Source organism: Caretta caretta, chromosome 8 (assembly GCF_965140235.1).
Source record: "Caretta caretta isolate rCarCar2 chromosome 8, rCarCar1.hap1, whole genome shotgun sequence".
NCBI classification, from domain to species: domain Eukaryota; kingdom Metazoa; phylum Chordata; order Testudines; family Cheloniidae; genus Caretta; species Caretta caretta.
In genome coordinates this window covers 71,974,138-72,046,226 of record NC_134213.1, presented here as the reverse complement: position 1 = coordinate 72,046,226, position 72,089 = coordinate 71,974,138, and the positions used below count along the sequence as shown (strand labels likewise).

The 72,089-nt window shown below is 40.3% G+C and overlaps 1 protein-coding gene across 2 annotated transcripts; it reads right to left on the bottom strand.

The window, feature by feature from the left end:
* Nucleotides 1-12,820: 12,820 nt before the first annotated feature.
* On the bottom strand, nucleotides 12,821-69,361 carry PLPPR5 (phospholipid phosphatase related 5). 2 transcript variants are annotated; one of them, XM_048861514.2, is made up of 6 exons: nucleotides 68,184-69,354; nucleotides 42,577-42,709; nucleotides 39,289-39,539; nucleotides 26,430-26,606; nucleotides 23,606-23,725; nucleotides 12,821-13,477 (listed from the first exon to the last, which is right to left on the bottom strand). In XM_048861514.2, exons 1-6 carry the CDS (start codon nucleotides 68,385-68,387, stop codon nucleotides 13,445-13,447), a joined length of 918 nt encoding a protein of 305 aa, XP_048717471.1. In that variant the 5' UTR covers nucleotides 68,388-69,354; the 3' UTR covers nucleotides 12,821-13,444. The 2 variants fall into 2 exon arrangements, with proteins under 2 accessions (XP_048717471.1, XP_048717470.1); XM_048861513.2 differs by lacking the exon at nucleotides 12,821-13,477 and adding an exon at nucleotides 18,307-20,824 and having other exon boundaries at nucleotides 68,184-69,361.
* Nucleotides 69,362-72,089: the final 2,728 nt, after the last annotated feature.

Below are 72,089 nucleotides of genomic sequence, written 5' to 3'. Positions count from 1 at the left end.
GGGAGACCGTATGAAAAGCTTTGCTAAAGTCAAGATATATCACATCCACCGCTTCCCCCATATCCACAGAACCAGTTATCTCATCATAGAAAGCAATCAGTTTGGTGAGGCATGACTTGCCCTGGTGAATCCATGTTGACTGTTCCTGATCACTTTCCTCTCCTCCAAGTGCTTCAAAATGGATTCCTTGAGGACCTGCTCCATGATTTTGCCGGGGACTGAAGTGAGGCTGACTGGTCTGTAGTTCCCTGGGTTCTCTTTTTTTCCTTTTTAAAATATGGGCACTATATTGGGCTTTTTCCAGTCGCCCGGGACCTCCCCCAATCGTCACGAATTTTCAAAGATAACGGCCAATGGCTCTGCAATCACATCAGCTGACTCCCTCAGCACCCTCCAATACATTAGATCTGGACCCATGGACTGGTGCATGTCCAGCTTTTCTAAATAGTCCTTAACCTGTTCTTTCACCACTGAGGGCTACTCACCACCTCCTCCCCATGCTGTGTTGCCCAGTGCAGCAGTCTGAAAGCTGCCCTTGTCTATGAAGACTGAGGCAAAAAAAGCATTAAGTACTTCAGCTTTTTCCACATCATCTGTCACTCGGTTGCCTCCCCCATTCAGTAAGTGTCCCACACTTTCCCTGACCTTCTTGTTGCTAACATACCTGTAGAAACCCTTCTTGTTACTCTTAACATCCCTTGCTAGCTGCAACTCCAATTGTGCCTTGGCCTTCCTGATTACACCCCTGCATGCTCTAGCAATATTTTTATACTCCTCCCTCATCATCTGTCCAAATTTCCACTTCTTGTAATATATTCTAAGACAAATGACAAGTTGTTAAGGAAAATGGTAGAGGGCAATACATGTAAGTAATGCTAACTGAAGTAGAATGTAAAGTGTAAACTGAGTGGAATGAAGCAATGGAGAGGAATGACACCGAGAGGAAATGGAGATTTTTTAAAGCTAGATTAACGTGTGCTGCAAGGCTCTTTGTGCCATCTGGCAATAAGAGCAATAAAAGGCCAATATGGAAGAATGAGTAAGTTTGAAAAGTAATCAAGAATAAGGACTAGACATATGAAAGAAAAAAGCATCTGTTACAGAGAGTGAATGGAAATTGCATCCATCTACTACTCCAAGATTTAGAAATGACAGGCACAAAAGCATGCTCTCACTGATAATGTGCTGTACTGTAAATGGACTAGGCCAGGATGTCTTGAAGTTTCTAGAAAGCATAATTTCTGTGTTTGCATGATGATTATACTTGCTAAGTGAAAGAACATTCCTATGCTGTAGCAGTAACCACTGATTGCACTGACATATTGTATCAGCTCTACCTTCTTGTCACAATAAGGTCTATCAGAAGAGACAATACTATCATAGCAAAATGAATATGCAAATCCTCTCTGAGGCTTAGGACCATAAACAATGGTCTGCAACACCCTATTTAAAACGTCTGGCATAGTTTTATTTAACTAAAAGGGAAAGATGTGGGACAGTTGTCACATCATCCAGCACTGAATCATAGGCTGTCTGTCTGATGGCAGCGTATACCTCAACTGTCTCATGACTTCCCAAATGGGCTACAGCTAATGCACCTGAGAAGCAATACTAATAGCCACTGCAAATGCAGGTGTGTGCTTGTATAAAACAGATTCTGTTTAGGGCTCGGGTATAGCTAAGGAATCGTATTTTTATTTGGTGGTCCATGTTTGAGGCTTAGCTAAAATCCCCAGGTTTGGTCAATGTGGAGGTGGCACACGGTAGCAAAAAGTGGATTTCTCAAAGCAGAGCGTGCAAATTGTGTTAAGTTTAATTCTACTCTGTTTCTGACAGTCTAGTAAATCTTTAATTACACTCTCAAGTGGGAATCCTGCTTATGCAATGGCTGTTTGATATGGTCGTCTTCTTTCTTGGCACTTCTCTATTCTGGGTCAGTGACTTTTATAGCCATTGTATGCATAGCTGTCATGCAATCAGGGCTCTCTAAGGTCTGCTGATATCTGGTCCAAATACCGAGTCTTAGTTGTTCCACCCATGATCATTGCAAAACCACGCTACAAATATAGCTCTTGGCTTTTTGATATGGTATGAGCTGCAAATATCACAAGTAGGTAAAGAGGTCTGTAACATAGAACAGACCTGAAACACTAAAGAAATCTCCCATGTAAACTTGGAATGAATCCATTGAAGTAAATGGAGTTACACCAGTGTAAAACCTGGGTGAAATAAAAATCAAGCCATAAAATCCACTCTGAACTATTGTCTTGACCAGTTTCCTTTTTTGCCATACTCCATAAAGGTTAAAGCCCACAGCCTTGCGCAACTCTGTCTTCCTTTTCTTTGTAGCTGTCTTTTACACAAACCCAGTCCATATTTGTGCCTGTAGCACAAATGTCATATCCAAAAATCTAGGATCTGCTTAAGGTACTTTGATGATATTTTAACCTTATCAGTTGTACAGAAAATTCTCCCCTATTGACTGGTGTATACGATATTCTCTAAAACTTCATTTATATTAGGTTTTCTGCTTTGATTATCCAATTGGAATTTATTATAAAATTTGCTTAACTTTGTATTGCTTCTTTTGAGTGTCACCATCTTCTTTTGTTCTACCCCTCTAAAAAAATGAAAAGAAATGTCTTCATAATTTTCTACTTCCATATTTGCTTAGAGAATGAACATTTTGAAAATGTATTTTTCTGTTGACAAAGATATGAGCCCCAGGTACATTTGCTGGTCCTTACATAATGTGACACAGCAATATGTAATATCTGATGAGAAAGGCATGCAGCTGTCAGAAGCAAAGGGTGGGGGAGGGGAACCATGAATACAAAGTACAGTTCAAAGGTGTTGATATATTAAAAGGGGAGAGAGGAAGATGAAAGTTCTGTAAGTGTTTCCTTTTTTATTGGTATGTATATTCCTCTAAAATGTTGTTTATACTGAAACTACAGACTTGGTAGGGTGAACATATTAGGTGAAAATCACCCCAGTTCAGATGGCCAGCATAGAGCCTTAAGGACCACTGAAATCTTGTCTTACGTAACCTCGTACAAACATAAGAACGGCCATACTGAGTCAGCCCAATGGTTCATCTAGCCCAGTATCCTGTCTTCCAACACTGGTCAGTGGCAGATGCTTCAAAGGGAATGAAGACAACAGGGCAATTTATCAAGTGATCCATCTCCTGTTGTCTAGTCCCAGCATCTGGCAATCACTGGTTAAGAGAAAACCAGAGCATGAAGTTGCGTCCCTGACCATCTTGTCCAAGAGCCATTGATGGACCTATCCTCCATGAATGTAGCTAAGTCTTCTCTGAACCCAGTTATGCTTTTGGCTTTCACAACATCCCCAGGCAATGAGTTCCACAGGTTGACTATGCATTGTGTGAAGAAGTAGTTCTTTGTTTGTTTTAAACCTGCTGCCTATTAATTTCATTGGGTGACCTGTGGTTCTTGTGTTCTGTGAAGGGGTAAATAACACTTCCCATGCTTTGTTTCCTTGTAGTAGCTTGTCCAGAGAGATTTGAGTCTCTAAGCTCATGGAGATGGCCCTTTTAGCTTAAGCTGTTGAGGCTCATGATTTTTTATCCTGAGATCCTTGCAAACAATCTGGCCAGCTGCATTATTACAAGTACATAGCAGTTCACATCCCCACATAGAGCACCCCTTGTAATGAAGTCCATGGTTGGAATTGAACTTTGGCTCTAAAAGCATGAGCATCTGCTGCTTGGAGACCGTAGCAGTTTCTTCAGCATCTATCCATGGCTTGGTCACTGGAAGGGGACAAAGGACCACACTGGGTTAGAATGGGTACACTTTACATTAAAGTTTAAGTGTAGCTTTTGGGACTTGTTCAGGTCCTGTGCACTGGGCTCAATTTTACCCATTGACCATAACAAGTAAGTGAGTTCAGCTTGAGTTCCCCTGGTGATCATACTGCTTTCCTTTCTCGTGAGTCACGCAGAGAGAGCATTGTAATAGGACTTCAGCTGTGCTTGACTATAGCAGCAGATATGGAGTCTGCATCCGGCCAAGGCCCAAACGTGAGACACAATGAGTGACACAGACCTAAAATGAGGGAAATACCAAAAAATCCCCATTGAGTAGACTTAAAATGCTGTTGGATTCCTCCTGCTAGTGTAAATAACTCTAACCGCATCTTCTTTATTTAAATAGTGTACAGTGAAAGAAAGAGGTCCCCAAATTTTGTGGGAATGTAGGTAACTCGGTCTAAAATGAGTGACATCCCTCAAAATGAGCTTTACTTAAGAGAATGTTTTTCATCTCTTCATATGAAAAGCCCTTGGTCTTCATAAACAGACTGAAGTAATAATTAATAGTAAAATTATGCAGATTTTAGCTTTCAGCATTGCTTCAGAAGTTATACAATTAAAATGTTGGGTGTTTACCTGTTATTACAATGTGCACAGCTGACAGCAATCTTATTAATGCCAGATTCCTGGATAGGAAGGTTACCTCCAATTTTGGAGTACATAAATAAATAATGCTAGCAGACTACAGTGTCCAATCCCAATGGCATATATATCTGACAAGCTGACAAGGAATTATAGATCAAACATATTGTTTGTCTTTTTTCCCCCCAAGTAAAATGTGAAATGCCTGAAATGTATTTATTGTAAGTAAAACAACCTGTCATCCCCAGGTTTGCTGTGGGAGTGTTGTCAGAAAGACAGTTACAGAACCTTCTAATACGAAGTACTTGTACTGATTCCCAAAACAAGACCTACAATCCTTGCCCTTCTCCCTAAAACAGTGCAAAATGAGAAAGCTCTTACATAGTTCTCTCCACTGGCAGAGTACGAGTAGTCTAGGGTCTTAAAATTCTCTCTCTCCTGTGAGAATAAAACTGTATATCTATTTTAAAAGGACACACTCTTACTGCAAGAAGAGAAGAACAGCATATCTCCAAGCCTGTATACTTCTGTTTTTGCTAATTGCCCCCCCAAAAATTGGCTAGTCACCAACACGATCTGTAAAGATCCATCACATCCTACTTACAGCAGTACAGCAGACTGACAAATTGTGAAGTCTTGTTTTATATGTAGTGTTTCCCAGCAGGATTATAGTCAAGCCTTCTGTCTCAAATAGGAGCAAAAGGCATTTGTGGTTTTGTTTTGCTAAAATGAGCATGTTGCTCTCATGCACCAGGCCTATTTTTAGAAGGTTTGAGTCTGAAATCTAAGTTGTCAGCTGGCACTGTGCAGATACAGTGCTAAGAAAGCAACTGTCACTGCTTCTTTAAGCAACAGTAGCGGCATAGGATGTAACAGCAGACAATTTAGCAGCAGAACAGCTTGCTAATAGAAGCAATTCTCTTCTTCTGATGCAATTTCAAGACTAAAGAAATGTTTTCTGCCAAACTATTGGCTTTCTATGCTGTATTAGATAAAGTACAGCAAAGTCTCTCTGAAGTTAGTGCATTTAGTTCTCGCAGTTCCTATGGTCTTGTGAACGTTGTGAATTTCTCCTCATCTCTCACTCTCATTTTGATAATGTCTCTTCATGGCTTCAGTTTTCCTTTTATAATAAAATCACAGAAATGCCTGCTTTCATTTTCAGGATATCTGTTTCCCTGCGTCACTTCTAAGGTGCCTGGCATCTGGGTATCTCAATGGAAACACAGTTATGTTAAAAGTAACCAACAATACACTAGGTGTTGTTCTTCCCTCTCCCTCTCTGTCTCTCCATAATTGTTATTTGGGGAGGCTTTATCAAAGAACAAGGTTATATATTTAGAGCTGAACATTGTCAGGTTAGGGATCAGTCTGAATCTCCTCTTACAAAGAGTCCCACCATCAGGATGATGCCTCTGAGAACTCTCTGACCCTGGACTCAAAAGTTTTAATTTGGTCCTCCTCTACTTCCTCATCTATCTCAATGGATCATAGATGGTGAAGGCCGTTGGAGGCAACCAGCTCCCTGCCAGTGGTGTAGATTGAGACCAATTCTTTGAATTCAGACCAGTTGGAGTCATTAGAGTTTGTTAGAACTTGGGTGTGATTATTTTGTTGACTTGGTTGCTTAGGAGGCAGGCTGCTAGGTGCTGCCAGAAAGAAGTGACTCTGTGCAACAAACATTTTGCAGTTGTCCAACTCCATTCAGGAGGTGATGAAAGCATGGATCGATTAATAGTTTCTCATTTGGGACTACCCATGGGCAACCCTAAATCGTATCTGCACAAACCATGGCAGATGCGGATACTTGCTGCACAAATGGAAAATTAAAGACCCTCCATTATGTGACTGTGGTCACCGAGAACAGACCATGGAACTAGGGCTGTTGATTAATCGCAGTTAACTCACGCAATTAACTTTAAAAAATTAATCACGATTAAAAAACTTAATATCGATTAATCACACTGTTAAACAATCGAATATCATTTGAAATTTATTAAATATTTTTGGATGTTTTTCTACATTTTCAAGTAATTGATTTCAGTTACAACACAGAATAAAAAGTGTACAGTGCTCACTTTATATTTTTATTACAAATATTTGCACTGTAAAAATGTTAAAAGAAATAGTATTTTTCAATTCACCTCATACACGTACTGTAGTGCAATCTCTTTATCGGTAAAGCATAACTTACAAATGTAGATTTTTTTGTCTCATAACTACACTCAAAAACAAAACAATGTAAAACTTTGGAGGCTATAAGTCCACACAGTCCTACTACTTGTTCAGCCAAACACTAAGAGAAAAAGTTTATTTACATTTATGGGAGATAATGCTGCCTGCTTCTTATTTACAATGTCACCTGAAAGTGTAAACAAGTGTTCGCATGGCACTTTTGTAGCTGGTGTTGCAAGGTATTTACATGCCAGATATGGTAAACATTTGTATGCCTTCATGCTTTGGCTACCATTCCAGAGGACATGCTTCCATGCTCGTTAAAAAAACAATGCATTAATTAGATTTGTGACTGAACTCCTTGTGGCAGAATTGTATGTCTCCTGTTCTGTTTTACCCACATTCTGCCATATAGTTCATGTTATAGCAGTCTCGGATGATGACCCAGCACATTTGTTTTAAGAACACTTTCACTGCAGATTTTACAAAACGCAAAAGAAGGTACCAATGTGAGATTTCTAAAAATAGCTACAGCACTTGACCCAAGGTTTAAGAATCTGAAGTGCCTTCCAAAATCTGAGACAGACAAGGTGTGGAACATGCTTTCAGAAGTCTTAAAGGAGCAAAACTCTGATGCGGAAACTACAGAACCTGAACCACCAAAAAACCATTTCTGCTGGTGGCATCTGACTTGGAAGATGAAAGTGAACATGTCAGTCCACACTGCTTTTGATAGTTATTGAGCAGAACCCATCATCAACATGGACACCTGTCCATGGCATGGTGGTTGAAGATGAAGGGACATATAAATCTTTAGCGCATCTTGCATGTAAATATCTTGTGACACCGGTTACAACAGTGCCATACGAATGCCTGTTCTCACTTTCAGGTGACATTGTAAAGAAGACATGGGCAGCATTATCTCCTGCAAATTATAACCAAACTTGTTTGTCTGAGCAATTGGCTGAAGTAGGACTGAGTGGACTTATAGGCTCTAAAGTTTTACATTGTTTTATTTTTGAATGCAGTTTTTTTGTACATCATTCTACATTTGTAAGTTCAACTTTTATGATGAAGAGAGAGCACTACAATACTTGTATGAGGTGAATTGAAAACTACTATTTCTTTTGTTTTTTACAGTGCAAATATTTGTAATCAAAAATAAATATAAAGTTAGCACTGTACACTTTGTATTCTGTGTTGTAACTGAAATCAATATATTTGAAAATGTAGAAAACATCCAAAAATTTTAAGTAAATGGTATTCTATTATTGTTTAACAGTGCGATTAATCGTGATTCATTTTTTTGATCGCTTGACAGCCCTACATGGAACATATAACAACTCAATGCCCGATTCACAAATAAAAAGGAGGCATCACAGAAATACAGTCTGCTATTCCAGAAGCAATTATCTGGCTTAACCATTCAAATGTAAAATTATAGTTGTTGCACTACAGTTACATCGGCCATATGAAAAAGAAAATGATTTGGGAGTAGAGGGCTTTGCTTCTGGCCAACCAAAGATGGAAAGCAGCATTCCTTATTACTGATGTAGTGTGTGTCTGTGAGTAATGGGACATGATGCCACACTGAGGCTTTGCTCTGCTTTCACTATCCACGGTCCAACACCTTCAGTCAATGGAGGTGATAGATTATTGGCAATGTCTTTAAAATATTTGTTCTCTTCCCAAAAGCATCACTTCTGCTTTTTCTGGAGCATGTTTCAGCTGGCTGCTGTTCTGCATCTACTTAGCTATTCCAGGCTGTGGAACATTTTAGTGATAGTAAAGGTTTCACGGGACGAGTAAGACTTACACTTGAGCATCAGCCACATACTGATGGCAATGGAATCTCTAGCTGCTCACCGTTTGTCCCAGGAGGTCGGTGATAGACTATTGAAGTGGAGGATTGACAGTAATAACCTCAGGAGACGCCACATGTGTGGGGCCTGGGTAAGGATGTTCAGGTGCCATCATGAACCTCTGGTGACCTGTATGGCAGAAAGAGTGGCTGTCTGTGGTGTCATCAGCGCCACATAGCCGACAGTATCAAAGGCCGCTGAGTGATCTAGCAGTATGGCCCTAGAGGTTGTCTCTGTGCCATGTCTTGGTCTGAAAACTGAATGCAGAGATCCAAGTAATGGAATGTGATATCTAAACTCCAATAACAACCATCATATCACCACTGTCTCAGGGACCTGGCTGAGAAAAAAAGAAGTTGGAAACTGGGCACTAGTTGACAACTTTGTTAGCACCTAGTGTGGTCTCCTTCAAATCTGTCTGGACTATTGCATTCTTTGAAAGCATTGATGATTTCAGCTGCTGTTGGGGCCAAGTACTCGGGATTAGTTGACCCCAGCTAAGACACTGATTTCAAAAGTGGTATGCTGGAGTGTTCTAGGGCAGGGGTCCGACCCCCAGTTTGAGAACCTCTCAGGGGGTCGCGAGGTTATTACGTGGGGGGTCGTGAGCTGTCAGCCTCCACCTCAAGCCCGCCTTCGATTCCATCATTTATAATGGTGTTAAATATATTAAAAAAGCATCTTTAATTTATAAGGGGGGGGGGTTGCACTCAGAGGCTTGCTATGAGAAAGGGGTACACAAGTTTGAGAACCACTGATCTAGGGCTTCCAGGCAGGTGCTTGGCCCAAGCTCTGATAAGGCAATAGTGAGGTATGCATTGGAACCTGGATATTACTATATATGAAAGCTTGATGATGTGGGGATCATAAGGAGTTTGGTGTCAAAGGCAAAAGAAAAGGAGGCACTGGCCTGGAAAAAAAATTATGAGAATCATGATAAATTATTTTATTTCCTAAAAAATACAGTACACAGCAGTGTGTCTCTTTTCATTATTGTTTTTCCACTGAAGAGAGCCAGGGAATGAAGCAGACTGCAGCTGTAATGGTGGGCCAACTTGGGCTCCTCCCACCAGGCTCGGGTGCTGGTATAAGTGTTTATCATATGCCTAAATAAATCCATCTGTATCTTTAAGTAGTAGGTCTGATTTTCCTTTCCTCCATCTTCACTGGTGCCTCCCACAGCATCTAGGTCAACACTTTCTCATTCCTCTTGATTATACTAATGGAGGTGGGCATTATCTGTCCATAAAATATATTGCCCCTGCTTTCCGCTGACAGGCCACAGGAATACCAAAATCAAATACTTTCTAGATTGCAGAAAGCTCCCTGCTAGCAGAACATGACAATAGACTGCCAAATGCATTGCGGCCCTTGCAAGGATCCAAGAAAGCAGTAGAATTAGGAAGAAGTAACAAATAGCAAAGCAAATTGCAGCTGAAAAATAGTAACATTATTCCCTTTTAATATATATGGTTAAAAATGAACATTTTTACAAGCTGAATAGATGAGAGTCCAGATGTTGTCTCCGTATGTCTTATGCATTTCATGATTACAAACAAAGTGCAGAATCCATATCAAGCCATCTAAAATGGTCTGGATATGAGCCCAGATGGTGTCCCCATATGCCTTATGAATTGCACTGTGTAGGGACACAGCAGAGCATATATAAGCTTGGCAGAATTTGATTTTTTTAAAATATAATTTTGAAAGATGTTTATTTTTAAGCATTTTTTACATTTTGATTTATTTAAGTTTCCATATTTGGGGAAAATTGAGGGGTGGGGGTGTTACCAGACAATTATTTAATGATAGATGTTGAGATTCAAAAAGTTTAGGTTTATAACTACTAAAGCACAAAATTATCACATATGAGAACATACAAATAATGTTCCTTAAATTAAACGCTAAGTTCTCCAGCGGTGTCTTTCTTCCTTTGCATAGCTGTAAATTTTGATTATGGATTGAGACATTTTTCCATTGGTTTGTATGTGTTTGGTGAAATCAATGTTTGCTGACATTTTCTGATAAAAATCTAATTAAGTATAGTATCAGAGCTGGTTTCTGCATCATAGGCGTCTTCTTTAAAACATACAAGTTGGGTTGTTGCACTGAAGTTTTCTGCACCATGATCAAAACAGGCCCATCAAGAGTTCATGAAAATAGTTGCATTTGAAAATAATTGACATTTTACAGTCATCCAGTATATTTTAGTAGGAACAACACTGCCCTAGCTAATAGATTTTCCAGGAGGGTCATGACGGCTACTCAAAATGGAATCGTCAATCCTGCATGGTACCATGTACGTCTAAAAAAAAGCCCTCAGGGTAAACAAACAGATAAATGACATGGTAAAAGTGGTTAGTGGGCAAGTTTACCGACTGCTACCTGAAGTGCAATAAGACCAGCCCCTCTGCTGTACACAGTAGATGAAGACTAGTTAAATACTGTAGAGGTACATCATGGAATTCTAGTGCATCCTATAATAATGAAGACAGTCAGTCAGCATCAACTTTTAAATTACTCAGTCTACAAGTAAATAAGATGAACAATCAACTGACTACTGGCCCTGATCACTTGTCTAAAAAAATACTGTACCTATAAATGAAAAAAAAGTTATTTAAAAATACAGTACACAGGAAAGTTTCGCTTTTTGTTTATCCACTGTCAGTTCACAACAAAAACATCTGATCAATTTAACCCAAATGCTTGACTGGCCTAGATCCCTGAGAGGGGGAGAGAGAGACCCAGTTACAAGTTGAATGTACACAGTATGCTGAAAAAAATCTCAACATAAAAGAGCCTCTTGATAATAATATATAAAATCTGCAGGATCACCGCCATGCAAAAAAAAAAAAGTGAAGATTTCACTTTAAGCTGCACATAGAGCAATTTCTAGTGGGTTGGTTCCTAAACAGCTAGAGGAAGAAGGGTAAATGTATTTAGCAGGGTGGCACACACATTTGAAAAATACTACAATTTTTTAAACAATTGATATTTTAATGAACATTGTTGTCAGTTGTTTAAGTAGCATTGTGGTGGTGAAGGGCTCTATTCTTGCTTTTTTCACATACATGCATCTTTATTCTGGATTTTCAGTTTAGCTGGATAAGTGTATGATCCGTTCTGTGTTCTACTCAAACAATGTTCACACTGGTGATCCTGCTCTGTCCTCCAGGCAGTGTTTAGGTTATTAGAGATTAAATGGGCATTCCCTTTATTGACCAAAGGAAGGGAAAGTATAGAGTTAAACATTTCATATACACTTGACATCACAGGGTCTTGTTTTTTTATATTGGTTGGGCAGCCTCCACCACTGGTTAGTGCATGGAAAACGTGAGGCTTGGCATGCTCTGCTTGTCTCAACAGATCTACCACCACTGCTGTTCTTGATGTGTGATGAGCTGTAGCATTAGATCTGCAGTTGCCAAAGCTAAGTCTCCAGAGATAGGTCAGACATTCACTCTATCAAACAGTTGCAAACTCTTTTGGGCTCTCCACCTCTATAAAATTACTCTATATGGGCCAACTTCAGCATTAATGGAGAGCTGGATTGCCTTTCCAATGGGTAGGTTTGATCGTGAACAATGAGTGAAAAAGAAGATATGAATGCATGAAGTTAAAGACAAGTCAGGTTCTCGCTTACACACTACAAAAATGGTTGGAAAATGCATTAATTTGAAATATGTCCCCTATTATGCTCCCAAGGTCAGTAAGACCCCCTTGTGCTTGATTATATAAGTTCTGGTCATGTTAGCCAAAGAGACCGGATGTTTACAAGGTATTTAGGTGCTACACTCAGCATTGTAACACCTAACTAATTTAGGAGCCTAAATCTCATTTTCAAAAGGGATTTAGGCACATAGGAGCCAAAAGGTTACTGACCACCCTGAACTCAGCAGTGCCTAAATATCTTTAGCAATTTGGGCCAAGATATCTGTGATACCTCTTACATTTACACAGCCACGTTTCCCACAAATTCCCTGAAACAAAAACATAGGGTATAGAAATATGTAAATTGCTTGTTAGGCTAGTTCCCTCCTCTAACCCCCATTCACCTTGACACACGCACTTCCAGCATGTCAGTTGGGTGCCCTGAGATGCATAACACATATTCAGAAGGAGAATATAGACTCCATGTAGTTTCAGTGATCTGCAATAGCTGTACTTCTGATGTTAGTTACAGAAAGAAGATATCCTGGGACTAAGAATGGAGCCCTTAACTCAGAGTGAGAAATCATTACTAAAAAAGGATATATACCAATGGCCAGAATTTCTATATTTTATCATGTCCTTTATCCTAGCTACAATGTACATCATCCAAGACATTCAGGAACTACATATCAACCACTTGACTACACTTAAGTCAGGAAAATATCCAAATAAACTTTTAATTATGATACAATACTTATTACAGTAAAAATTGGCATTTTTTCTCTTCAAAAGCAGAAGCACCAGTCTTACATGTAACATATGGTATGAATGATATCTTAAGTGAAATACAGCATAATATAATGAGCAAATAGCATTTTAGTACAGAACATAATTTTTAAAAAAAATTTCATACACTGAAATCTGCTCAAATGGAAACAATGTCATGCTGAATTAAAAACTCCAGATTTTAAAAATCCAAATCAATCAGAAAATGATGTACTGCTGAATAGATATATGAATAATTAAAATGATAAATATCCAAAAAAAGGCTAGAGAGGGCATTGTCATACAAACATGACTAGTGTTCAGATTCCCTCCCACCCCCACCCCCATAAATAAATACATAAATAATGGTGCAATGCTTTTGTTGGAAAGTAAAGTGACCTTTTAATATTTAAGAAGTATTTTTCAAATGTTGATGTAGTTTTAATGTTGTAAAAATCAAGTTATAAATCAGACAATTTTTACTGTCTTATTTTCAACACACTTCCGTTATTATGAGTGGACTGTGAAAAGAGATGATGTCCAGTGTAGTGAATATACATCAGCTTCATCATCATGTGATTTCTGCAAAGGCCGTGATGTGGTTCTAGAAATTAAAAAAAAAAAAAAAAAAAAAGCACACAGTTAGCTATGTATAATCATCATAACAAAGATTATTCCTATTTTTGGCTTTTGAAACATTCTTATGCTTGGAGAGTTTTGTAGTATAATGTAAATAAAAATGTTCCTAATTGCAGTGCTGTCCATCCCTTGCCATAGCAAATCTTTTTTTAAATATTGCAAAAATTGCATACATAAGTACAGTGACCAAAGTAACTCAGTGATATAGTTCTACAACATTTTAGCTTGTAATGTATTTTTCATTTAATAATTTGAATACTTAAATTAGTAGTTTTATCGCTGTCTTATTTATAATTAAAAGCTAAATTTATGGGAATGCAAACTGCTGCCTGACAGCTGATAGTATTCTGTTTTAGTGTTAATTACAATTTTAATGTTGTGTTTCTTTTTAAGTTTAATTGCTCCCTGTGAGCCAGATGGCATGGAATGAAGTAGTGAAATGCTAGAATTCACTAGTTGATAGAACATATTAAAAATTGCATCATTTGCAATGTTCTTCTGTTGCTTCCTTCAACAAGTGTATTCTTTAAGCGTGTGTGTATGTATATGTAACAGGTTTTACTTCACTTTTTACTTAAAACACAACACAGTAAAAAACTGTAGTGTCCAGCATAATTATGTGGTCCATTGTCATGCTCCAGTCTGAAACTACTTATGCAGGTGGGTAACTTGACTACACTTTCCACAGCATACATCCGATGAAGTGAGCTGTAGCTCACGAAAGCTTATGCTCAGATAAATTGGTTAGTCTCTAAGGTGCCACAAGTCCTCCTTTTCTTTTTAACTCACATGAGTCTCATTCACATACCTGCTGAAGTGTTTGCATTGGTCCCTAGTGGTGGGATTCTGCAAGGCACTGACAGCCTATTCTGTGGTACCACCTGTTCTCAACTCCTATTGTCTTCAACATACAATCTCTTTTCTAAGGAATTGTTTAAGCCACCACCATGAAACATGTTTTAAACAGACAAAATGAAACACAGTCCTATTGATATAGGTCCCTATGCATCTCCTCCCATGTGAAAATGCATGGAGGAAAATTTAATCTGGAAGTACTGCAGATTTTGGTGTACTGCTGTAGGATCACATCTTTTCTCTTGCCACCTTCTCATATTCCACAGCAGTAGGACCCCAAGTAACGTGGAGACAGTGCAAGGCAAGAAAAATGGGTAAAGGATATGAAAGAAACTCTGTACATGCCTTATCCTACTGTCACTTAGTTTGACTCTCCTAGGTGCTCCTTCCATCATCATCTCTCTTTGCCAGCAACACTCCTAACTGTATTCTCAATTTCTCTCAGGCTGTGGGCTGGTTTTGTGACTCATGTGATGGGTTTCAGAGCTCACATAAGGGTCATTCATATTGCACCATCCTTACTTTTTAGGAGGAATGTAATCTGTGCAGGAGAGGAAAGGTGCTGTTTAAAGTGCAAATTTCTTAGCTCTTCCTTTAGACCAGTCTCCTATGGGGATAGGGGCATTTTATGGAAGGGAATGTAGTAGTTACCCATCGGAGGTGGAGAGATGGAACATCCTACCATTACACCCTAGGTCCCTCTACCTCTAACCCCAGTCATGCTGGTGACTTTGTTCCTGGCCTCGCAGCAAAGGGACATAACTATGTTTTATTTAGTGAGGTAGAGGGAGGGGAAATAACCCATGTTTTCTATTATGGATTTTTAAAAAAATACTGGAATAAAAAAGAAAAGCTTTTGGATTTCTGTAAAGTCTCTGTTTTAATGTTACTCAAAAAGATAACAAAAATGCTTTAAACAAATGACAGTTGATTAAATGGCTAGCAAATTACTTTCTCTAATGATCATTTTGGATTATGACAGAACTTGATGTGAAGAAGTTTTCAGAGTTTAACAGTGTTAATACTTGGCAGAGGTTTCTGGACTGTCGTCAATAAAACAGAAATAAAATTAGATTTCTGAAATGGAAAACAACATATTAAGATGAAGCTCAGGGAACTATTTACGTACTGGGCCAAATTCTGCTCTCATTTATGCTTGTGCCACCCCACTGAACCCAAAGCAGTTGTAGGGAATTATGACATTTGGCCCAATGTATTTATATTTGACACCTATTTAAACCTGAAAAATGATACTGTCAACTTAATCTGATTATTGTTATAACAATAGATAAACTATGTTTAGACAGCAAACGCCTCATTGAAAGAGATTAGAGAAAAAAATTTTACTCTTTTTTCTTTAGGTAACATTTTCAGAAAATGGGACTTAGGTAATTTTGAACATTTTACCCTTTGCATACTTGATGATACTTTACATTAATTTCTCCTGTTGTTTTATGTGGATTTTTCACATCGCAACAGAGAAAAGGAAACATATGCTGGCAGGTACCCCTGGTGTAGAAGGTGTAGAACTGAAACTGCTTAGTTCATTGTTTTGAAATGGGCTAGATTTTCACTCTAGAGATACAGTGCTCTTCCACAGAAGTATCCAATGGAGGGGTTAGTGGAACCCAGACTGGTGGACAACACTGAGTTTCATGGACATCTTTTCCCTTGGGGGGGGGGAAGGAAGCAGGAGTTATGGCCTTCCAAAACCACAGATCCTTGGGATCCCCATGAAAGGGAACACAGTCCTGCAGATAACTGAGCCACCTGCACTTCTCTGGTAGCACACCTACTGTGCATAATGCCCCTGAGGGAGTGAGAGAGAGGGAGAGAGAATGCACAGAGTCCAAGTTTAATGCTGTTTCAGTTGACATTACTTTAGGAGTGGATACCTACTGCTTAAGGAAAAGAGAATGCCAATGACAGTAGCTTCATCCTCCTACCTCTAAAAATGAGCTGGTCACCAAACCCCTAGCTCACACACACAGATGCCTCTGTGTAGGCTCAGGGCAAAGGGTATCCTACTGAAGAGGAATTCCTGCACAAGATCCTCACCAAGATCTGCTAACTTAGGATCCCTTCCAGTTATGGAGAGGTTGATCGTGTGAACATCCTTAAAACTTGCCCAGTTATCTTTAATGGATTTTGCAAGATGCCATTTTAAATAGATCAAAAGTAATGACTTTCTTGTGCCAAGACTGATTAGTACTGATGCATGCAAGTGTGGCACCGTTCGTGCTTTCAGATATAGCCTTCTCAGACATAGATTCTGAGGAAGGATGATATTTAGAGAAAAAATAGACTCCCTCTAGAATAAGTGACTCTTCAGTTGCTTTACCATGCCCTTTTACTTCAGTTTAGCTTTATTATGACAGAGAATTCAGTGTATGAAATTTGCAACAATACCAGCAGTTAAGGCGCACACAGATGCAACAGACAAACAAAAACACATGCATGAGAGCTCAAATCCTCAAACTCCATGGGAAACAGTTATACCACTCAGTGCTCAAAAGAATTAGGATGCAGTTGGGTTCTGTTAAATTTTAGCAGTTTTACACATTGGTACACTGTTTTGTGTTATTTTAAATTGACAGGTTTCAGAGTAACAGCCGTGTTAGTCTGTATTCGCAAAAAGAAAAGGAGTACTTGTGGCACCTTAGAGACTAACCAATTTATTTGAGCATGAGCTTTCGTGAGCTACAGCTCACTTCATCGGATGCATACCGTGGAAACTGCAGCAGACATTATATATACACAGAGAATATGAAACAATACCTCCTCCCACCCCACTGTCCTGCTGGTAATAGCTTATCTAAAGTGATCATCAGGTTGGGCCATTTCCAGCACAAATCCAGGTTTTCTCACATCCCCCCCACCCCCATACACACACAAACTCACTCTCCTGCTGGTAATAGCTCATCCAAACTGACCACTCTCCAAGTTTAAATCCAAGTTAAACCAGAACATCTGGGGGGGGGGGGTAGGAAAAAACAAGAGGAAATAGGCTACCTTGCATAATGACTTAGCCACTCCCAGTCTCTATTTAAGCCTAAATTAATAGTATCCTATTAAATACTATCAAATAGTATCAAATACTATTAATTTAGGCTTAAATAGAGACTGGGAGTGGCTAAGTCATTATGCAAGGTAGCCTATTTCCTCTTGTTTTTTCCTACCCCCCCGCCCCCAGATGTTCTGGTTTAACTTGGATTTAAACTTGGAGAGTGGTCAGTTTGGATGAGCTATTACCAGCAGGAGAGTGAGTTTGTGTGTGTATGGGGGTGGGGGGGATGGGAGAAAACCTGGATTTGTGCTGGAAATGGCCCACCTTGATTATCATAAAGAAAAGGAGTACTTGTGGCACCTTAGAGACTAACCAATTTATTTGAGCATGAGCTTTCGTGAGCTACAGAGCTGTAGCTCACGAAAGCTCATGCTCAACTAAATTGGTTAGTCTCTAAGGTGCCACAAGTACTCCTTTTCTTTTTGCGAATACAGACTAACATGGCTGTTACTCTGAAACTTGATTATCATGCACATTGTAGGGAGAATGGTCACTTTGGATGAGCTATTACCAGCAGGATAGTGAGTTTGTGTGTGTGGTTTTTGGGAGGGGGGTGAGGGAACCTGGATTTGTGCAGGAAATGGCCCAACTTGATTATCATGCACATTGTGTAAAGAGTTGTCACTTTGGATGGGCTATCACCAGCAGGAGAGTGAATTTGTGTGGGGGGGTGGAGGGTGAGAAAACCTGGATTTGTGCTGGAAATGGCCCAACCTGATGATCACTTTAGATAAGCTATTACCAGCAGGACAGTGGGGTGGGAGGAGGTATTGTTTCATATTCTCTGTGTATATATAAAGTCTGCTGCAGTTTCCACGGTATGCATCCGATGAAGTGAGCTGTAGCTCACGAAAGCTCATGCTCAAATAAATTGGTTAGTCTCTAAGGTGCCACAAGTACTCCTTTTCTTTTTTTAAATTGACAGTGTGAAGTTTGTGGAAGCAGAAAGAGAAGATTTTAAACACTTCATGCTTTGTGATTATTCCTTCAAACCAATAAAAACTAGAAAAGTTAAATGCTAAAAGTTAAACCTTGAGTGCAGGTTTCTGGGGAAAAATCCCACGTTTTGTAGCATGTTTTTTATGTATTTAATTTTGATTTATAACCTGCTACAGACTGTAAAGTGCATGTTGTACATGAAAAATTCCACATCCTCTTACTTATGTTTTGTATTTTCCTTTACACAGATTTCACATTTTTAGAGTAGGACATACTCTTTTCTGTTCTATAAAAACAGTCTTTACTATAGCTGGGAATTTTAAAAATAGCCATTTATGCAACAAAATTTCTTTTTTCAAGACACTTTAAAAAAAGTTCCCACACTGCCTAGAATGGTGGAGTTTAATTTAAAGTTAATAGAAAAATTAAAAAGAAGCAATTCAGAAAAATTCTGTAGTCGCAGAAAATTAGCTCTCTCATATTTAAGTCCCAACACACAAGAATATCTCCTGGTTCTACAGGAAAGAGATGCATTTTTAGAGAACACAGCAAGTAATCCTTCAGTGAAATGTCACTTCTTGCGAAGTTCTCAACCTGCACAGAAGGCTAACATACGTTATATCTGCCTTTGCTTTAAAGCCACACTTCAACACACTAGTGCGCTTCTGCGCACATATGTTTATTGCCTTATGTGAAGATGTTTGAAACGGTTCATTCGTGTTATCCAGGAGAAGAACCTAATGAGGTGTGCTTTGAAGGAGTTTTGTTGTAAAGGATCTTCTTGTTTGTTATCAATATCTGGATTCTGTAATACCTACAATATGTATTTTTACAGAAATCACATTAAACATATTTTCAAATTTCTTTTGTTCAACTGCTATTTCACTGTACTACTTACTGAAACTCAGATGCTGTGATCACGTAATTTGCATTTGAAATAAAACTTTCACATAAACATCTACTTCGAGGCAACTGTAGTGTAACAATGGGAAAGGGATGATGAGAACATACATTCAGATGCTTGATTTCAGTAAAATTTGGAGCTAAACTGCTTTCTATCCTTTTTTGAATGTGCTCTCTCCTGTGTTTACTATACATATTGTTGACATACTGAGTGATCAAGATATAGCCATATGGCCACAAAAGGTCAGCAAAATTTCTCATAAGAAATTTAAACCCATGGATACTGGTTAGATGGCATGCAAGTGAGAGCAGATCAACCCACAGATTCAAATATGCATGTATGGCTACCTCAATACTTACCTGGACCTCATCTCCATAGCAATTGAGCACCTCCGAATTAAATAATAATAAAAACACTCCATCTTAGCATTCTAAGGATAAAGGTACTCAGCCCTAAAACAGCAGTTTTGCATTGCTGAGCCAGTACTGGCAATGATCCTTCATGGGGAGACACAGCACCCACAGCTCACACTCACAAAGACCGGATATCTTTCTTTCAGCACTGCTTAATCACCTCCATGCATCCCAATTAAACAGACTTGCTCGCTAATTAATGACCACTCCTTGCCATTAAGTGGCATTAGGCTCAATTCAGCTTGCTAAGAAAAATTCCAGTTAAGTGTATAATGTCTCCAATAGGTGCACACACAAGGAAGCTTGCTCGTTGTTAAGTCATATAAGGGAGCAATACAAGTTCCCCTGTGCAGCTGGCCATCTCTGCCAGCTGGCATGGAGCTGTGGGGAGTGGCAGAGATATGGTTCTCCTTTCTCTCATTCCTCTTTCTGTGCCCCTGGTGATGGCAATCGGGAGCATTCACTGTGGTCACGAGAGCGCATGGGCTGGAAGCGTACTGGTCCTAGCACAAGTGGTTGCAGTGGAGAAGGCTCTGTGCACTCACCTCCATTGGCCACCCAGGAATGTGCTGGGTGCCATCTAGCCTTATGTGAAGAGTATTGCACCACAGATATAGGTATTGGGCCTGGTAGCAGAACATCGGGGAGTTTCCAGGCATAGGAAGTGACAGTATATTGTCTTCATTTATGGGAAGAGATTAATATACAATTCTAGGATGGATGAGCAAACACCCCTTCCACTGGGGCAACAAGTGAAGTCAGTTTTAAGCAAGAGAGTGGCTCCATTTTAGGGTTTTGTTTTGTTTTTTTTATTGACGAGAAACAGAATAATTGAAATGTTTCTCCCCAGCACTGCCTTGGTCCCTGGCAACATGATCCTGTCAGAGTTCTAGTCATGCACAGTAGTGATTTGCTGTCATTAAGTTATCCTGATTACTGCTACAGCAGCATGTAAACTGATAATAAGGAAAAGAGATACTCCAATATTCCAATATACGCAAAGTCAGGATTTCGATTTAGGCTAGTCACATTTGGTATATGCTTATCAACAGGTGAGGGAAGGAAAAAGCGTCGTGCATGCCAGCTTTCAAGCTTGCCTTTGTCTCCAGAGAAGACCATATCATAAGAGGTTAGCTAGAAAACAAAAAAATGAGTCGATAATAAAAGCATCTAGCAAGAGATTGGAGTTTGAACTAATTTAGCCATAAATTAGATTAATTTTACACATCTCTCTACTATTTATTATTAATTATGAATTACTATTTGACTGTTTCTCTGGATCCTATCCAGAACTGTAGGGTGCTCCAAAAATTTAAATCACACCACTGAAAATTTAAAAAATTTCAATACAAGACTAGTTCATCAATTATTTTCCAATGATAAATCTTCCAGTTAACTTATTTTCTGAAAAAAAGAAAGATGATTTTCCCACTGCTTAAATCATCCTTCAGTCTTCAGCCTCTCTACCTCAGGACCCCTAACGTGCCTAAGAATCTGAAAGACAAGGTGGACTTTGCAGCAAACCCTGGGCTTGGGCTGAGCCAGGAGGGAAATGAATTACAGTGCTGAGGACTCTCATGGAAAACACCTGCTGCTATCCCCCAAACTGAGAATGCACCACAGATCTCAGCTGAGGGACTATGAGTTGGAGAGACAGGCAGTCTCCAAACCACTCACAAATGGTGGACACATTCTCTCAGGCAGAATGAAGGTATTACGCTCGCAAACTCATCCAGTGGCTTCACCCAATCCACCATTACATAAATCTTGCCTGAATTAAGCCTCAGACAGATATTATTGGATGAGATGGAAGAGGGACAGCGAGGAAGAGAACAGTAGCTTCTATGAAATCTTCACCCCAGAACAGCCAGGAGAGAAAGGTTTTAGTGGCCTGACTGGATTTCTGATTAATAGGTCAGCTCTGTGCAGAGTTAAAATGTGTGACCTATGATGGCTCCTGCCCTGCCTCACTGGCTTTTAGCCTAGGATAACACAGCACAAAAATAAGGGATGTTTTCTTTTACTAACACAGTCTGTTTTAGGCCAGCTAACATCTTGTTTTGTTTTGACACCCTATAGAGAATTTACTGAATGGAGTATTTTGAAGGTATATATTCATCAGCTAAACGCAAATGAGACTGTGACCTCCTTATAACAGAAACTCAACACAACTGACCTAGACATATGTGGTTATAAAAGGCATGTTACATAATTCTGAAAAGATATCAGCTTTCTCTTCCAAGGAAATGAACCAGAAACTAGAGTCTCATTCAGCAATCCTTACTGGGGGGGAAATCTCATTTTCAAGTGATGGGCACGTGATGTGAATTGGTTTAAAAAAAATGCATTTTTTTCTTATGCTTAATACGAAGAAGTACATTAATACTAATTTGTACTAAAGTGAACTCCAATGTTTGTAAATGTAAAACTTTGTTTAAGTGTCCTGCAGGATATGAATGTGTTTACCATCTTCAAATGAGAAGAGAAAATATTTTAACAAGTAATGACAGAAAAGCTCATTATAAAAATTAGATTTACTTTAAAATTTGCATTAGTAGTTCAAACTTTCCTTTAGGTAAATATGTCTGGAGTATTGTCGTTCCTTAGTTATGTTATCTGTTTCAATGCCTGCTCGCTAACAGAATTGTTCTGGCATAGCCATACCTAACATTTATATAACAGAACAGCATCTTTGCAAAAGCAAAATTTTTAGTACAGCAAGATAACATTAATTTTAAATACAATGCAATAGTTAATCATGCCAAGCATTCTGATTTACGCAAGGATCCTGTCACTAGTACGTGCTAATCTAAAATCGGATTTGTTTTGGCAAGAGACCACAGCTTTTCTCCAGTTACTGTGCCACTGGTGTATAATGCATTTTATCCTACATCATCATCACTCTCATTCAGGAGGTATACCTAATCCTGCAGTCCTTCCTGAAGCAAAGATATCATTGAACCTGGTCTGCAAAGTTAACATACCCAGAACTTTCACTTACTTGAATGGGAGTTCTGTACATGGGGTGAAAGTTGTCCGAGTATACAAGACCAGTGCTACACCCCCTTGCACCTTTTCAGCCCTACACAGGGATCCATTGGCTGCGCACTCCTATATGTCACAGAAAAGGTCACTGCACTGACCCCACTTAGACTTGTGCTTTTATGTATATAAGTAGCCCCCGTACTGTATGCAGCTGGCTTGGAGCAACTGCATAGCAACCCTACATGTAACCTGGGGCTTGGGTCACAGATTTCATGACTCCAGCTGCTCCATGTTCCACACAATCTCAGCCTGAATACTCAGTGCCGGTGTCTATTAAAAGATCAATTAGCATAGTTAAGGAAGTCACTGAAATCTTCACCCTCAAATCTCCTTACCTGAAAGTCTTTCGCTGTCAGCATCCTAACACCAGCACTCAGCCCTAAATCTGTGGGATGTTAATTCAACACCCAGTTCACCTGAACTGATGAGATGGAACATGAGAAGTGGATTGGTTTCCGATGTAACCAAACCATAAAGGGCATGAATGGAAAATGCAAGTAGCACGTGCTCCCGCCTTTACCCATTTACTCAGGGGTGTTTCACAGTCACATTGTACATGACCTGATGTATCTGCAGCATTACTAGGCATGGCTGTGAGAAGGACACATTGCCGTAATCGTGTCTAGGGGCTGGCAGACTTCGCATCATTCCCAAAACACAATTGCTAGAAGGGTCTCACAGGGGAAGCCTCATGTTCTTTTCCCTGCTTCTAAAACAAACACTCCTTAATGGTAGCATTTCCTGCTACCACTCTACTGAGGCAGTTTGGGATACAGGATACAAGCATCAATGTTCAGTCAATCCAGAAAAGTTAGCAAAATCACCACCACATTATGGTATTTAAAATGAAACCGTCTGGATAGACGTTACCTTTTCTAAAGGACTTTCTACTCGTGGGATGCTGATCATTGGCATCTGGGCCAGATTATCCATATGAGAATTTTCATGTTCTGGTTGTCTTCCTCTAAAATTATTTACCACACATACAACCTAAAAAGGTCAGAAGGTAGTTAGAATAATGAACAAGCGTTTTACTTATTTGAGCCTGATCCTGAACTCCTTACTCAGGAAAAACTCCTACTGACTTCAGTAAGAGATTACTGTAGGAGAACAGAAATATCAATGAAATAAAATAAAGATACCCACTTTGTCCTCCTGTACCTAACCCTCTAAATACTAATTATTTTTAAACTATCCTGAGTTCAATGAAATTTTACCACAGTGGAAAAGTCAGGAGTGGACCCACTCTCATCAGAAGCAACGGCACAGTAATTCTCGTGAAGGTAACATCGTAAATGTGACTAAATGAACGAGATTGACTGAAAGAATCATGTGAGCGTGTTAGTCAGATTCATGTTGACAAAAAGTCTTTAATATTTCAAGAGGATATTATTTTAAACAATATATTGTCCCATGCATTATCATAGTACAAGCGACCTTCCTCAAAGAAGATCTGTTGCTGATGTGGAAAAATAATAGTAATTTAAATCTCAAACTAAGTATATGTTTAAATCAAGTTTTATCAAATAAATGCACAGAAAGCACAGCAACAACACTGAACTCCTATAAAGATTAATAAATATTGAAGTCCATGATAGTGTTTCTCACACAGTATAATTTAAATGCTTATCATTTGGCACTATCCTGACACCAAGATGAGCATTCACAAACACTTCCTCTAGAAATGGGTATAAAAATCAGTTGTTTTATTTTATTAATTGTTTGTATAGTATGTTCTCAACTTGTTCACTCACTAGGCTTTTCAAAATGGATGGCTGGACTTCTGCAGAGTGGAAATTGATTTTAGTGACAATGGACTAGTTTGAAAGACATTTTTCAAAATGTTAAACAATTTGTCCTGCAGTTATTGGAGTATAAATTAAATGTCTTGATCAAAATTTATTTATATTCCCTTTCCAAAAGCTAATTAATAAAAATGCACTGTACTTTTTTCACGTTTATTGTAGAGTGTCATTTATTTCTTTAAATAAATACTTAATCAAATGGAGGGATTTCTACCATGAATGTCTGAATAGAAGGATGATATTCACACAAGTTTGTATGGCTTGTTTTCCCTTCCCCGAAACAGCTAATGAATAGTCAAACATTTAAACATCACAATTTTTTATTGTTCCTTCTAAGACGTCATTGTAGGCTGGGGGTTTTACCACTGAACCTCCTCCAAAATCTAATTAAATCTAATGTCCCTACCAGTTTTATAAGGACTCATGCTGTATGGCAATAGCAATGAAATATGTAAAACAAGTACATGTTCCTTGTGGTGCTCCAGTGGTGCTAGCTGGATAGAGAGCTAGCTTAACCAGCAGGCAAGGAATTCTCTTAGAGGAGAGGATTTCCCATGTGATAGCTCAAAGCCACCTGTTCCTGACTCTCTAGGGTAGGAAGTATATGTGGCCAAGTGTCTTACACTCCCTCCCTTGATCCTGAGCCAACAGGACCACCTCTGAAAGGGTTGGAAGTGAGGGGGAACAACATTTTAGAGATGCCCTAAGGCTGCTCTCAAATGTATCTCCAGGATCAGGAAGGTTGAAGGTGGGGTGATGGCTTTACACTCTTTGGGTTCTGAGCCCAGCGTAGCTTGGTCATACCCAAGGATTACATCCAGAGTGTTTCTTAGGGGAAAATATATATAAACTTTTGGGAGGATGAATTTAGTATGAGTGAAAGGTGTCAGAGAGACAGACCTATAGGGAATTTGAGTGTAGATCAGCATCTGTGCTCTTTCACAAACTTCAATTCTCTATTGCGATTGTCAATAAAAGTGTTCAAGAGTGGTGGTGGTGTTGTGATATGGACATTTGTCCACATTAACTGAGACCGGAGATCTGGTCTACCATAATAAAGTTGCATCCAATTCCAAAAATCTCTCCAAAAGAGAAAGGGCACCTTTTTATATGCAATATACAAACCAGATACCAATTGCAGCATCACTAATGGCTACACTTGCAACAACAGAAAACCATACATTAAATCACTCTGTCGGCTTCTATAGGATTTAAAGCTAAATTAAGTCTTTTATTCTGGTAAACCACATAATTTTCAATTAAATATAAATGAATACAAAGTAAATTTACCAGATTGTTGTTTTGTTTCATTTAGCCATGAAGAGCAGCATTATCAATCAGTTAATACAGCACTTTAATGTTGTATAATGAAAATCAAGTTTGGATGTCATTCTAAAAGAAATGCCCTAGCTCAACAAGTCACGGGCTTGATGTATGAACTATGGCATGAAATTGTATGCCCTCTGTTCTAAAATCTATGCATCTATGAAAACTGGCATTTTAGTTAGAAAACTGAGACCCGCCTCGAAGTCTGGCATTTTAGTTTCCTGTAAAAGACTCTAAGGCATCAATACTCCCATTAACAGCATAAAATTACACATGGAATTCTTTAATGTGATGTAGACATTTGTTCATGTGAACTGAGGCCATGGATCTGGGTCTCAGAATATAGGGGCATCCAGTCCCACAAGAAAAATGGCATCTTTTTATATGCAATATACAAACCAGACACCTGAACTGCAATATCACTAAGGTAAGAAATCAGGGACCCAATGAAGTAGAGGAGAGTTTTGCCATTGACTTCAATGGGGCTAAGATTTTACCTTTTGTCTCTCTCTCACCCACATCCAAACACACACACACACACATATATATATATGTGCACTTACCAAAAACACTGCTATTGATATTCCAATTATAAATCCTGCTATCACATCTGACCAGTGATTTCGATACTCGGCTACTCTGTTGATACCAGTAAGAAATGCCAAACACATTAAGCCTAAGCACAGAACAGGTTTTGCAAGCCTTGTTCCTCTGGCTTTTATTGTGTTGGTAATATACATCTGAAAATTAGAAAAAATGAAGCATAAGACTATAACCTCTAAGGGAAATCTTTGTAGTTTGGTTGGAAAAGACAACTGTGCATACTTTGATTTGTGTATAGAAAAAAAAGTAGGGCTCATTATGCAGTACATACCAGTTTCATTCTCTTTGTACCCAGAGATTAGATGGGTGCATTCTTTACATAGGATTCCGCATTACAGACATTAAAAATAAGAGTGGCACATGATATGGCTATTAAAAATCGTACATAGCTGTCAAATGTACATTTTCCTTATTGGTTTCCCTATGTAGTTTACATTCTCATTGCTTTACATTCTCTCTCTCTCTTTTTATTTTATTTTGATAACTCTTAAAATACAGTTAAATGGAAACGTACCAATCTCCAGTTATTTTAAAAACAAAAACTGGTCTTGCAGTGTTATAGCAAAATCTTCAGATTTCATATTGTGAAATAGGGTGGCAGCATTTTAACAATATGCAAGTCCCCTCCCATACCGTGCCGCATATTAAATATACAATATATAGCAAAACCTCAGGGATTATGATTCAAGGCCCAGTACAAGTGCAAAATCCTACCCACAAGACACCTGATGTTCAGAGTTTAGCCTTGCCCAGCAAAGAAATCCCCTTCCAGCTACTGGCATGAACTAGCTCTAAACTCTGTGCATAGCAATAGCGAGGAGGAAGAGAGGGTCTCCTGAGAGTCTGGCCTGGGTGTTAAGAAGACTGGGAATGAGGCTCTGCCTGCAGGGTTGTTAAAGCTGAGCAGGTGAGAGCTCAGGGATTTTGCAGGTCACTCACATCTCCAGAGCTCCAATGCTATATGAGGAGGACCCGGCTTTCCCACCCCAAGAGCCAGCCCTAGCTTTACTTTAGTGAAGCTTCAAAAGCATGCAAAAGAGAACCATTCTCTTGTGCATCTTAGGAGTCAGCGTAGCCAAGTCATGTGATTTTATTGCAAGTCTTGTGATACATGGTGTTCATGGGGTCCTAGGATTATGCTAGACTCTCAACCTCCATTAAAAATAATGGCTAGTATTTAGCTCTCATGACTGTGGAAACAATCTTGAAAACATGACTCTTTAAAGGCTGAAAACCCAGAAGGCAAATAAAAAAAAAAGAACCCCAAATGTATCATTTTTAAATCTCATGATTTTATGCCAGTCTCATGCTTTTTCTTGGGCAGCTGACTCATGATTTTTGAACGCTTGGTGTTGCCAGTACTGGAGACAATGCTTGTCCTGCAAAGCTCCTGACCTCTCAAGGCAATTGCCTGTCCCTCACACACCTGCATGTGAGCAGCTTTAAAGAGGGAGACTTGTCCATTTGCCTGTTGCATAATCTGACGGTACATGGGGATTTACCAATATCGAGAATTATACCACCACCACGACTACATTTTGAAAAAAGAAAGTGTGGCAATTTCTGAAATCCTGGCTGGACAGTATACCTGCACTCCTCAGATGTACACTGAAGGCAATTAGTGACAATAAATCTCATTGGGTGAATAGACCTAGAAGCTGAAGCTTTTGTATTTAACAGCAACTTTGCATGGCAAATTCTCCTAAACTATTTCCACCTCCGATCACCCAATTATCTCTATATAACATTATCAGTGCAGTCACCATTGCAGTGATTTCTGAGGGTGCAGCATGTCTGCACTAGTGGTTTGTAATGATGCAGCTACATCTGTGTAGCTACACTGCTTACAATCCTGATATATACAAGGTTTCAGGCTCCAATAGACCCACAGAAGTAAATTCCAGAGCTGTAAGCTCTCCGCTGAGAAGGCCATGTTTTCAGTCCTCCCCCAGCTGTTTAATGTAGGTTCTATGACTGATTGAAAGCTTTTCATCCATGCTATTCATTGGAAAATTGGGGTTTTGACAAAACAATTTTTTTCAATAAAAGTATTTGCTTTCTGAAGAAAATGTTGATTTTTTGTCTAAAATCTGAAAAACTCCAAACCACAAAACTTTTTCATTTTTGACAAAAAGGGTTTTTTTTCCTGTGTAGAATTAAAAATAAAATAAACATTTCTAGAGATCTAAGCCATATAAAGCTTCATGGATGAAAGCCAAAACCTTGAATTACACAAGGAAACAGGTAGGCAGAACTGGAGAACTGATGCTTTATATTTCCTATGAATGACAAATGGCTAGCCCCATTCTGTACTACCTGACGCTTCCAACTGATTTTCAGGCGTAGCCTATCACACAGCACTGCAAGAGTCTAGTCAGAAGATAAGACAAGTATTTTATGAGTCTATCATTATGGGAGCAATGGTGAGCCATGACTTCTAAGCATAGGAGATAATAGTCAGACTGTGCCAAAGGCACATCCCCACTCCCATTATCTTGAATCCCAGCCCCAAACCAAGAGCTAGAATGTGCTCACTAAAGACAGAAATCACCAGACACAAAGGACATGTGAGTTTGCCACTATAGATCCATAGAACATGATAAATGCCAAGTACTTTGCTTAGAACATGAGAGGGAGAAACATAATATAGAGAAAAAAATCAACCACCAAATTAGGAAACTTAAAATCATGGCAGTACACACACAACATACTTTACATGCTGCTTAAACTTGCTCATCACTGACCTGTAGCACAAACTGTATGATGTACAGCAAGAAATCATCATACATATAGTTATTGCAGGCATAGAACTGACCATGAGAATAAGCATTTTAGGCTGTATTCCCAACCCCCATTCCTCCTCCCTTTCTCCCTCACTCATTTTAGGAAACTTGTTTTTCCCTTTACTTAATCTTGTTTTATCTTCACTTCTCATATTTCTGTGTGCTACGGTACTGAAGTCAAATATCGATGAGACAATAATGATTTAAACTTCCAGCAGTCTTTTGTCAGCTATTTTTTTCAGGTACTGAATATCCAAACCCACTTCAAGTACAATGTAGTCTGGGTTACCCAGTGACCCTCTATTTTAGTTCCCCAGACTAACTGGGCATTTTAGTACTTTACAGTCACTGCGAGCCACACCATGTAACACAGGACTCCATTCACCCTGGGATCAGGGAAAATATAGCAATATCTTAAGTGCACAGCAGGACCACAAGAATTCAAACATAGTTTAGATAGTTTTGACAAGAGAGCTGGCAGCAGGTTACCCTGGTTCAACTCTGCACCATGGGGTATTAAGTCAAAATTACTACTTCTAAGCAAATATCAACTAAATAAAAGACTTTTCCAAAGGCAAGTGACGGTGATGCAGATCAATTGTCGATGCTCTATACTCATCGCTCCAGAAAACAATCTTAACTTTAACTCAGGTGTCAAGAACATTACAATCTAATGGGCCAATTCTGTTGTGGGCCAAGGCCCCTTAAATCCTTTCTGGATTCAACACTTTGCAGGAGGTGTTCAGCAGCACTTTGCACTCCTGAACTCCTTAGTCAGGCAAAACACCCACTTGAACAAAACGAGAGTGTTGCCTGAGTCAGAAAGTGCTGCAGGATCAGGCCCTATAGGCATCCTTGTCCTCCTTGGATAACTAATCATAAGTTCCACCTTCCGGGTCCACTGATAATTACAGTCAAAATGGTAATGCCCCTGGCATTCTTCAAAATGGTAACCTGAGAATTTTGCCAATACGGTCACCATTTTTACCTTATCTTTATACCACAGGCACAACTGATTTTACAGAGGATGAATCGGGGGAAATAGGAACCTGTCTTTAGACACTCCCTTCTGCCATTGGGCATTTCAAATTTGCAATGTTCTCTGTAGACATTACAAACTAGGAATCACAGCCATCCGTTTCTAACATTGATTTCCTACAGTTTTGGAGGAATATAGTCTGATATTTAACTTAGTCAAAAATTAGCTTTGCAATATATTTATATATAATAAAATATGTTTTCTATTCCTTGTCCTGAAGCAAAGTAGCATTAAACAGAGTAAACAAATCGTTTACACGATAAACATGCTGCGTTATTTTGCTATGGTGAATAAAAATGTTAATTTTCATAAATATTAAATTCATCTCAACAAAGGGAAAACAGCTCAGTGAATTAAACCCATGCTCTCATTAGTGAGGCTGAATGATGTTGGATGAATAAAGCTACTTACTGAAAATGTTTTTCAGTTTATTTCAAGGACCAAAAGTGTGGGAAAATTAAAAACAACAAAACCAAACTTTGTAAAGTAATCAGCTTAGCAAAAGGGCCAATAAACAAATTAGTTTATACTTGTAATATCAAGGATAAGTGTCCTGAGATGACCCACGAAAGAACTATCACAGACCGCACTCTTCGCTCTCTCTTTCTGTATCAGTTCCTTGTTAAATCCTGATCAGCTGTACTGCTATTGCTAATCTTGCTTTTTCCTGAACATGGGTCTAGCTGTGTTAAGATAAGACGTTACTTTGCACACGGGGCCATGGAGTCTGTAAGAAAGTGACTAGTCATGTGGTGATTTTGTAGACAACCGTTTACTAGACATTCAGTAAAACACATGTTGCTTTCAGTCCTCAAGGTATTGGAATTCAGGTTGCCAAAGCCGCTTCATAAACTGAAAGAACTATCTAGAACCAAGTGTTTCCAAAAATAAATATTTGCTAGTTCATTTTCTTTTGAGCACATTGAAACAAAATGCTGGCATCATAAGCTGTATGGGAGATTGTACTTTTGATACCTGTATTCTCAGAACCTGCCAATAGTGTACTATATTAGTAACCTGTCTCCAGAAAAAAAAAAAAACAACTCCACTTACTTTCAATGAACCAGATTTTTAAAGGTATGTAGGCACCGAAAGATATGGGCCTTAGGTATCTAGGAACTTCTGAAAATCCCAATCCCAAAAATGAAAATGTAGGCGCCTTGTTTTTAATCAAGATTCTACCAAGAAAGCTATTTTGCCTTGCATGCTTATATTTTCCAATGGTTATGTCAAAACCTATCAAGTGTTTTGTGACAACCTAAGTATAGCATATTCGTTACTTTTCCCTTGGTCTCATGGGACTGTAATGGTTTTGAGACACAATGGCAAGTTATAGAATGAAGACCTGCCTCTTATAAATCCATAATGCCTTTCTGTAGTCTAATTGTGATTAATATGCATATTTCTTTTAAAAAGAACTTTGTATAATATTCTTTTCCCCCCAAACATAATATATTACACATTTGTTATTTTCAAAAATTAAGAATTGGTTGTAACCATCAGTACTGGTTGGTTATTGAAAATTGGTTGTAACCAGCAATTCATGCTACTGCCACTAGAGGTCAGAATGATCATCATCATTATACCCAATAAAAAGAAAATTGTTAAATGTAATCATAGAATCATAGAAACATAGAATATAAGGGTTGGAAGGGACCCCAGAAGGTCATCTAGTCCAGCCCCCTGCTCGAAGCAGGACCAATTCCCAGTTAAATCATCCCAGCCAGGGCTTTGTCAAGCCTGACCTTAAAAACCTCTAAGGAAGGAGATTCTACCACCTCCCTAGGTAACGCATTCCAGTGTTTCACCACCCTCTTAGTGAAAAAGTTTTTCCTAATATCCAATCTAAACCTCCCCCACTGCAACTTGAGACCATTACTCCTCGTTCTGTCATCTGCTACCACTGAGAACAGTCTAGAGCCATCCTCTTTGGAACCCCCTTTCAGGTAGTTGAAAGCAGCTATCAAATCCCCCCTCATTCTTCTCTTCTGCAGGCTAAACAATCCCAGCTCCCTCAGCCTCTCCTCATAACTCATAATACTCTGTTAGGGCTGTGTCTTTAAAGATCTAACCAGGAGAAGAATGACCATATATATTGTACATGTTAAGATTTTAACAGGAAAGTTTCCAGCCAACCCTGCCCAATATGTAACAAAATGCTGGTTTTATATATCCTGTACACACACATTATGGGGTAAATGAAACAATCCAGAAACATACAAATGAAGAATAAAAGATAAACCATGTGTCAAACACAGGACAGATGACCTGCAGGGTTACAGTAAGAGCTCTCTATGCTTTTTCTTTCAATGACACTACATCCTATTCTCCTTTACCCTCCACACACACACACACTGGATCAAGATATCCCATGGTTTGGAGTTTCCTCACAGTTGAGATGGTCCTAGACTGTAAGTCAAGCCCTGTGAGGGTGCACAGCCTAAGGGAGAGAAGTACTCTTACATTCTCTTACATTCCTGAGCAACTTCCCCAGATCCTACAGCCAGGTGTGCCGCGGGAAGGATGCGCTGTCTGCCGGCTTATTCCCTCCCACTCCCTCCAGTGCTGAAGCAGATGGTGCCAAGCAACGGTGTGCAGGGAAGGATAGTCATTGGTATGGACCAGTGGGAAATTACTGCCCCCATGAAGCAAGGGTGAAAAGGAAGGGAATCAATGTGCTGTCACTTACTCTGGGCAGAGTTCAAAAGCACAGTCTAGCCCATGACTGTTTAACATACTGTGTAGAAACAGGCAACTCCTGGACTGTACAGATAAAAGAGATCATATCTGCACCATCTGTGGGACATGCAACCACCATATAGGTTGAATTTGCAAGGAGTAGGATACTCAGATGAAAGAAAACAATAAAAAGGAATGCAAAAGTTTTGTAGGTAAGTAAATGGACTAATGAGCACCATACTGCAGGTTCAGAGAACCCTATTCCTGTTCTGATATTCTTTTGGAAGCTGTCTCCAACTTCTTGGTCTACACAATAATCACTGGGCCAAATTCAGTCCTGGAGTAACTCCATGGCCATGTCCTTAGGGCAAATAGAAAAGATGTCTGTTTTCCAATATTCTGAGTCTTGCCGCAAACAAAAGAGTTGCAAGACCTACAGAAAATTCCTCAGGTCTTCTGTTATGATACTCAAACCTGCACTTCTTCCATAGCATTGAAAATATAAGGTGTTATTAGAAATCTTATTTGTCCACTTTAGAGATGCTCAGAGTGTAAGTTCTGGGAACTTTTCTGAGGAAGGCATTAAGTAAAATAATGTAAAATTTCCTAGAACTTGTGCTAATCAATTATTCAGAACCACAGGATTTAGGGTTCAGGATTTTCTGACACACATAGCACTCAAATTACTAATTCTCAGTTTAGTCTCCAGTGTTTTAATTACTGAGTCATGAGATTTATAAAATGTGCTTTTCAGACTTCTAAGACTACAAGCAATACTGAAATACATTAGTGAAATAAACAAACATTAACATGGACTCTAACATCACAGTTCCAAAGAACCACCTCAGCTTCCTCCAGTCCTCCCTTCAGGCAAAAACTTGTGCAGGTAGGTGTGCCTTCCAATATGCCTTGAACACCCACAAAGTCAGGCTCTTGTGTCAAAGGGGAGAGCGAGTTCCAGAGTTGTGGGCCCTTCAGAGAAAATGCTCTGCTACAAGCCTTCAGGCAAGTAAATCTGCGGGCTGGTGTACCTCATCTGATCTCAACAGGTGGGGAATAATACAAGGAGAGAGGTGGCCTGTTATGTAGCCAGGACCACAGCCTTTATAGATCTGAACTAACATCTTGAAGTCCACGCAAAATCAACTGAAAGCTAATTCAGACAATGGAGCACAGGTGTCACGTGTTCAGTGTGAGACACACCAGTAATAAGTTGGCAGCCACGTTGGACATTAGAAGAAGACTCCAAGTGGTCTTCAGGTGTAGTCCCAACCCCAGATAAACTACCATTGAAGTCATTCAGCCTGAAGGTGATAGAGGCATCTAATATCTGAGGCAAGATCAGTATCAGAGAGGAAAGGTTTTAATCTTCATGCCCATTGTTGGAAACAAATCCCATTTGTGTATACTGCTGCAACTTGATTTCCAAGAGCAGCCAAAGATTCAAAAGGACTCTTGTGTTGTACACCTTACTAACAAAAGATGGACAGCCCTATCTCTCTCTCTCTCTCAGTCCTGTGAATACTAATGCCACCATCGTATCTAGATGTTTCCCATAGCTATCACCATTCTTCCATCTTGTCTGGATTGAGCTTCAGACAGCTACCTATTATCCAGACCCCATTAATCAGACAGGGAAAGCTGAGAGACTGCACCATCTGGATCTGATAAGAGATGCACTGAGGTGATTGTTACCATCATATTGATGGCAATGGAACCCAAACTCCCTCACTGTCTCCTCCCACAGCCTTATACATGCATTAAACAGGAAGGATGATGACACTCTCTCAGGACAGAACATCAAGTGCCCAACATTAGGATTTCAGAGAAAAAATGGAGCCACTTTACACCAAATTCAATCCCTGCCTAGAGCACAGCCATGTCAACACTTCACAATCAATGATATCAAATGTAAGCAATGGATCAAAAAGTTTTTCCAGCGTCAAGAAGTCAAATAAAATGTCCTGAGATGATTCCTTACCATATCCAGTCTAGATCCAATTAGAAAGGGATCTAGGAGATCTTAACACTCTAGATATTACTGTAATCTTAAAAACTGAATTTGCCTAATGGCCTTCACCAATGCAATAAAAAAAAATACAGAACAAAAACCGAACATGGACTGAATATTTTTCAGATGTGTAAGTCCAAAACATTTTAATCTCCCAAATGGAACTAAAATCTCTCCCAAGTTGCAACTTGCAAAGATCAGCCCCTACATTTTCAAAGCAGAGCGACAGTTGTTAGCCACATGACTCTTTAAAGTCTAGGAGAGATCCCAATACACTGTTTTGAAATTTTACCCAAAAGACTCATGACTTCTCATTCATGTGTTCGGTTATGCATATATTTATGTTTTTTCATAACTGATGCATTTTAATATGCCCCCAACTTAATGAGACCAGACAAAATTTCAGCTTATTCTACTAGGTTTTGCTATTTGTTTGCATGTCAAAATTCTGGTGATATTATTTTTCTGTTTAACAGACTGGCAGTGGTTACCTGACACATCCCACAGTGTTAGCAGGGTTGATCCTGTTGGGAAAGGGTTCTGATGATTTACAGTAGAACCTCAGAGTTACGAACACCTCGGAAACAAAATGTTATGGTTGTTCTTTCAAACATACAGCTGAATACTAACTTACTGCAGCTTTGGAACTTCACTATGCAGAAGAAAAATGCTGCTCTCTTTTTTTTAGTAGTTTATGTTTAATACGGTTCAGTGCTGTATTAGCTTTTGAGAGGGGGTGGGCGGGCGGGGCATGTCTCTGCTGCTGCCTGATTGTGTACTTCCGGTTCCAAATGAGCTGTGTGGTTGATCAGTCAGTTCATAACTCTGGTGTTCTTAACTCTGAGGTTCTACTGTACTGAGGCAGGTGACTCATTACCACAACTGGATATTAGGGATGGGGAGTGACTCTCTGGAAAAAGGATCTAGTCTCTGGGCTGAGCAATCTTTAAAGAGGAGCCCCAGGAGTAGCAAGCCTGGATGGAAGGTTTGGATTGGATTTTGTGTTGTTTCATTTTGAGTTTTGTTTTGGGTTTTGTTGTGGGGGGAAAACTCTAGGAAAAAGGGTAAGTTTTGAATCACTGCAACCATCTGTGTTTGGAGAAGGCAGGGAAGCCATCAGGCCACATTGCTATAGTCCAACATTTCAGTTGCTAAGGCCATCTGGAGAAGTCCCTAGTAAAGGAAAGTTCAAATATTAGAAATAAAATTGTTTGAGAAGGCTGCGCTTTCAGCAGGAGGGAATTCAGAGTTGCCATAGCAGCCGCCCACGTGCAAAAACAAAACAAAAAACAAAAAAACACACCGCAAAGGAGTTAGCCAAAAAAAGAAGCTATTGTTAACAAGCCACTCTTCTCAGATACTAGGTGACAGGGGCCATAGATGTTTGTCAATAGACCAAGATAGAAGACAGCACAAGTAGGGTTCCTGAGTTTAGGTTTAAACACATACACACTGATTCGTAAAAATCACACCGAACCTCCTTTGTTTACTCCACCTGCTCTTAGGGTGAAATCACTGAAATAGTTCCTTGCCTGTTTATATCCTAAAGTGTATTTAGTGCATAGCTGGCTGGAATGCAAAGGGAGCGAAACTGGGATGCTGCAACAATTCCCAAACAATACTTCTGGTAACAAACAGAAAGCAGAGGGAAGAGTTCAGCTCAGTACTCCAGTAATGCTAACGGCTCATGTCAGGCTGGCCATTACGTACATACCTGATGCACATAGCTGATTCCGTGCATCCTCTGACTACCCCTGCTAGCAAGGCTCTCATGGAGCCCCAGACACAAATTAACACTTCCTCCCTGATGGAACTCTATGGGAGGTCAGCTGACAAGAAGTGAGTACATATAAATATCAGGAACAGCCATCCCAAATCCCAGGACATTGCACTTCTTACCTTTACATGTACTAAACTGGACTTTCTAGCTTTAACAATGCGCACCACCAAGCTTTTATAAAATGAATGATGAAAGCAGGAAATATGAATTAAAAATTTAAAAGGACAAGTTTCTCCCTATGTTGTACCTTGTACTTATATTTGTGTCATGACTTAGGGGGTGAATTGCATCATGATCATTCAATGGATACATATGATCCACCACAAGATAATTCAGAGTGCAATTCATGTCACTGTTTTATAGCACTGTTGTATAATTAACTATACTGATATATATACAATGCAAAGACATATGTAGTCATGATACCCATGGGCTCCATTCATTTCTGAAACCAGAGAGAAAAGTGGAAAACATGAAATAAACCCCATTTATTTGGTTCTCTGACCTTGTCACCTGCATACTTGCACACTAACTGCACCAGAAATACTTCAAGCACTCCAACCTTGTTAATCAGTTTTCTCGCACAGCCACCAGTATCTTCTTAATAAACCCTACAATAAAAATGTTTTCTTCTTTCTCATATCAAATAAGAGTAGGAATTGAAAATGACACAGGTCTGAGGACCAGGACTTGTATTACTCAGGTCTGGACCACTGGGAGTTTGCAAACTGTCAGGGCTACAACAAAATGATCTATACAATTAGAAAGTTGGAAACATTAGTGATATGTGAAATAAAGCATTTATACTTTGCTCTGATGATTCACTAGATATTGGACCTTAAAATCCTGACAATTTTTTTTTAAGGAAACTTAGTCTATAATTGTTTGGCTTTTAAAAAATATATTAGTACTATTTCTTTTTCTTTTGCTCTGCAGTGGCTGTAGCAGCTGGTTTTCTTTAGTTACCGTGACTCATGGTTACAGTTTTACAGATGGATAAGACAAATATAGAAGTAAGTTTAAATGAGTGAAATGATGCCTCAGGTATGTCCCCAAAGCAAGAGAGATTGCTGAACATGAGTGTTGCTCTTTCCTATAGTTGAGATGGATGTTTTACTGTTTGCGTCCCTAATTATTTGCAGATAACACTCTCGTTGTAAGGTTGATCAATGCTCCTAGAGTACTCAAGGAATTTTTTGTAAATGCTACATTTAGTGCTGGAAACACTAATTTATTGGCCCTAACACAGTTTCTAGAAGCACAAGAAGGTAGTCTAGGAACGATGTCTTAACGTGCGCTGGGGGTCAGTGGACATAAAGGGATGCCTGCCTGTAGGAATTCAGTTGACAAATATAAATTGTCAGCTCACTAAAGGTTTTCTAAATATAAATAAGTTTAAAAAATAAACATATCCAAAGACTACCCCATTTGAAGGCAATAGTTTATCTAACGATGAAATTATCTATTCAGCCCTGTGAGGACCACAGACCTATACATTGCCTTGGTGCTCAGATGTTATGAGCTTAGATTAGACCAAGAGGCTCTAAATTGAGGCCCTGTAGGTGACTATATTCAGAAGAAAAATGTGGAGTTGGCTATGAATTGAAAATGTGCTCTGTGAGCTACACCCTATGCTTTTTAAACTGTAATGTTTGAATCAGCTCCATTGCTACTTTCTCCTCCACTACCTCCCACCACTTCTTCTATGGCCTCTGCAGCAGCTCTGGTGTGATCCAGGTCTACCCAGAGCAGCTCCTGTCCCTGCCCTGCAACAGATGCTCAGCAGTTCCCCTGCTGGCCACCAGCTGTGTCACAGGAGAGGGAGGAAACAGTAGTTCTGGCTATTTCATTCCCTGCTTCCCTGGCCAAGAGAGCAGGGTAAGGGCTCACCTGGCTTCTCCTGAACCCCAGCAGGGGATTTACAGATGCCTTCCCTTTGGCACAAAAAGAGCAGAACAGGACAGGAAATCTGCTCCAAAATATTGACTATGGCAGCTTTGTCTTTCTGAAAGCTGTCTGGTCCTCAGGCTGGACACCACTAGATTAGATGCACACACAAAACTCCATAGTAACTCCACTGAATTCAATGGCGTTACTCATGATTTACACTAACGTGAGTGCAGAATTTCACCCAGAGAGGTTCTCTCTTTGATCACTGTTCTATTCCATTACTTAAGGATGAACAGAACTGCCTTTTAAAAACAAACAAACCTGAAACATATTTTCCTTTTCATAAAACCAATTCCTCCTCAAAATTTTCCTTATTAATCTCCCTACTTCTAGAGCCTATGAGAGTTGTATCCATGTAACCGACAGCAGAATTTGGCCTAAAGATTCAAATTTTCGAAGGAGCCTCATTACTTTCACACAATATTTCACATCTAAGTTTTAGTGGATGGAAAATCTCAGATATGTGACCTATTATTGATAATGATCTTAAATTCAAAAAGTAATAAAAATATCTCTGATTGCTAATATACAGTCTATGCTCAAAATACAATGAAATTACATGGTATGATGTACTTACAGTCAGATACGTAGCTGTATATACACTGAGAGCTGCTTCTTTGGATGGAAATGTTTTTCTGGCTCTCATAATAAGGTCTGGGTTTCCAGTGCAGGCATGTGCACCACTGATGAACTGTGTGAACTGTTGACATCCAAGTGCTGTATAGTTGGGTTTACAAAGTGCAAGAAAATGTGGTGCAAGATTCCCTGTTACTACTTGTCCAGCATTTACAAAGATATCTGTAGCAAACAGTCCAAATGCATAGATTCCTAAAGAGGAAAACAAAGTTAATTTCCTACTCCAGTACATTATATTGTAGCTCTATTATTTATTATTATATTAATAATACATAAGAACGGCCATATTGGGTCAGACCAATGGTCCATCTAGACCAGTATCCTGTCAGATGTTTCAAAGGGAATGAACAGAACAGGGTAATTATCAAGTGATTCATCCCATCATCCAGACCCAGCATCTGGAAGTCATAGATTTAGGGACACTCAGAGCATGGGGTTGCATCCCTGACCATCACATGTGTTATGTGAAGGGGAAAATAACACTTCCTTATTCACTTTTGCCACACCATTCATGATTTTATAGACCTTTAGCATATTCCACCCCCACACACACACAGTCACCTCTTTTCCAAGCTGAACGTTTCCAGTCTTTTTTAATCTCTCCTCACATGGAAGCTGTTCCATACCTTTAATAGGCCCTAACATTCAAGACAGCTCAAAGCACCTCACACATACTAAGGGTCAGAGGGTGGCATTAAGCTCCAGGCTTGTGCTGGAGATGGTCCATACCCACACAGCCTCGCAGGGGCACTGGAAGGCACCCGAAACTCCCAGCACCTTGGAGAAGTTCCAAGCACCTTGGTGCAGTATGCTCTTTCCTTTTGAAGGCTGCCTGCTTCACTAGCTCTTACGGTTGAGAAGAGGATCCTAGCTCTACCTCCTTCTAACCTTTTGGGCTAACTAGTGGTACTGGCACCTAGAGCATGGGGACTGCAACTTGCCTGGCCCATGGGCAGCAGTGCAAGGGACAGTGGGCAGGCTCTTTCAGCTTTCCATCCAACACACCAGCTCAAGAACCAGGAAAGTCTGACATACTAGGCACCACACATTTTCCGACAAGCATCTCTTTTTCCCCTCAACTGTATAAACAGGCTGAAGTGATGAATTGTTTAATATAGCTGTACACAAGCCATCTTCAACTGTCTACCGCTGGGTACCTTTCTGTACATGGCATGTTTATCAAAACATCAGCATAGCATGGTAAAGATCTATATAGGAGAAATTTATGCCAAAGGATTTATCATGAAACACATATCAGTGAAGTATTAGCCTTTTGTGTGCATTGTTTTATTAGTGTGAAAATATATGTATCTGATTATTCAAAGGAAAGGCAGATTTGCTACTATTTGATGTGCATGTCATGTTTCTTACCATTCCTGCTGGGACCAGTAGCTAGCCCTGGAGGGAAGGACAATCTAGTGATTAGAACACTAGCCTAAGACTTGGCAGAATCTGGCCCAGACAGAGATTTCCGAGGCAAGTCATCTAAGCCTCTCTGTGTCCCAGTTCCCCATGCACAAATGGGGACAATATTACTTCCTTATCTGGCAGAGTGTTGTGACAATAAATGTATTAACAACTGTGAGCCACCTAGATACTACGAAGGAGAGGGCGGCAGAAGTACCTATGCTGCTAATGACCACTTTTCTTTTAGGTTTCAGAGTAGCACTCTTCTTTTAGACATCTCAGAAAAGCTTAGAAGAACCAGAATTATTTTTGAGGTGGCTTCGTACCTCTTAACTTCAGAGACAGTAAGTGGCGATGGTTACTGTTCCATACCAATGATCATTCATTTTGGATGGCTAGAAATCATTAAAAGGTGGATTGTGCCTCTGTGGGTTTGCATGGAAGGACTCCCTCAGTCCCCCAGGGGCACGCTGCCCCCAGATAGGTGGGAAGGTGACGAGAATGCATGGCTTTGGCCCCACCCCCTCACTGGCCTTAAAGAACAGTAAAATTTACTCCTTCCTACTCTCCCTGATTGCTCTTTGCTTCTGTGCACTCGAGGGCTCATTGAATGAGCAGGAGTGCAGGCACAAATTATACATGTCCCTACATAAAGAAACCAAGTAGGGGTAGCTTCCTTTGCACCATCCCTTCCCATCCCCATAGATCCATGCAAAGCCCCGGCACAGTCTGGTCCTTAATGATTTCTACAAGCCCAATATTATGGCTAGTAGAAACCCGCTAACCAGCTGGAATGACCGGCTCTGATGTAAGATAGCGATGCCACAGAAACTTTCAGGCTGTAAAGAATGGCACAGCTGTGCCCTCCCTTTACACATTAGGGCAATAAGGGAGGGATTATGCAACCCTGAGGCTTCACCTCCTGCTCAGGGCTGAGTCTTACAGACCCAACTGAGCCCTGCTATGGCATCTCCATATTTATTCAAAGGTTCCAAAAAGTGACATTTGGAAACTATTTTATGGATATTTTAAGTGGTATTTTTTTCCCCAATGAAAGATTACACTGCACTGAACAGCAGCAGTGAGATCCTGACCCTACTGAAGTCAATGGGAGTTTTGTTATTGACTTCAGTGAAGCCAGAGTTTCACCCTAGGGGTATAAAACTGTAATTCAGGCTTTGACTCAGTGAAGTAACTAAGCATGTGCTTAGCTTTAAGCACATGATTAAGTCCCACTGACTTCAAATTGAGCATGTGTACATGCTTTGCTGCCAGCCAAGGCGAAGGTCCTAGGAGCTGAGATACCTCTGTACTCCCTGTCTGCAGTGGGCCTGGTCAGGCAATCTACCCTGCTGCAAGTCCGCTGACCATGTCTCTACCCCTCACTTGGCCTGCACCCAGTGCTGAATTTGTAATGAAAGAGGCCTGGGGCTCAAGCATTTAGGTTCCAGGGCTCAAGTAATTTTTTTACATTCATAACTGATGCAGCAAGCCCAGAAGTGCTGGGGCTATGAACTGTCAAGCCGAGAGGTGCCAGGGCTCAGCCCTGGCAAGCCCTGGCATAAATTAAGCACTGCCTGCACCCAATTCTTGCTATCTGTGCTGCTAATAGTAACAACTGCTCACCCAAAACTCCCACTGGCTGCCCAAAAGAGCATTGCTAAGTCTACAGAGGAGTGCATACATGGGGAAGAAACCCATTACATGTGTTGTTAGGATTATATGTGAAGCATTTGATGTTACATAAAATTTTTCCTCATTTGAAATCTTATGATGACTATTTGCGTTCATTAAACCATAAAAACATTAACTTAGCCCATACCAAGGAATCGGATGGTTCTGCGCACCAGTGGATTTATATAACAACAGTCTCCAGTTAATATGGTTTTTTCTTGGTTTTCAAAATCCCTTGTAGCTAGCTGTAGACAAAACACTGCAGTTTCTCCAATGATTATCTAAGGAGGGAAACAAAAGGGGAAGACATGGTACATCAGAGTTCAGCAAGCATAAATACGAATGATGTAGAGATGATTGTTTGTTTGGTTTGGGGGAGGGTTACAATAGGACAATACAAAAACAGAAACCCACATAAGTGACTCAAGTCCTGCACAGTTAATCTGCTTGTGAAGGAAATATGCCATATAGCTTGTTTTAATTTATTTGCATAAAAATAGAGGTTAACTTTTCATAACAGAGACTTGGCACTTATACCCAGAACCCAGTTTTCAGGAAAAAAAAATTGTTAGTCAAGAGCCATGAACTACATAATATCTGAAATATGCGTAAAAACATCAGGAGTGAAGGGCTGATGCCATGAGGTGCTGAACACTCAAATCCTATTGATTTCAATGGGCACTCAGCACCCCACAAGACTGGGCCCTAAATCATTTGATCACAGAGGAAACACTCACTCTAAAGCTTCTGTTCACATCAGGAATTGTTTGGCCACAGTAGTTATTTAAGTCTTACTGCCTATTTTGCTAAGCGAGTTTGTCAACAAAATGTAATTGCTGATATCTGAACACTCACTGGGTCCTGTTTCACACTTTACAGTCTGTACACGAAAGTGAATTTATATTTGAAATGCTTTTAGATCACACACTTTTCAGCTCTGTCAGTAAAAACTGAAACATTCAGAAACACTAACAAATGCCAAGTTGAAATTTAAAATAACCTTCATAAAGTGTACATCATTTTACTGTATGGCTATACACTGCTCTTGATTTGCATGTGTATATACAACTGAAGTTTGGTATACAGAGAACTGAAGTTTTATACCATGTACAGTATTGTGGGGGTAAGGATGGTCTAGTGAATGAAGCATAGGGTTGAGATACTGTAGACCAGTCTGCCAGGGCTCAGTTCACTATGTGATCTTAGGCAAACCATTTGACCTGTTTGCCCTCAGTTAACCCAGCTACATTAAGGGGATATCAATACTTATACCCATTTACACAGCACTTTGAGAACTTTGGATGAAAAGCAGTATACTGAGTGCCTTGCTATTAAATTCTGGAAACACAGCAACCCTTATTCAAAAACAATTTTGTATTATGGCCCAAATTTTTAGAAATCTTCACATAGGAAATAATCTTTTTTAAAATTATTCACAAAAGCATCACACCAGGGTATAAAGAAAACTGCAGGCAAATGCAATGACTGAGTTGAAGCCACAAACTAAATGCCACATTATCTGACTCAGTTATTATTTAGATTCCCTCAGAAAACTTTTGGCTAGAATAGATTGTGACATGGACCACTTACCCACACAGGGTAAGAAATGGCCTGTTTGTAATACTGTAGTCTAAATAACAAACAAACAAACAAACAAACAAACAACTCAGGAAGGCTACATGATTGGAATGGAGTGCAAAATTTGGTCAAATACACTGAACTTTGATTCTCTCTCATTGTAGAATCATAAGCCAGTCCAACTGCATACCTTTTAGATTAAACACAGCAAATCCAGTACACAAGCTACCAAACTTCCTTCCTCTCCATTTTGATCTGATCCAAATTTTCTGCATCTGGGAAGTAAATTCCTTTCTATACTCCTTTTATCAAGTTCTGATTAAGAAACAGTGAAGCCCACATGTGAAGTTTAACTCAACCTTGAAATCTAAGTTCATCAAAACAATGGCAATGATAAGAACTCAGCTTAACTCCTACAGCTTTCATGAAAAAAGCTTTAAATAAGTGGATGTGATGGCTGAAACCTCTTAAGATCTGTTATGTGCTTCACAGGTTTCACCCCACCCCCATGGAGAATAGAATAATCTAGGATTTAATATTAGACAGTTTGAACATATTGTACCAGGTTCTTCCCTCCGTTGTACCTGTGCCAATCCAAAGAGCATCAGTGGAATTACTCCAAATTTCCACATTGTAACTAAGAGCAGTATCTGGCCCTTAGTATGAATTCCTTACATGTGCATGCCATGAGAAAGAATGCAGAACCTTCTGCTACTGCTTACAATGTCAAAGTTGCTTAGCATCTCTGAATCTGCTAATCCATGGGAGGCATAAATATGGGTTCCCCTTCTTGGTTTACAGGAAAACTGGGGCTTCTCAATGGGACAAACAGGCTTTCCAAGTATCTCATGTTTCTATGTGGGACAGGCGCCCTTGTCCATCACTTGCCAGCTTGCCTCTATTGGTTGTATCTGAGCCCTGACAAGCAGCAGTGATGGTTCTCCTGTTGCACCTCCTAACTCTGTTGGTAGGCCAGACAAAGACAAGTACTACCCATGGCATATTATGCAACAGTGAAATAAGTTATTCTGGTACTTGATGTGCCGTTTCGGGGGTCAGAATGTTTAACACTCTGCTGTAAGCAGAGCTGTTGTTGTGCAAGGCCCTGCTCTGTGCCCTCAGATATAACGTACAATGAGTGGAATAAGTCACTGTGCACAACAGGCAACCAACCATGTGTGTTCCTCCAAGGCCTGATGCTGATGGATTTCTCCCAGAGTTTGGTGACAGAGCTCTGCTGGCAGCTCAGATAAGCTGTTCTTCCCTCCCTGCAGCCTTCTACATGGGCACGATTCTGCCCAGAATTCAGCCTCTAGTTGCTGCTAGAAGGTAATTCTCCTCTCAGATTCTCACAGCAGATCCTGGGCCAGATTCTGTTCCCCACTGCATCTTAGTACTGCACACATCCCTCGCCCCTACCATCTCCATGTGGGTAGCATCTCTACAGGGAAGGGGGCAAAGGGCCCATGACCTCACCACCTTCCTGCCTCTTTGGTGTGATTTGAATGCCCAGTACAGACTAAGAAGGAGCAATCACTGCAATCCCCGTAGTACAGAGGCTGCTACAGTGCCTAGCTTTGCATGGAAAAGATGTGTAATGGGAGGGTACGACAGAAGATTATCCCAAGTATATTGAATTAAATGTGATTATCTGTGTACTTTTTTCCCCCCAATAACTCCCCAAACAAAATTATTTTCCCTGATATTGTCCAAAGCCCAAAATGAAAAATTATGTTAAATAAATTAGTAATCCTGCTGTCAATGGGCCATGGTAGCATTGATACACTTATAGGGATACAAACATACTGAGAGTGATGAAAAAAATGACAGAGAAGATAGTAGCAGTATTCATTAGGTTGTTTTGTCTGAGACATGCTTGTTAGCTGGGACCACTAAAGGGAAGAGCACATTCAAGAATTCAGAGGTCAAGGATGGATTCTATAATTATTATAGTTATTGAAGAATGAATCCCAGATTTAGAAGAGACTGTTGAGATAGAATTATAATGTATAAGGTATCAGAAAAACAAGATGTGAATTTTCCAAACATAAGAAATTGTACACTAAATAAAATATTCACCATATATACATCTTTAAAAACCTTTAAGTGAAAATGCGGTTTACCTGGCTGTCTTAGTAGGGTTAGCAGGAGAAGGATGGTGCAAGTGATTAAGGGAACTAGCCTAGAATTTAGGAGACCTATGTTTAAGTCTCTTCTCTGCCGCAGCCTTCCTGTATGATCTTGGGCAAGTCACCCAGACTCTGTGCCTCAGTTTCCTATCTGTAAAACTACTTCTTCAACGCTTAGCCAGACAGTCGGCCATAGTGATTGTTCACCCTTTGGTCCATTACTGAGCAACTGCAAAGGCTTGACGGCCTGAGAATCCAACATTAGAACAGACCTGATGAACCCATGTAATAGTGGATCTGCCTCTGGACTCCCTTCACCCCTCAGTTGGTGGAATTTTATCCCAGATGTTACAAGCCACCCAGAGAACGGCATTTGCTGGAATGTCTTGTGGCATCCTTGTGACATGTCCAAAAACGTAAGGCGCCGCCTGTGGACAACAGCCCCAGTAATCTGTAGACCAGAACGACCATAAGCTTCTGCATTACAGATGAAGTCATTCTACTTTATGCCCAGTATATGACATTGACATTTTGTATGGAAAGCCTCCAGCTTTGTCCAGTCTGTGTGGCGTACTGTTCATGTTTCGCAGCCGTATAACAGTATGGGAAGGATACAGCTCAAATAAATCCTGAACTTGGTTGTCATACTAAGATGATGTTGATTCCATATCGGTTGTAAATGGCTCATGGAAGATGCTGTGATGCAAATCCGCGGGGGGAACCTCTATGTGAAAACTGGAGGAGTTGGTAAGTATAGAACCCAGATAGCAAATGCTGGAAACTGATTCAACGGTTTCGTTGTTTAAAGAGATTGGAATCACAGGTGGACCTAGTCCTAGATTTTGCAGAATTTTCTTTGACCATGAAACATGGAGACCAATCTTATCTGATTCCTCCTCCATATGCTGGAGTGCCTCACAAAACCTGTTGGGGCTCTGTACTAAGAGAACAACGTCATCAGCGTAGTCAAGGTCTGTGAGCGAGAGATCACCAATCTCAATGCCGATGGACATGAAGGAATGCTGCATTATGAAATCTATTGCCTGACAAAAGAGTGCAGGGGCCAAGATGCAGCCCTGCCTGACACCAGGTACTGATTTAAAAGGTGCTGACATCTGGTTCCTCAGACGAACACGGGCAGTGGTTCCATTATGCAGCTCTCTAATCAAGTCCAGCACAGTGGTAGGGACACCTACACCCTTTAAGGTCTTCCATAACGCGACACGGTCTGCTGAATCAAATGCAGCCTTAAGATCAAGATACATCGCGAGTTCAGGAAGCCCCTGCAGGTAGTGTATCTCCAACAACAAGCAAAAGGCCAAAATGGCATCTAATATGGACCTGTTCCTTGTCAAGCCTGACTGTTGGGGATGATGTTTCTGATGTAGCAAAGGCTCCAGGCATGCCAGCAGAACATGTACAAACACCTTCCCTGGAACTGAGAGCAAGGTGATCGGTCCGTAGCTCTTATATTCACTCTGTGGTCCTTTGTCTTTATAGAGTGAGATTACAATACTGTCCTTCCAGGCGATTGGCAGGGTTCCAGTTCTCCACATCAGACAAAAGATGGCCAGAAGTGATTCTGCTATCTGTAAAACTGGGATAGTGAGAGGGTGACCAGATAGCAAGTGTAAAAAATAGGGACAGGGGGTGGGGGGTAATAGGTGTCTGTATAAGAAAAAGCCCCCAAAATCGGGACTGTCCCTATAAAATCGGGACATCTGGTCACTCTAGATAGTGATAATTTCCTACCTCAGCAAAATGTTGTAATTAAAGGATTGTGAGGTACTCAGATACTAACATAATGAGAGTGATATAAAGCTGTAAGATAGATTGCAGAGGATATGTACATTACATGTTATGTTGCAAGCTTCATTATGAATACTAAGATCTCCACAAAGAGAGAGAGGCAGAGATATACATACTCAGGAAAAGAAGAATCAGCCAGAGAAACGGCACCAGATGCTAACCCACAGGAACTTTGGAACAACCCACAAAGTTTCCTGCGGTGTGACCCATACTACGTCCAGTTCTTTAAATTGAGAGGAGGGAAGTCTAACAATATTACTTTCATTTAATATAACTTAATACCTTGTTTGTTTTCATGGCTGTTATGCACTGGTCCCACAGATTCAATAGTGTTCTACAATGTAAGTCCCTTTTCTGTTCACTTTTCAGGATGATTGTAGCATTTAGCACATATTTCCTAGACTGGCTCCCACTGCCAAAATTATTTCCATTTTTTCTACAGTAGTCATCTTCTGATACTATCTCCTAAACAATCCAAATCTTCTCAAGTCAGGTTGCACTGGTGCTCATCTGCCTTTCAGTTTTAGCATCATGTGTACATTTAGATATCTATTTTCTGTATCACCTTACCATTCATATGGTATATTCCGAACAGAGGTCCAAAATTCTGAACCCTTTTCTAACTTGGAAATATCACAATACACCTAGCTCACTCCAATTATTAGATCTAGACTAGCTGTGACCTCGCTGGTTCTTCAACGTATTGGATAAAGAAGTAACCTTCTGCTAACTCCATAAACACTCACCCTTCTTTAGCATCCTCTACTGTTTACAACCTTGTAGATGAATTACTCTAGCACTGGGCTCCTGACATTCTAACAGACAGATTTTTCATGGACCACCTCCCCTCTCATTCACAGTTATTTGGTTCAATCTCCTCTCTCATTCACGATTGCATAACACCCCTGGTTATACTTAGCAGGATTAAAAAAAGATTGAACATGTATGCAGATAAGAATATCTAATTATAATATTAGGAGATTAGAAGGAAATGGTTCTAGGAACAGAGTCTCCTGTCACTGCGTACTTTAGGATTTACTGAACCTCCCAATAAAGCATCAGACAGTACCCAGTGTATGTGACAGGACACTAGACTACACAGACCAATGTTTTGATCCACCATGTCAATTCTTATGTTTATGTTCCAATTACAGCAATTGCTCACATGAAAAAATAATTCTGGGAAAATATTTATGTATGTGACACGTTCTTTAATGTGCTAAATGTTTTGTCCTTATTGAAAATATGCTGTCTACTTCTGCTCCTCATTTCATTCCTCTCTCCTACCAGTTCTGTTTGTCTCAGCTGGAAACAATGGGCCTGATTCAAAACCCAGTGAAGTCACTAGGAGTCTTTTCATTGACTTCAACAGGAGTGTACCTAATGACAGACAGCACCACATGGTCCACTAAGAGCTGCTTGCCCACCTGAAAGAGTTCCCCAAATCAACCTGGTCCAGAGACCAGCGCACAAGAACCTCATGCCTGAATTCACAAGTCCTGCTTTTCTTCCAGAAAGCATTAATTTGTGAGAGGAAAAAGCCCAAGATAAAAAGTTTAAGTGAAGATGGATGAGAGGAATGTTTCTCTCTAGTATGTTTTTTGTGGGAGAAATAACTTCAGCAAAATGTGAGTCTTATTGAAACCAATGTGAGGGCCTGCAAGATAAGAGTTTTTCACAGAAAGGGCTGCAGGACTGAGGGGTTTGTCTTGTTGTTGCTGATCTGCCTTCAGATTTGTTTCCTTAAAATAAAACAAGATGGTGTTGCATTTCTGGCCAGCATTCACCTCCAAGTGACATCAACATCCTATAGAGCATGCAAAATCTAGCAGCATAAGTTGTGGTGCTTAGTGATTTTGTAGACTAGCTCTACAATCTCCTTTAAACTAAAATTGGCTTATGAGGTGATAGCCCTGGCAGGAAAACAGTAGCAATATCAAGTTCATTATGCAGAGCTTTCCCTTGAGGCCATTTTCTTTGTGGTTTCCTCATTCTCATTCCTTCTTGCTTCTTTAAGCTGACTGAGAAAGTCACCGCTAGTTTCCTCCTAAACACATTTTCTATTGTAAATATGACCAAAAGGTTTGAGAAAAAAATCCTTCTGAAGGAAATGTATCTGTTGTTAATTACACAGAGAATAATCCACCTGGCATTCAGCATGTAGAAATACAATCACATTGAGTAACCACTCAGCATGTTTTGTGAGAGGACAAAACAGAATGCAACAATTTATCAGTAAATGAGCAGCAAGGAAAACTTGGAAAATATCCTTAATTTTCAGTGTGGTTCCCTATCCATAATTAGGAAGGGGGTCAGTTCAATGCATTTAAAGTTACCACTGACAAAACAGTAGTATATAAAATTAGATTTGTAAATATTAGCAGCTTTTGCACAATTTTTATAATGTAGAAAAATGTAGGGTGCATGTCCGTCAGTAAATTAGCTATTTCTAACAGTATTAAATGCTCTTTATCTCACTTTATGATAAATGGTATGGTTAGTCATTATGTAAAAACAGTGAAAGCTGTTCACTTCATACAAATTTTACTCCTGCTTATATGTGAAAAATGCATATTAATCAGACATTTTATAACCAGACGTCTTCAAGGGAATGCTATGAGAAAGCACTTTATAAAAAGTAACCAGCTTTGTCACTCAGCCCTCAGCCTTTGAATTACAATAATTTGTTAGACTTTTGTATTTCAGCAGCACGAAACAGAATCTTTTGAAGGACATTGTGGCTAAAAGCTTTCTTATTCTGATCTTTTGTACTTATCTGTGAGTACCCTCCCGTTCCCTATGGAATGTTTATATGGCCCCAGAGGTGAGTTCTCTGCATAGTAGATTATGCTTCCAACACGGGAAATGCATCACCTGGGGCCAGAGTTCAGACACATAAAAGACCGGTTTTAGATATGGTTATGGGGATTTAGATTTAGGCTATTTCTAATGCCGTTATGAGAATCTCCTTTACATGACCATCACATAAGGGAAGAGTGTAAGTCTTGATCTGAAATGTACACAACATGGGCTAGGTGTTGAGATGCTAATGCCTGATCATGCAGAGGTGGAGAGGTGAACAATACGCCCCTGTGTGCAAGGAGCAGCCTTGGAGAGATTCTGCCTGTCTGAGGAATAATCTCTCTGCTACTCCTCTTCCAACAGTGTAGCTCTGCACTACCTCCCCTACTCAAGGCTCTGAATTAAAAGGCACAGTCTAGCCCTCTGTAGTGTTGCGTCACAAAAAAGGCAGCATCCAGTGGTCTGTTTTGCATGGAAACTCCTTGGATGAACAGGAAATGGATAAAACACTATGGAATCACTATGGAGATGCTCCTAGTATTGCTATTTGGGGCTGCTCTCTTAAAATTGTCACTGGTACAGCTGCATGTTGCTGGGACAAGGAACATATTCGGCAATGTCACACTACAAGCGGCAGAATAGATCATCATGCCACTGCTCACCTTCCTCACCAGTTCTATTTGTAGAGGGACTTGGGGTTGATTATCAGTTGTCATTACCACTTAATCAATGTAAATGGGACTCAGAGAAAGGCATGAATGCTGCAATTCATTGCTACACCGAGTTAACATTGGGGGATATTGGGAAACGGGGTGATTGAATGCAAAATTGGTGGGACGCAAAGATTTGTTTGTGCCCAATAAAGTGCATTGGTGACATTGTTCTAGACACGCTTAACTATGCAAACCTATCAGCCATGTAATATTAACAAGCTGCAGGCTAAAACAGTGTTCAGCAATTGGAAAACTGAAGGGCTAATCTCCTCCAGGCTCACAGATGTCTTATAAAGTTGTCCATGTTCAATCAAGTATGAACACCTCATCCTAAATGTAAAATATCAGTAAAGACATTAGATTAGTAGTGTTGGCTTTTCAAAGGGTTTCTGATATTTGTAAAGTGATGTCAGTCTGGTTAGGCCCCACAATGTATCTTTCTTATGAGAAGGTAAATGCCATGCAGTATAGCTGGAGCATGCCTTTGGGTCTGATCCTCAGTCCACTGAAGTCAATGGCAAAGCTCCCATTAAGAGGGCTGATGCAAGATCTCCCCCTTTACCTGTTGGGCCAGATCCTTGCCTCCAAGACAGCCCCTTTGTGCTGATTTGACTGTGCAGAGAAGTCATAAGCTTTTGTATCATATGGGGCAGTTGTTTGTCTCCTTATGTCTCTTGCACATGGTGTAAAAGACATTCATCATTAAGCATAATTCCTACATTTAGGATATTTACACCCCCCCCCCCGCCATAGCAATTTCCAACAGCTATGTTCCTTTATATTTCCTTAAACCTTACTTGATCTACACATCTGTAATCCCTTATTTATGCTTAAATTTAAATGGCAAAATTCATGCTATACTATCTTCCACAGTGCCTGAGCTGTCTTAACAGGTACTGGGCATACAAACAGTATGTCTTTGAAAATCGTGGTGACAAATTAACTGGGGAATTTGTAACTTACATGCTGCTGCCCTGTTCTGTGTGCTCTCAAGGTTTGGTGGGAGATAGAAATTCTGAATCTCCTGCCTCTCATCCTGTCCTCAATTCGCACCAGCTTCTCCCCAGTCCAACCAAAACTGAACAGAAATCATGGGGTGACGACTTTCTCTCCCCTCCCCATGAGTCCTGTCTCTTGTCCAATGCTTTGATAATGGTGGTACTTCCTGCTTCAACAGTGCCATTGACTTGCAGCTTGCCAAAAACTAATTTCAGTAATTCTGCAGGATTTTGGACATTGCCTATCCTCCACCTGTTCTAATGCTCCAATTTTCTCGAGAAGAGGAAAAACAAAGCACTTCTGGGATTCCTGAATATCACTGCCTAGTGTGTTTAAGAGGGTAGAGCTGGTGCCTCTAGTGATTTACCTGGGAACTAGTGAGTCTCTGGTGTGACCTTTCCTGGATGGAACTGCTGCCTGAACTTATATATTTTGCAGATTTTGGGCTAGATCATCTAGTCCTTACTCAAGCCATTGAGATTGAAGAATCAGACCCTGTATCATTATTAACACATTATGCTCTAATATTGGAATTAAACAAATGATGCTGCCCATCTGACTGATGTTTGTCACTAGTGTTGCTTTGGCTTTTCATGCCAGACAAATGCATCTGCAAAGCCTATATTTATACTTCCTCTTGGCTCCTATTTGTCACTGTAAATTATTATTTGAGCCACGATTGCAAAGAAGCTTAAATAAAACTAAATAAAACAAGTCACCATTTTGCAAAATGTCGTCTCTATCTTCCGAACAATGGAACTGCTTCCTTTGAAGCTACACATCTAGCACTGCTCTAATTATAAGTGCCTCTGTATAAAACTCTCTCCTTTCACACATATCTTAAGGCTACTGTCTAATTACCAACCCAATATATCTATCTTTCTCCAGTGAAGTCAACGATAAACCTCCCAACGAGTTCAATGGGAAGGGGATTGGCCCCTAAATCGTTTTGCAATTTCAAATAAAATGTGGGGTTGAACCATGAATTCTAGAAATGAATGCTGTCCCCAAAACGAGCTGAAGTAATGCCAGCAAAGCGTACTGATAAAGGGCTACGTATAAACATATGGGAAAGGACTCTAAAGGTTCATATAAATCAAACAGAAGAGATCCGACAAAAATGTGAGGTTTGCCCATGATCATTTGTAATTATCTTAAAATATTTCCTCAAAATTCTAAGCAATTACTGCATAAGGACAAAATACAACTAGAAATGAATTAAAGACACACTAACATCCCTAATGGAGAAATACTTGATGGCATGGAATTATTAGTCTAATCTCAACTGTAATGTAATTTATCTTCTGTACTTTGAGCATATGCTCAAAGATACTATATCTTGAGCACAAAAGCAGCAGTAAAATTATGAATACCCCAACACTGAAATACAAATTACATTATGTATGCAGAAGACAGAAGAAAGAACCCTGAAGAGGGACTGGGATTGCAATCTTTATTGGATGTTTGATACACATAGAAGGAGCCCAGGTGAAATCCTGGCCTCACAGAAGTCAAGAGCAGATCTCCCATTGACTTAAAGTGCACCAGGATTTTACCCCAGAAATCATCAATAGCCAAATCTGAGGCCCAGAAGAGATGCTACAAGTGTACCAATCAGCAGGGAGAGGACTAGAAAACAATAATCTAGCAGCCCAAAAATAACAGGTTCAGTGGTAGTGATTAATAAATATAAATACAACAGTGTAAGACCATCTTCTTGCAGTCCTTTTTTCCCTCCACACTTGAAGAGCTATAATTTTACTGTGTCCAATTATTTCTCCTTGAGAAAGTTGTTATAATAAATGAGTATATGGAAGTGATGTTTATTAGAGATAAAAATTTAATGAAGGCTCAGAAATGGGAGCAAAGAGTTATTTATAACATGAGTATTAGAGATTGTAATGGTTACTTTAACTATGTAACGGTAGTTAGCTAATCCATACAATAAGTCTTTTCATAGTACAGTACATACCAGTAGCATAAACACATTTGGTATTTACTTTAATTTAGGAGTATATGATAAAATAGCATGGCTCAACATCATTTTTTTCCATAGGACAAAGAAACCTAAATGGTGTATCTACACTAGGCTTTTTTGCCAAAAAAAAATCCACACTATTGCTACCACCGCTTTAGCTGTACTGGGTGGTAGATTAGATAGCGCTCCAGATGGCTACTGGTATTGTAAGCAACATGTTATCTGACCCAGTTTAGGAGGTCTACATAATACAATGCTTAAAATGCTAGAGGTCCCAAGTACCTTCATTATGCCACTGGGTGGAGCAGAACCAGTAGTAGCAACAGTGGGCAATTTTAGCAAACATTTCTAGCATAAAAAAGGCCTTGCAAAAAGAAAATCATGCACTTTACTGCCAAGACAGTGGAGTATAAAACAGCTTTTTCTAGGTATGTGAACTTACAGTAAAAATATTGTAAAGGCTATATACTAAGGTGAGCTGAGTAAGTCTTGTTACTTCTCTTCAGTGTTTGTGTATATCTCTATCTACTTCATAAAACAATGCAAGTGGTATTTACCTTTCAAAGAAAATACATTCTGTATTTAGCTGTAAAATAACAGTAATTAGATGTGGTTGAGTATATCAAATGTCTTGAGGAAAAACTCAACAGTTGTATAGAGACTAGTATTTTAATGAAGACCTGAATATATATGTATTAGAATACTAGGGCTTGAAAAGTTGTAAAATGGATGGGCTTCAATGCAGACGTTATTGTGGCTTGTTATTCCTCTCTGTGAAGATAATAAACAGATATTTCGTTAAAATATGTAATTGCTATGTGTGTGTACACAGCATTTAGCCCAATCTCTCATATTTTGGACAGCCAGAGCTCTCATTGGAAAGAGGAGTTCCAGGTGTGCTGGGAATGCAGAGTTGTGCTGCTGGGTGTATATACATGTTCAGTGATATTATGATTTTTTTTCAGGTGTTTAGGTTTCAGGAGTAGTGTTACCATATGCCTGCCACTTTGAATGGTATCAATCACAGAAGATTTATTTCTTTGTTGGCATTCTAGCTTTGTCACTCCTTTTCCATCTGGGTGACTATATGGCTCTTTCATTGTCCTTGGCTTTCACTAATTCCAGAGGACAGATTCCATCAGGCCCAAAATCTGTTTCTCAAGCTTTTTGCTATATTTCCTGATGTGCATTCTACATCTCCTCCTCCTCCTTAGTCGTCTTGTGCATCACATTCTAATATTACAAACTCATGACTTTCATGCAAAAGATGAGACAACTGCCCTCGCCCCCTTGAAGAATTACAAACACATGTAGCTAGAATTCTAAACAGTTTTAGCAAATTGTGACCTAACTATGCTGCTGCACAGGGAATTGAGGAACAGGGGGTGTGGAAGGGAAAGCCGCCACAGGCCCACTCCTTTCCCTTCTGCGTATGTGAGTGAGATGTAGCAGGGCAGGAAAGTGGACAGAGCCTTGGCTCCCCCCTTCCTTCCCACACAATGCTCTAATTAACACAGCTGAGCCAATGCATCAGAGGAAGTAACCTGTGCCAATGCTGAGCCAATGCACCAGAGGAAGTAACCTGTGCCAAATGGTGCAGAGTACTTCCCCCATCCCAGGGAACCAGCAATCAAATTGTGACTCTCAATCTGGTTCCCGGGTAGCTCCTAAAAGCTACAACAAGGATAGCTACTAGCTGCCCCTCATATGGAGCTCAAGGAAAAGCCACAATTTCTCTTTTTTTTTCTAGGTTAGAGCTCACTCTGATGGACAAACAAAACCACATTAAACCTTTTAGGGCTGTTTGTGAAAAATTATTCCAGTTACAAAACTGTCCAGATTCCTCCCTGCTCCATCTCTTCTGACTTCAGTGAAGCTACAACAAGGATAAATGAGAAAAATGTTTCCATGATATAGCCATACAAGTATGCTGTTTTCTGTCAGGGAAAATGACACTTTACCTACATATTTATATTCAAAAATGTTGTTTTGAAAATTAGTTAGAATATATACTCATTTTTCCTACTAAGGCTTATCCTTTGAATTTTGCAAGCCAGCAATTATTGGACCAACTTCTGTTGGTGGAGACAAGTTTTTGAGTTTACACAGAGCTCTTCTTCAGGTCTTTGAGCTCTGTATAAGCTTGAAAGCTTGTCTCTCTCTCACCAACAGAAGTTGGTCCAGTAAAAGTTATTGCCTCACCCACCTTGTCTCTCTAATAGCCTGGGACCAACACAGCTACAAGACTGCATACAATCAATGGCATTTTATTCCATTCCATTTAATTGTAATAGTTTCACTTTCACATAAATACATTGTTATTTTTCTCAGCTCCCAGAAGATGATTTGAGGAGTTGGTTTCACCTGAGAACACTGTCTTATTTAGAATGTTCAAGACTTCAATATCATCTAAACCAGGGATCGTCAATCTTTGCCACGTGGCCCATCAGGGAAATCCGCTTGTGGGCCTGGACGGTTTGTCCTCAGGTTCGGCCGATCGCAGTTCGCCACGGTTCGCCGTTCCAGGCCAATGGGGGCTGTGGGAAGTGGCGTGGGCCAAGGGATGTGCTGACCACCACTTCCCACAGCCCCCATTGGCCTGGAACGACCAACCGCGGCCAGTGGGAGCTTTGATCGGCCAAACCTGAGGACGCTGCGGGTAAACAAACTGTCCCAGCCTGCCCGCGGATTTCCCCGATGGGCTGCATGCCAAAGATTGATGATCCCTGATCTAAACGATTGCACTAAAGATCAAAAAAATTTTTATTTTTATTTTAATTATGCATACAAACAAAAGAAACAGCTCTCTAATTGCACATAATTAAGTAATAAGGACAGAGTAATAAGCAAATACTCAAGTATGTTTTCCTGAACTAGGACCTTAGTTGCTATAGCTGTGTAACAGAAATCCTTATTACAAACCAAGACAACTATATATGGAAACACAGTTCCACTTACTGATTCCAACATCACTCTTGAATAAAAAGAGAGACAGGCTACTAGTTGATTAAAGAAAATGTTCAGAAAATTATTCAGAGTTTGAGTGACAATGAAATCATGAGTCAGATTCCTTTAGTGACTGCATGCCACCCACATGCCTAGCACCACCAAAATGGTGTTTGAGAATGTTATGTAGAGAAGGAAGAATAATCAGCAAACCACATTAATGGGCTGATATAAATTCTTGAAAGGTTGTGTATTATGATTTCTATCAAAACTCCCAATTACCTTGTGAGAGAAGGTTTGCATTCATTCTCCCTAACCCCATAAACAAAAAGAAAAAAGTTTACCTGAGTAAGGACCACAGGATTAGGCTCAATATGATCACAGTACAGGTATTGGAGGTTTATGTTGCATATGACCCTGAAATCATATGAAACAGCATGTACATGTGGGATCAGGACTTTATTTTTAAATGTACTCATTCAATTTATCAGACAAGTAGACTAAATGAAATTGAAATAACCAAATCTCAGATATTTTACATAGTGATTTTCAATTGTAGATCTCAAAGTACTTTTCAAAGGAAAACAAGTATCCCCATGTTACAGATGTGGAAATTGAGCCACAGAAAGATGAAATTACTTTCTTAAAGATACACAGCAGGTTAGTGATAGCCAAGAATAGAACTCTGATCTCCTGACTCCTACTCTGATGCCTTACCCACTAGACCATGCCGCATCTACATAACTGAATAGTAAAGGCTGGGTTACAAAAAATGTTCACAGATATTATTCATTTTAAAAATAGGACATCACACAGAACTGTTGGGTTTTGGAGAAGTGACCTATTGGCCTCAGCTAGGCTTTTATATGCATCCCCAAAATATATTATTCATTATTTGTATTAGTATTGTTTATGGTGGAAGCATATGTGAAAACTGATGGTGTTCACTGAGAATGTACCCTGTGGGGTTAGTGTGTAAATTCCAAAATTTCAAACATATCACACCTTTTCAATGCAGAACAAGAATAGTAAAAAGCTACGTATAATTCGATTTTGGCTGTCATTTATTACACATCATACGGCCATATAAATCCTCAATCCTGAATTATGTACAATGAATAAAACAGTTACTTAGCATGGTAAGTAGTTTTCACTTTCCATTTTAGATTATAAACAATGTGCCGTGTGATTTGGGAATTTATACACAGGATTAGTTGAACTAACAACATTCTCCCTTAACCATAAGTGCATCATTTAAGGACAGGCATTCAGCTGTTGAAAACAGACTCCTGACCCATCCCATAGAATGAAACACATGGCCCAGAGTTGGCTGGCATTCCTAAGCACTGCATGTAGTGAACACAGTGGGTGTTATGAATTCCGTTTTTGGTATACATACATATCTTTTGTGGCATTATGGTGGTTTGGATTCCCAGAAAATGTCAACAGGAGGAGAAAACACACACAACTGAATGACCCCCAATGAAGAAAGGTTAAGGTCCTGATTTACATCCTGTATTTACAGGTTACAACTTCACTGGCCTCTTTGTTTTACCCAGGGGTAAATGAGAGCAGAATGAGATTCTAAAACAGTGTATTTGCCCTGACATCTGTGACAACAATCCAAAAGGTATAACCCTGTCTGATCAATAAATTAGTACTGAATAACTTCAGATCTGGTGGGATGAACCTTAAGATATCTTGAGAGCAGTAAACTAAAAAAATAGACGTTTGCGATGCAACTACTCTTTCACACAGAAACTGATGCAGTATAGATTTCCGCTTTGCTTTACCATCAGGCACCAACAAGAAAAATGGAGACTTTCTAGAACTCATTTTTCTCACAGGTAAAAACTGACAGCATGTTATACATACAATTTGTGGAAATTAGTTTCTTGTGAAGCATGAGGATGAAGGAAAAAATCTCACACAGAAAAACTGAGATGGCTGGTTCAAATGGAATCCTGAAAGCATTTTGGGGAAAACCTCTGTGTGAAAATGGAAACATGTTTTGCCCTTACAGAAGACTATAAAGGTGGAAGTACTGTAGAGACATAAGGGCTTGGAGCTGAATAACTAGTCTGGATGAGACAATTGTTAATAGAAAAAACAATTTCAGAAAATGAAATGTAGCAGTCATTCACTGATTTGTTTAAATATTAAATTCAGCATATGGAAGTTAAATTCATATCCTATGGTTGCATTTTGGATTTAAACAGGATATAAAGATGCAGGGGCCCTTCGGGAATGATTTGATTAGCTGGTGAGAAGAGAGCTTTATTGGCTAGCTTTTCATGTCAAGTGTTAATAGCTGTCAAAAGTACCATCAAAGGAGTCACTTGTAAATCAGCTTTAGCTAATCAAAGATGTTTCAGAACTACTAGATAGGTCACATATCAGGAAGGAAGATTTTTCTCATTATACACGTGAAAAAAACATTTCCATTTGATGTGCAAGTGTAGATGCAGGGTTTATTTAGGAGCTGGGTATCCAACTATAATGTGAGGAAAAACATTTATTTGTGGAATAGCACGCAGAGGAGTTCAGATATTACAGCGATGGGTGCCAAGTATAAAATCCATCCCGAGAGAACATTCGGACTAATCCAAGCTTTCTTGGACGGTACCTTTAAATGACTTACTGTCTGGAGGACTCTCAGTAATTAATATTTTGCCACACAAAAGATGATCTTACCAGGACATCAGAAATTAGAGACTTATTGCCCTGCTAGAAGGAGCTGTGGGTGTGTATGCCTTCCTGCCCCAATTATCCAATTTCCTTGATTTCTTGTCAGGAGGGATCAAATGAAAGGAGTCTTTCTAGTCTCCTTAGGACTGTACAGAAATCACTAAGTGTATGTCTACTCAGCAACTAGACACCTGTGCCAGCTGACTCGGGCTTGCGGGGATGTTTCATTGCTGTGTAGACTTCCGGGCTTGGGCTAACACCCAAGCTCTAGGACCCTGTGAGGTGGGAGGGTCCCAGAGCTTAAGCTCCAGCGAAAGCTCAGAAGACTACATTGCAATGGATGAGCTCTGCAGCCCAGCTCAGCGAGTACAGGCCAGCAGTGGGTGTCTAGTTGCTGCGTAGACATACCCTTAGACATCTACTTTGGAATCACCATAAAGCAGGTCTGAAGAATATTTCACCAGTGTTTATAAAAAGATCTATGGAGGAGGACATAGCTATAGTTATATAGGTCACATGGCCAAGTGTAATCCTGGAAAGGGTCCAAGGAAGCAGCTCTAACTGAAGCACATAGCACTTACATAGCAGAAAGACTCAAAGGAGGCAATAACATGGTGAATGGTGAATATGAATCCTAACAGAAGGTCCCTGGTGTCTGCATCAAGACAGAACATCAAAGGTGACTTCTGTATTTTTCAAGGAATGAAAAAGATCAGCCTGTCTCAGTTCTGACCAACTTATTGAATATTAAGGTGGCTATCAGGATAAGCCTTGGGAAAAGCTATGAGTTCAGTGTACATGTGCCATGAAACCCAACGCTGTGGACACACTTAAATGTTAAGGGCTTTAGCGCCACGCTCAAAGGCATTAAAGTATCTTAAAAGATCTGTCATCAAGCATTCCTTTTCTTTTGCTTTGATCTTTCCCATGGTGCCAAAGCACACAGAGAAACAAAACCAAATCCATGGAATGATTGACCATGCCAAAGTGGATGGAGAACTCAGTGTGAAGGTGCTCTGCTTTCTAATTGGGTTGAGAAGTGAGTAATTGATGGAGAAATTTTTTCCTGTGCATGGCACAGTGAATTCACTGAGGGACATCTCCAGGAAATATTTTGTGGCAGAACTTGAATCCTTTAAGAAGCACCAAGAAGAATAAAACCAAAAGAAAACAAAAATTCTGACACCTCCCACCCACCCCCCCCCGCCGCCCAAATGTAACAATCCAGCAACTCTTCTTTTTAAAATGCTCTACACTAAATTACACAGGACTAAACCTATAATGAAGTGACTAGTGAACTAAAAACTACACTTTTGCAAGAATATTTTGAACACTCTTAAGCGGGTGACACAAGAGCAGTCCCCGGAGCAATAGCACAAGGAATCAATCATAGGTATAAGAAGGAGAACGTATGAGACCTGCAGCAGTTTTGAAAGAGGCATCAACAGGATGAAAACAATTTTGATAGGATGCCATACGACTCCTGTATCTCCCCCCCCCACACAAAAACACAGTAGTTGTGGCTCTGCACAGAAAATAGGAACTGAGGTGCACATATGCACAGGCCCACAACTTTCAACCAGTCTTAACTAAATGTAGTAGTCCCAGGTCTGATGAACTCAGACAGTGGCAACCTGCAGGGGCAAATGTGCTGAGGAAAGAGCAGAGATCTATGAAAGCTGTGGTGATACTTTCTCCTTGTTCTCAATGTGGTCTCAGTTCAGGTCTTTGTAAACCGTAAGTGTGTATTAACTTACCCACATGGGCAAGCATACATATGTAATTTGACATAAAGAAAAGTGAAGTTTTACTGTGTTTTTTCCAGAACATAAGAATGGCCATACTGGGTCAGACCAATGGTCTGTATAAGCTGGATAGTCTGTCTTCTGACTGTGGCCAGTGCCAGATGCTTCAGACAGAATGAACAGAACAGGCAATCATCAACTGATCCAACCCCCATCATCCACTCCAAGCTTCTGGCAGTCAGAGGCTAGCGACATCAAGAGCATGGAGTTGTATCCCTGACCATCTTGACTAACAGCCATTGATGGACCTATCCTCCATGGACTGATCTAGTTCTTTTTTGAACCTTATTGTAGTTTGACTTCACAACATCCCCTGGCAAGGAATTCCACAGTTGACTGTGCATTTTGTGTACTTGTTTTTCTTTGTTTTAAATCTGCTGCCTATTAATGTCATTGGGTGACCCTCAGGTTCTTGTATTATTTGAAGGAGTAAATAACACTTTCTTATTTACTTTCTCCACACCATTCATGATTTTATAGACCACTATCATATCCCCTCCTCTGTCATCTCTTTTCCAATCTGAACAGTGCCAGTCTTTTTAATCTCTCTTCATATAGAAGCTGTTCTAGACCCTCAATCACTTTTGTTGCCCTTCTCTGTACCGTTTCCAATTCTAATATATCTTTTTTTATATGGGATGACCAGAGCTGCATGCAGTACACAAAAGTGTGGAATATCATGGATTTATATAGGGCATTATGATATTTTCTGTCTTATTATCTTATATTGTCTTATAGCAGGGGTGGCCAACCTAAGCCTGAAAAGGAGCCAGAATTTACCAATGTACATTGCCAAAGAGCCACAGTAATACGTCAGCAGCCTCTCATCAGTTTCCCCTGCCCCACTCCCAGCACCTCCCACCTACCGGCAGCCCTGCCCATCAGCACCTCCCCCTCCCACCCAATCAGCTGTTTTGTGGCATGCAGGAGGCTCTGGGAGGAAGGGGGAGGAGCGAGGACACAGCCGGCTGAGGGAAGGGGTAGGAAGGGATGGAGTGGGGGCAGGGCCTGTGGCAGAGCCAGGGGTTGAGCAGTGAGCACCCCCGGCACATTGGAAAGTTGATGCCTGTAGCTCCAGCCCTGGAGTCGGTGCCTAGACAAGGAGCCGCATATGGCTCCGGAGCCACAGGTTGGCCACCCCTGGTCTTATAGGTTCCGAACATTCTATTAGCTTTTTTGATTGCAGCTGTATATTAAGGGGATATTTTCAGAGAACTATCCACAATGACTCCAATATCTCTTTCTTGAGAGGTAACAGCTAATTTAGAGTGCATCATTTTGTATGTATACTTGGAATTATGTTTTTCAATATGCATTACATATGATGCAGAAGTCCTTGCTCCAAAAGAGCAGTGAGAAGGGAGTTTCTGCATCTAGGTTAGCCCAAACAGTATCTGACTTTGACATCGGTTACTTCTTTAGGTTGCAACAATGCAAAAGTTCATGCAGGCTACCGAAAAAACCAACACAGTGCTCTACATGAAACTCATTTTTTCAATGATATTAAGAGGATTATGCTAAAATACAAATTACTAATTGATTTAGAGGGAAAATATGAATATGCTAGGAATCTGCCTAAACAAATAGAACTGTGAATGTTTTATGCTTATTACTTGGATATAAAAGCAAACAACATTAGCATGAGGTAATTCTTAGTGTTTACACAATGTATTAATGAAAATGTGTCATCTCCTCCTGGTTTATATAAAGCAGTCAGTATACATTATAGTTCCTATCATCCATTGTTTTACACTGATTATTTGCTTAAATAATTTTGTCAAATTCAATCATATGCAATAGTATGTGGATCCACTAAAGTCATTCTTTTGTTCAATTAATCATTTTGACCTTTACAAAACACTACTAAGGTCTACCAGAAAGAAATGGAGCAGACCGGATCATTTTGTAGCTTTTGAAAACATGAGCAACTAGATGAGAATTCTACAAATCATTTCCACTGGAAGCTAAAAGATTAGACTGACGTATATTTCTCAAACTACATCTGTCATAACAAATCTAAAAAAGCAACCAGCCTGCTGAGCAAAATCTGGCACTTTGGGAAAAGGTTTAAATAGCACCGAACAGAAAACTTACAATTTCTATGCTTCTTTTTTCATATTTTTAAATAGAATTAATCAAGACCATATTTCTTTTCACCTTTACATTTGACTTCAAGTTATAAAGAAGGTTTTTATAATTTCTCAGGATACAAGTGTCATTCTGGACATTTTTTTCTTCAACCAGGAAAAATAAGGAATCTCAGCTAAAGCTGCTACTTCATCCTCAACTCACATTAAAAGTCAGGAGGAAAAGCCAAGCCTATGGATTCTACTGACAATCTATTGGATCTTCAGATCCATTGATCTTGACCTCACATCACTGGAGCCATTTAAATTCTTCTACTGAGATCTCATAATTTCAACTTCTTCCACATTTTGCACTGCACTGTATTCTTAGTGTGTTCTAAAAAGATATGACTTAATATCTCCCAGTGTAAACAGTATGCCTGTGTGCAGCTACGTCTTCTTGTATATGTCATGATTTTATATCTAAAGGCATAACTAAGAGTGGGAAACATTTACAAATAATATTGCAATGTACATTGAATAGCATGGAGCCTGATCTCAAAATGACACCTCACACACTTTGCTTTCTTATAGTATGTCCTAATAATATGAAATTCATATCTCCCAGCAAGAAGATCACATAAAACAGGTATAACATTGGAGTCTGAATTTTCCCTAACCCGCAAGCAGGCTGTTAGACTTTACCCCAGGCCTTCCACAGCTGCTGCTCCATTCAATGGGAAGCAATAGCAGCTGCAGCCCCTCCCTCTACATAGGGATTTCTAGTCACTAGATGTGTATAAGCATGGATGATGAGTTGCTTATTATTGAATTGAATAGGTCTTTCATGGAACTTCTCATTAGCAGCAACATGTTCTGTATAATATTAAAATATTATGTAAATCACAGTATATACTATGATAGTTTATGTTGCAACTCATCCAATTCAAAACAAACATACACGTTACATGCTCCTCCATGAACTGACTCTCCCCACTTATGCAGTCTCCAGGAATTAGGGAAGAGAAAAGTCACTGGGAAGCTCACTCATTCCCCCACTTAGCACAGTTGCCCCCAAGTTTGATACACAGAGGCCTTCACTCACACCTATTAAGAGAAGCTCTACCAGCGTAAGACATTATGGCCTAAGGCCCCTCCCTCAAAAAAGCAGCTGTCCTGCCCAACAAATCTGAATCACAGTGGCTCCTTCCCAACACTCCTTAAAGGGCACTTCTCCCATTTCAGTCAGAAATGTTCTTCCATAAAAAGAAAGAACAACCTTCTCCGCAGAAATACCTTAAGCTTCCCTCTGTTGGCTCCCCCCGTGTTCTCCAGCTCATCTGGTACCAAAGTGGGTCAGAGAGCTTTTCCTGATGCCCTCCCATTCTTGGTCAGCTTAAGTGGAAAATAATGTGAATTTAAGGATGAAAACATGTGCTGATCAGAGCTGTTTGGAAAACGGGAGAGAAAACGTTGCAAGAATTTGTGATCTCCCCCTCCCCCCGTTTTCATCAAAATATTGTTTTTGTCAAAAGTTTCCAACCAGCTCTAGTATTTAGCATTAATAAGAGTATTGTTTGGATTTTGTTTCCTGTTTATAAGTTTTCAGGTGGGGGGAGATTTTTTTTTCCTACACACTTCAAAACATGATGTTTATTAAACAGTTTTTCCATATCAAACATTTTAAAAGGTTAATATCTCTATTTGTGGAAACATAACTTCCTGTTCAGCCTATATTTTCAGCTATGCATGCAGAGATTTAGCCATGTGACGTGTTTTAGATCTTCCCTGCATTTCATTTTTAAAGACTGACTAGTTCTCTTGCACACCAGTATGTGGAAGAACTACAAAGGTAGAAAGGAGTGCTTAGTACAGTAGCAAAGACCCAAATTCATCTCTAGGAAAATTCAAACAGTGGAGTTCAACCATGATTTACTCTGGTCAACAGCTTATAAATAGTTCTGGATTTGGAAAGAACAAACAGCTTTACTTCTTCCACAGAAAAGAAACAAGCCAAATCAACAAAGTAAAATAAAAGAGCCCATCCATATTATGCATGATGGGCCTGGAAGTGTGCACTAAAATACATCCCCTGAAAATCCATTGAGTTCAACAGGATTACCCAGGGTGAATCATAGTAGAATTTAGCCTGTGGCCTGCCCAACATATTTTCTTTATTAATTTCATTTAGTGTTTGTTACAGATGCCAGCTTGACATCCCCAAAGGCTGAAATCTTCTGTTTATCCAAGGGAGAGGTACAGGATAGGCAACTTCCGTGCAAGCTTCCATGCCCTGACCTGCCAATGTGTCTCAAACCCTTTTCTAGAGGGGCCTCTGCTAGGGGAAGAGAGCAATGGTGTAGTGGTAAACAAAGAAATGGGCAAACTAACCTAAATTAAACTCCATATTCCCCAAACGAGAAGTGGGTAAACTCAATTTATCTGTGTTTAACTTCCACAGCACTACCAATTCAATCAGTAGTTTATTGTGTTGAGACTGTCTTTGACAAGGGTGCCAACGAATACCAATTGAGATGGTGTTTGTGATGTAGATATATAACTATTAGAAAATGGATGGAAACCACCCATTTATTTTACCTAAAACACCAAGTGGCTGTCAGACATTAATAATTTTTGGTCACTACCATCTTGGCTATAGCAAATCCTACTATAACCCCAGGAGACATCAAATTGTTGCAAAAGTTAAAGTTTAAAACAAAACAGACATTTGGGCATTGAAAACAGCAAAAGAATAGTCCAGACATACAAAACGTTTTTTCCTACAACCTAAAAAATGACAGAATTGGTTGTTTTAGTAACACTTGTTAAAATCAAAATGAATCCTGGACTAAAAACCTCCACAACACATACTACCAGAGGGTGCAATTTCAACCCTAGAAAACAAGGACCAAATCCATCATAATTACACCCATCCAACCCCAATGACTTCAATATAAGGACAGAATTTGGCCCTAAGGTTTTGTGTTGGAGGATCTGACACAATCAAACATCATGGTGATATAGGGGCATGATGAAATTAGATTTGAGAGATTACTGACAGAATCTAGTTGATGAGAAAGCAATTGTGTTTTAAAGATAACTTGCTGAAGGGGAATATGTGTGTAAAATAAATAATTTCAATCTGGAGAGCTCTTTTTCTTGCCTGTCAAGCTCCTTCTGGTCTTTAGTGTTGTGGAAACAACAGCAGCGCGTGCCTGTGTGCCCCGCCATCCCAAATGGTTAAATACTCCCCTGGCTGATCCTCTCACTCTTTCCTCCACAGCATGATCAGGGATTATTATATGATGCCAATGTCCCTGTCATCTCACATTACAACTTGTACATTCATCAACTTAAAGGCAGATGTTTTATTATGGTTCCATTTGCATGCTTCTAAACAAAGAAAACCACTGAAATTAACCTTACATAAACCTTATTTACAGAAGCTCACACCAAAGTAACAAGTGCACAGGTTTATTTCCCACCTACCCAGTGCACTAAAGAGAGCACTGTCTAGTCCAGTTTGCATATCAACTTACTTTCAGAAAATGAATGCACAGAAATATAGCTTTTGATGACTAGTAGCTGAAATATTGGCTTGTGGACGTTAGCAGCATAGGCTCCCCGAATATAGCCCACTGATCGGTGACTAACCCACATGCTTTGAAAAAAATTAATAAAATCACATACTTTTTTTTTTTTCTTGAAAGGAATCGATTTGTGGTTTCAGACGGAAAGGGGCAGGTTAAGACATCCGTGATAAAAATGAACTTCGGAGCAGTCCCCTGCAGACATTAGGAAATGGCCCCGGGCGTTGGGGATGGGGGGAGGTTGGGGGGCTTTGTTGCCCCTGGTTTCCATTGCCACTGATGGGGTAACTTGCAGCCCAAACACACGGGTATCTGGGAAAGCAGCAGGCCCCTTCCTAGAAGGGACTGAAAGGGAAAGACCCCCCCGGCATTTGTCCCCCCAAGAAATCGGCTCTCTCCTGCTCTCAGCCACGGCAAATGGTGGCTGCTGATTCATACTAACCAAGGAAATACCCCGTTATTCTGATCCTCCGCCAAGCCCTCGCCCTGCACCAAAGCCCGCAGCTGCCTCTCAGCAGGGTCCCCGGGCTCGGAGGGTGCCTTGCCAACCAGTTCACTCACTCGCGGGCGCCGGCTGGGCAGCGCAGCCCAGGGGCCGGAGCGCCGCCTGACTGGAGAAGGGGAGGGGAGGAGAGAAGCGGCTCTTGCTTACCACCAGCACCGGGACCCCTGCGGCCAGCGCGTAGAGGAGCGCCGGGGGCACGGCGCTGCTGTCCTCCGGGCCCGGGTAGGGCTTGCGATAGGAGCCCTCGTAGCAGAAGAAGCCCTGCACGTTGACCGTGAAGGTGTCCGTGTACTCGAAGTAATAAGCCAGCATCACGGTCCCTGCCATGATCACCATCTGGAAGTAAAGCATGCTGGTGAGCGCAGAGGGCACTGGCAGGCACTCCGGCTCCGGCGGCCGCGGCAGCCCCCCTCCCCGGCTGCGCGCTCCGCTCGCTCCCCGGCGGCATCCACCGGGGGAGGAGGCGGCTAGTCCGAGCCAGCAGCGGCGGCGGCGGCGCCCGGGCGCAGGCTGGAGCACATGGGCAGCGCAGGAGGCTGGTTAGTCGCGGGCAGCGGCTCGGCCCATGGGCTAACGCCGGGCAGCTGCACCAGCACGGCCCGGGCACAAGCCCGTGCCCATGGGCTGCTCCTCTCAGGCGGCTGCGCCCGGGCACAGGCTCGTGCACTGGGGGAACAGGCGGCGGCTAGACCCGGGCAGCCGCGCCAGCTCCGTCCGGGCACGTGCAGGGGGAGGCGGGTCCCCTCCCGGGAGCAGCCCCTGGCCGCCGGAGCGGGGAGCCCGGCTGAGAAGCGGATCCGAGGGTTCCCCTCCAGTGGCGCTGGGGCCGCAGCGTTCGAGCCAAGCCCGCCCCCGGGCAGGTGCCTGACGCCTCTGCCCAGCGCCAGCCTCCCGCGGGAGGGAGGGAATCCCACAGTCACTCCGAGTCCGCCAGCTCAGTCCGCACGAGCCCGGCTCCGGGCAGGCAACGCAGCCGCCGCTCCTGGGCTGCCAAATCCGCCACCCTTAGGATTTTGTGTCTTTGTCCAAACAGCTGGAGCAATAATTGCCGGTGCTGAGCAGCCTTGCGCACAGCCCCTGCCGCCGCCTCCTCCACGCTAGCTGCTTGCTAGACTTGGCGGTGCAGAGCTCTCCTCCACAGCAGCCCGTGAGAAACGCACGCTGTCAGACTCCTCTTGCTCATCATCTGCTTTAACCTCGCTTTCCAAAACGCTGCGCGGGGATTCCAGGGAGTTTAGCCTTCCCTGCCCCCCAAACCCTGCCCCAAACTCTGCCCTGTTGCAGTTTGTTTGCAAGACAAGCACATTGATGCTGCCTCTTTAGTGCCAACGCTAGGTGCAGCTCGCGATCAGCGGGCAGCTCCCTAGAGGACCCTTGAGAGAGTCCCACCTGGGGCACTCCAGTGGGCAATGAGAGGGTGGGACAGCAGCAGAATGGACTGAGAGCTCCCCAGAGCCTGTTTCACCGCCAGGCTCATCGAACTTTAATTTAGTTAACCAGGTTGGACTATAAGAGGCTGATCCCAAACCCACTGAAGTCGGCAGCCGTCTTTCCGTTGTCTTTAGTGAGGCTCTGATCAGACCCTAAGCACACACTTTCTGTGCTCTGCTTCTTATGTGAAAACAACTTAATTCCTCAAACAAATATTCAGGCAGATGGGCATTAAGAATGTTTAAATTTCTAATAAATTCTCAGAAACCACAATATACTTCTCAATAGTACTATAACAATGCTATCTTACAGCAGTATAATGGTTAAATGCTTTTACTGTGTTATTGTTAATCTCTAAGGTGCCTCCTCGTTCTTTTTGTGTTATTTTTAAATGCTTCATACCTATATTTCCTTTATATAAGCTGCTACAGCACATGAATTGGATCTTACCTGAAAGAGGACAATGTATATTTAACTTTGGTAAAATAAAACAAATAAATACTCCATCCTTTGGGGAAATCACACTTACAGTATAAATGGGAAAAGGAGTCTTCTCATTTAAAAATGGAAGCTTTTTAAAGATTAAACAAAAAATGGTAAATTCTTTTACAGATATACAAATATATTCTTCAAAAAGTTATGCTCTGAGATCAGAACTCAGAAACAAATACAGATAAGTAACTTTAAGGTTGTGCCCCAAAAGGACAAAAGCCAGAGACTGTAATCAAAAAGCTCAAACGGTCTTTTACAAGGCCACACTGCTAACCTTAAATTCATTTAGAACTTTACTTGGCTTTGTTACTGCAATCAGGAAGTCTGATCTCAGTTGTGAACCAGATTTGCTTTCTCTGTTCATGCAGTATATGAGTGTTTTCCTGGCCGTACTTGAGACTTGAAAAATTGGTTTACTTCCCAGGTTCAGGAGCATTAACTTGGTATTATCATGGTCTTGTAAGATGATGTTCATCTACATGCACTCATTTCTAACTACTGCATGAAAGAATATGTTCTTTATAGCTGTGGAGCAAACCAAGTCTAGTTTTGTTCATTTTGAACTTATTCTCCAAAAGAGGCCTTAAAAGAATTTGTTTGTATTTATCAGATTTCATTAGTTTGTTAGATAAACTGTTAATATACAGTGAGACATCTAGTGGTGAACTCTGCTCTGCCCAAAAATAGTTTTTATTTTCCTTAGTGCAGCTGCCAGGAGTCACTGAAAATGACCTATCTGTGTCAAAATCGCTCAATGTTAAGTGCATTGTTAGTTAGCTAAAAATATGCATAAGTATTGTTACAGGGCCTGATCCAATGCCCTTTGAACTCAGTGGAAAGACTCCCGCTGATAGGCATCAGTTCAGGCCCATAGCTTCCTCTGTACTTCACTGGGAGTGCTACAGGAAAAGTGGCAACATTTGATGTTTAATATATGAGCATATGGTGTAGTGCTGTGTAACAAGGATTTTGGTCTTTTACTAATGTAAAATTGTTCCTTGTTGGGGGTACTAATTTTAAAGTAATTGAATATTTATTTCAGCAAATGGTGTATTGGAGCAGGACAAAATCACCAAGAGAATGTTAGCTTTTTAATTTCTAGTTAATGCAACATATGTGAACATCCTACATTCTGGAATACCTGCTGTGTGGCAAATTCTCCTCCTGGATATGCAAACAGAACTGCCATTGCACACACTTATTAAAGGGCAGGAAATGGTCTTTCTTGTGCTGATAAAATGAGCCTGTTTGAAGCTTGTACAGAGGGTCATCAGTAGCAAAAAAGTGATGCATGTTTGGGAAAGAACAAGTAAGCTAAGGCTGCTGGGTCTTCATTGTTAATATGATTAATGTATTATCTGCTGTTTTTAAGTTCAACATAGGGCCTTTAAAGAAATTATTAAAAGCTTACAATTAAGAGACTTTACTCTTGTTTTTCTTTTGCTCTATAATGCTGTCAAATATTAGCTGGGTACTCTAAAGTATGTGGCTTCCAGAAACATTTAAATATATTGTACAGCAGACTGGAATAGATGTGATTCAGCATATTAATTCCTATACATTTTTCATTTGAGTTCCCAGTACATCACAAAATCTAGTCCCCACTAAATCTCAGAAAACACCATTACACAATTAGCACCCTGTTGGTTATCTCGGTAGAAAAAACAATGTCCGAATGGAAAATGAAAAATGAGCCATCCACTCCAACCAAGAAAACCTGGATTTTAATGGAAATATTATCAAGTGGATAAGTAATTTACTAATAGGTTTACCGAGTTAGAGTCTGATCCCGTGCCCCTAAAGTCAAATTGGCGTTTACAATCATTGTCACTATGATAGCTCTTCCATGGGGGGTTATGATTCCAAAAAGTGTAGAAATTATATAGAAAAATCTACACATTTTGTTTTTCATTGAGAATAATTGTGCATGATCTGAGCAAATTTTATTAGTGGAATACCAGTGGAAAATTGTACATGTTTAAATGGAATATTCACAGCCACAATTGCTTGTGGTTCTTAGTATCAGAATCCTGATGCAGGATCTGACCCAATATAGAATAATATTTTGAAAAAAGTGTAACAAGACTTGTGCAGCTGCTGCCCTTGCTATAGCTATTCTGAGAATCCTTA

Coding starts and splice junctions, on each gene's coding strand:
- PLPPR5 (XM_048861513.2), bottom strand. CDS start 68,387: ATGCTTTACTTCCAGATGGTGATCATGGCAGGGACCGTGATGCTGGCT. Junction 42,710..68,183: donor CAGGGGTCCCGGTGCTGGTG/GTAAGCAAGAGC, acceptor TTCCCTCCTTAG/ATAATCATTGGAGAAACTGC. Junction 39,540..42,576: donor CAGAACCATCCGATTCCTTG/GTATGGGCTAAG, acceptor TTTCCTCTTTAG/GAATCTATGCATTTGGACTG.